At 37.1% G+C, this 72,089-nt stretch overlaps 1 protein-coding gene and 1 non-coding gene across 5 annotated transcripts; both read left to right on the top strand.

Moving 5' to 3' along the window:
* Positions 1-15,088: 15,088 nt before the first annotated feature.
* Positions 15,089-52,276, top strand: LOC100023754 (nuclear transport factor 2-like). Of its 4 annotated transcripts, none has more exons than XM_007487833.3 (6): positions 15,089-15,516; positions 18,262-18,394; positions 20,835-20,947; positions 28,197-28,268; positions 45,215-45,313; positions 47,268-52,276. In XM_007487833.3, the coding sequence occupies exons 3-6, from the start codon at positions 20,849-20,851 to the stop codon at positions 47,379-47,381; spliced, it is 384 nt and encodes a 127-aa protein (XP_007487895.1). In that variant the 5' UTR covers positions 15,089-15,516; positions 18,262-18,394; positions 20,835-20,848; the 3' UTR covers positions 47,382-52,276. The 4 variants fall into 4 exon arrangements, with proteins under 4 accessions (XP_007487895.1, XP_007487899.1, XP_056679510.1 ...); XM_056823532.1 differs by lacking the exon at positions 15,089-15,516 and adding an exon at positions 17,045-17,157; XM_007487832.3 differs by lacking the exon at positions 15,089-15,516 and adding an exon at positions 17,063-17,163.
* LOC130458583 (U6 spliceosomal RNA) lies at positions 34,441-34,543 on the top strand. Its single transcript, XR_008917999.1, has one exon. It is a non-coding gene; the product is annotated as a U6 spliceosomal RNA (small nuclear RNA).
* Positions 52,277-72,089: the final 19,813 nt, after the last annotated feature.

Genomic DNA, 72,089 nt, shown 5'->3' with positions numbered 1-72,089 from the left:
TCCAGATTCAGGCAGTATACCACTTAGCTGCTCCCCACCTTTTCTAGTGGGGAATATGGTGGCTGCTTGTGTTCTCCACCCCTGTATTGTGCCAAAGTGCTGATATTCCTCCTCCTGACTCAGCCATATCAATATAATTCCATGGGACAATTCTGAGGGACTTATGAGAAAGAATGCTATCCACATCTAGAGAAAGAACTGTGGGAGTAGAAATTCAGAAGAAAATATGTGATTTATCACTTGTTTAAATGGGCATGTGATTTAGGGTTTTGATTTTAAAGGGTTGCTCTTTTACAAAAATGAATAATATGGAAATGGGTTCGAGTGATAATATATATGTGTATAACCCAATGGAGTTGCTTTTCAACTCCAGGAGGAGGGGCAGATGAGGGGACGAAGAAAATATAAATTATGTAAACAAGGAAAAATTAAAAAAATAAAAAAGTACCCAGTGGATGAAATATGAAGAACCTAAAAATAAATATATATAATATCATGGGTTTGGACACGTCGAGCAACTATTCCCAGAGTAGCCTGAATTCTTAGGTGTGGCTCTTGAGAACCTGCAGCTGCAGAATTGGAACACTTGGAAAATCTTGACATCCCACAAAAACTTTCTTGCTCAGCCTGAGAAATCAACATTCTCTCCATGATTTCCCTGTGCTTGCAATTAGATCTTCAGAATGGAGGGCTTCAGCAAAAGACTTGATAACCAGCTCTGCTGAAATGAGAGTCAGGAAAAGGCTACTTAAGTTGGAAACAAATCAGAGACAGAAAGAGACACAATTTACAGCTGGTATTTATTCTCTGGGGGAGATCTGAAATGGCATAAGAAGAGCAGACAATTTATTTTCACATAACACTGACTTGCATGCAGAAATATGCTTAACAGCGGCTCCAGCACAGCACAATCCGGGTATCTGAGCTTTTGAATTTGCAATTCGGGTTTCAGAGGAGACTCAGTTAGGGCTCAGACCCAGGGCACAGAAATAGCATACCTCTGCTGCTCATTAGCCTTATGCATCAGTACCATCACTTCCTTTTCTGAACATCCAAATGTCCATTTTTCAAAGGAGGGAGTGGGGTGGGGATATCACATGTTAACCTGATACATTTGCCTTCTAAGCAACTTTTCAAGAGCACATTAATCTCTGCAGATATGGCCACGACAGTTCTCCCCCCTGCTGGATTTTAGTTACTGGATCAGCAGAAGCAGAGAATAACCATTGAGAAATGACAAAAGATTTGCTGCAGATTCTTGCTTGAATTCTATTTATAACTCAGAGCCTGGAAGTGCTAAAATAAAAAGACATGCATTTGCATGTGGATGTGTGTGTGTGAGTGTGCATGCATGTGCAAGCCATTAAGGCTGCAACATTTTACAGTGCAGTATTTTAATTAACAAGATGTCCCCAGAAGCCTGCACACATCCTCTTGCTTCAGAGGCTAGAAATCGACCTTGACATTTGTTCCGTGGGCTTGACTGTAGTCAGGGAAACATAATCCTCATCATGGTCAGTGAGTAGGTGGAGTCTGGGAGATGGGATCTTGTGGTTGCTAAACTGTGTTTGGTTTTTGTTGGGGGTTTTTGTTTTGTTTTGTTTGACAGAAAGATAACTGGAGGTATTCACTCTCTTCTGTAATGAACTACAAAGCTATGTGGAAATATTCTGCTGATGCAAAAGAGCCCATAATACTCACCTGTACCTACCTATACCACTAGAATCTGTGGTGGCAAAGTAGTCTCAGAAACTCAAGCAAAGACTGATCCAGCTACCTCTGTGTGTGTGTGTGTGTGTGTGTGCGTATGTTGTCTGTTTCTGTCTCTCATTGTCTTTCTCTCTTTGCCTCCTCTCTCTCTTTATCTGCCTCTGTTTCTGCCTTTCACTGTCTTTCTCTGTCTGCCTTCTATCTCTCTGTTTCTGTCTCTCTGTCTCTCACTGTCTTTCTCTGTCTGCCTCCTATCTCTTTGTCTTTGTCTCTCCATCTGCCTCTGTTTCTGTCTCTCTTCTTCCAAACTGGCAGATTTAGTGATGGCCCCTACCTAAGAAACTCTCATAGAAATGTTTATAAACATCACCCATTTAAACAGTTTGCTTACTCTGCATTTTGCTGAAAAGAGAACTTTGTGTTAATTCCCCACGTACCCTGCTGGGAATCTCAGAAGGAAGTGCAAAGATGATATTTTAAGACTTGGCTCCATAAATAACAAATCTAACAGGGAAACAATAAGAGGCTATTATAATGCCATTAGAGTAACACCTGGATTATAGATTTTCTCTGTTATGGTTCAAAATGCTCAATACATCACGATTACACAGTAGGCAGGATAATTGAGTGCATGGGATAGTGACATGTTTTATAATGTTCAGTTTAATAATCAAGTCATAGATATATACAAGCTATCACACAAAGACACCTAGATACATCACTTTACTCATAAAAAAATCTTCATTTAAAAAGCAGTTGCAGGTATTCTTGCAAGAAATTATTGCAAATGGGGAGTAAATGTTGTTTTTTTTTCTATTAAATTTTTTATTTTAAAAATTTTCCATGATTTCATGATTTGTGTTTTCTCCCTCTCCTCGGCCCTCCTGGCTCCCAGAGTTGACAAGCAATTCCACTGGGTTATACATATATGTATTATCACTCAAACCCATTTCCATATTATTCATTTTGGTAAAAGTAACCCTTTAAAACTAAAACCCCAAATCATATAACCATATAAATAAGTGATAAATCATCTGTTTTCTTCTCCATTTTTGGGAGTAAATATTTCTGAGTAAACTTAACAAATTCCTAAGCAGACACAGAAGTTAGGTGATTTGCTCCAGATCCTTTCCAATCAGCAGCAGAGTACAGACAGGAAGGAACACAAGTCTCTGCCCTGTTCCTCACAATTCAAATGATTACAGACATGAGTCACAAGACCCCAGGGTATGCACGACTCAACCTTTTGAAGGCAGAGCCCTAATAATGACATAGTTTAGTAATAAAACATGGAATAGAGGTTCTGTTTCATTTTTTGCTACAGTAACCATATCGCCTACGCTACTAATACTGGCAAAGCGTAGAATAGTGGACAGAACATTGACTGACTCTGGAGTTGGAAAGTATGGATTTGATTTCTAGCTCTGCTATTTACCCCGTTTGCCTTAAAGTAATTTACTTCCTTTCTCTGTCCTCCTTTCTAAAATAAAGGGATTAGACCAAATGATTCTTAAGGTTCCTTCCGTAGGGCAGCTGACTTCATTTCAGCCATGTCTTTGCTTGTCCACCCTGAAGATACTCTTTTCCTGAAGACCATTCCTAGCATGACTTAATCTACTTGGCTTTGGAACCAATTGCCCTGGAGGAATCTTGATTGGAGGAACCATATGTAGTGATTCTTAAGCTTGGAGTGAGCAACTACAAATCAGGAGAAAACCATAGAGAGATCAGTTTCATCCACTTCCCCAGCCCCCTTCCATGGGCAAAGACCTATAGTGATCCAGAGACACAAGAAAGCAGGGCCCATATTAAAGAAATCCCTCCCCAACCACTACCCCTGACCCTCAAAGAAGAGGACAGTGTTATTATGGGACTGATTAAGGGAAAGAGACAAGAGGGAAACATCTAAATATTTTAAGTTTATTGATGGGGAAAGGGAGAGGAAGGAGGGTAACAGAGGGGTAGGAAAAGTTCTTAACCTTATCCCCAAACCTAAATTCCCTTAATACAATTCTAATGGCTAATTTATCTAGGCTAAATAAGTTAAGTTCCCCCCAAACAGAACCACACAAAACAGAGTCCAGTAAATGAGTGAAGATCCCAGAAGTAAAGTCCAAAGTAGGTCCAGCAGAGAAGGGATGGTTCTTCTTTGGTCTTCTGTCCAGCTGCCAGCAGCCAGTAAAAGCAGTTTTCCTCCTCTAAAGCTGGTATCTCACAAAGGTATCTCAGAAACCTTGTAGAAAGATGGATCACAGCTAACTCCCCAAAGCTTCTCCCAGAAGTCTCATTTTTTCAGTTGGGACATTAGACCCAGGCTCCCATGTGATTCTCTGTCACATGGCCCTGTCAATCAAATGCAGTTCATTTTGCAGAATCATTTTGCATTCTTCCTTTGCTAACTACAATAGAAAAGATAATACTCCTATTTTAACTAATTCCTCTCTTACACTAACTTGTCTAAACTCAATTGTTTATATCTTCTAAAAGAGTAAAAGTGCTCTGAGTACTCCCTAATTTGGGATCTTTAGGAGGAATACATTTTTTTACTTTTAAGTACAAGCTGGACACCAACTCTAGGTAAATTCTATCTTGCAAATACTCCTGGAAAAGATAATATTTTATTCATTTTCAACAAATGACACCTGTGCACAAGTTTATTATTATTTTTATTCCACTACCATTGTATATATTTTTATATATGTAATTTCATTTATTGGAAAGGGGGATTATAGAATCCAGGTCCCACCCTTTATAAAGAAAGTCCTTTGAGAGGAATTGAGTTCTCTACCCTCCAGGCTTCCAATCAGAGAAGAGAGAGCCTGAAAGAGCTTGGTATGAAAAGCTGAGTTCAATAGCAAGATGATGAGATTTCAGATGATCAGTTTATCCTTGGAGGGGCATCTTGTTCCTTGGAGTTCAAATCAAGCAGCAGAGCAGCCCAAAAGTTCCAAGTCTAGCCCTTTATGAAGGAAACCTTTGAGAGCAGTTTAGTACTTCAGCTATCCAACCAGAAGAGAGAGGAGGCTGAGGGAGGGGGAAAGGTGTTGAATATCCAATAATTAGGTACATCTGGAAAAGCTTTCAATAAAAGTTAGTACCTGAGCTAAACCTTTAAGAAAAATAGCTAAGGATTCTAAGGTGCAGAGGTATGAAGAGTTTGTAAAAAGGCAGAGAAACAGGAAATAGAATACTGTGTCTGAGGAAGTTCAATTAAGTTAGTTTGATTGAAACAAAGAGTACATAGAGAAGTAATTTTAAAAGTCTGGAAAAGGAGGCTAGGGCCAAGTTGCTAGATGGTGTGGTTGATAAAATATGGGACTTAGAATCAGAAAATCTTGATTTTAATTCTTACCTCAGCTACTTGAGACTTTTTTTAGCCTCAGTTCATCTATAAAATGGAAATGATAATAATAATAGCAAGTGCTATATTAATGTTACCTACTATTAAATTTCAAGTTTGGGAGTTTGTATCCTAACCTAAAAGCAATAGGAAACCACTAAGATGCTTGAGCAGAAGTATGATATGTTCACAACTATGCTTTAGGCAGCTGGGTAGCACAGTGGATGGAGTTCTAGGCTTGGACTCAGGAATATCTGAGTTCAAATTAAGCCCTAGATGCTTAGTACCCATATAATCCTGGGTCAGTCATTTAACCTCTGTCTACCTCAGTTTCAACTAGAAAATAGAGATAATAGTACCTATCTCCCTGAGTTGTTAGAATCTAATAAGATGTCTGTATTGTGCTTAGCGTAGTACTTGGCACACAATAATACAGGTACTTAATAAACACTTGTTCTCTTCCCCCCTTGCCTTCATTTTGTCAGCTGTGTGGAGAACAGATTATAGAGTAGGATGGAAATAGGAAAGAACATGAAAAAGAGAGATGGAAAGGCATTTCACCTACTTTACAATTTTTCTTAGGATAAGTTCTGTCTGAATCACTCTGCAGAATACTAAGGAGGGCATGTTGCCTGTACTCATAATCATTTAGTAATTTGTTTCAACAATTGGCTTAAAATTCATTACACTGTCCTTCAAAGGAACCCATGTGAGTATTCTAGGCAATGAGCCATACTGACTCGAAGGCCAAGGGATAACGGCAGCTTTAGTAGGAGGACAAGGGAAGAAGGAAGTCCACTTTAAAACAGAGGATTGCCCTACTGTAAAACTCAATGATTTCAAATGATGAAGAAGAAAGTCAATCCGAACTTTAGAGTTTATTTAAAGAAGTGTAATTTTCCATGCTTTCAAGAATACTTTGTATAATAGTTCTCAACAAGCTAGAAACTATTGCCTGGTACAAACCAGTTTTAATGATTTATAATGAGTTTATAGATATTCAAGCCCCTAGAGAGCCCTAACGAGACAGACCAAATCACAGAAATGCTTTTTGGAAACTGGGCTAGGCAAATAGCAGATGCTTAACAAAGAAATATTGGTCAAAATGAAGGAATATGTTCAAAAAGGCAAGATAAAAAAGAAATGGATTGTCTCCAAAGGAATGCGAGTAGAAAGGAGTTGGGAAGAGTAAGAAACTGGAATGGTGATCACATAACCATATTTTATCTTATCCTGAAATAAAATAGAAGAGACATAGATGTGTTATCAGCGATTTTTAAAGTCTACAGTAGTGAAATTTTGTTATGAACCCCAAACTGCTGCTATCATCGTCTTGTAATGCATTTAATTCATTGTTGCTGGAAACATGCAAAGTAGGAATAGATGGTGATAAACCATTCAATACAATTAAACAAGAAAGTGCACCAATTCCTCTCTATCGTTTTGTTAAAAATGAACATGTGGGAACAATGCATGATTCTCTTACTGTAATTATACATATACACATGTATGTGTATGTATACATATATACATTCATATTTCATTTAAAATTAATATTTCCAGAATAGTTGTTCTTAAGGTGGAGTGAATCTCCTACCCTCCTTCCTTCCTCCTTCTTTCCATTTTATTGCTCTGCACATTTGTATGCACTAGCAGCAACAGTAAGACAACAACAAAAACTAGGAACAAAAGCAGTACTCACTATGGTTTTTTCCCAGGACCATGTTTAGGTGCTGGATACTGTCTGGTCCATTATTATTTTTGTAGGAGATTTGCACATACATAAGATATGATTTGCACATGACTCTATAGACAGTGCCTTCTTTTCTACTTAAAAGTTGCTAGGAAATTATTTTTTCCATATTTGATCTTTCTCATTCATCCAATGACTTAATTGAAGATGAGATAAACTGGAGGAAATGGAGAGACAAGAAGAAAAAGGAAAGGAGCAAGATGAGAGACAGGCCATCAAGAGCTTCCAGAAATCCTTGCCAACTATCAATTGTGGCTACTTAGAGAAAGCTTCTCTAGGGTGCTCATCTATTCTTTCTAAGGATTCACAAATATTAATGTCCTTTATTCTCTCTTTGAGAACAACTCAAAGAATTCAATTGCCATTGAAATGTAGAGTGACTCAAAATTCTAAATCCAATTGGTTTAATTGCTATCATAGATATTTATTTGCTGCTTTGTTATTATTAAAATTGTTATGATGGAAAAGAGAGCTTAATCATTTTCCTATACATCTCTGTTAAAAAGCAGAAACCAAAGTTTAAGAGATGGTTTCACTTGGTTGATTTTTTAATACTATGGACAAGTTAAGCTTTTTGTTGGAAAAGAAAAAACTTTCCAATACCAATATTCTCCTATTATAATAGGATTGAACTCATGAAATACAATGTCCAAGGTTTAAAAGTTATACATCACCTCAACGCAGAGGAGAAATTCATGATGGATATAATAAATCAGTGGCCACATAGTAATAATAATTAGGAATGGAGAGTGGTATGGAAGATATGTGTGTCAGTCATAAATCAAGAATGAGGGATAACAAATGGACAGTTCTGTGTTATCCTGCTAGTTATGTAAATTCAAAGGACCTACAAGAATTTTCAAGGAGAATTTTCAAGCAGTCATGGAAAAGAGCCAATACCATGGACACCCTCCGCCCCCAAATGCTAGTTTTGTAATGAAAGGATGCAGGTTTAAGTCGCAGATCTGCTAATTACTCTGTGATCTTCAGTAAATAACTAAACTTTTCTGGTCTTCAACTACTTTGTCTCTAAAATGAATGGTTTGGACTAAATGATTCCTTCTAGCCCTGTCATCTCCTGTGAAAGAGGTTGAGAAGGCCTAGTTATGGGGTGCACCTTTGGAGTGAGTACTCAGTGAGCTCACGGGTCCAGAGAAATTGAATTATCTGCTGTGGAAGGAGGAAATAACGTTTATCCTAAAATACGCTCTTTGGTTGGTAACTATTGACATAGTAAGTACAGAAAATTACATATATCAAGAGAGAGACACCCCTAGCAATCATCCATCCTCCAAGTTTTGCAGCTGCCATAAGACAAAATCAGAGGATCTTTCTGTGTTTCTTTGACAGAAGATTAAATATAGCAGTTTAAATTGACAAGAGATATTGTTCACATTTTGCTAACAAATCCTATAAGACAGCTATTCCTGAGTGCCATAGCAAACACTGCTGGCCCCAGTAAGAGGAACAATCTCTGTAGTGTGACAAAATCTTGATTTAATGAAACAATCCTGCTAATGTCACTGTTGTAGTCACATGCTAAGCATTAAGCAAAAATGTTTCCGACATGCTTTTTATCACTTATTAATGCTCAATGATTGATTCCCCACAGTTTTAGCTAGGCAAAAGTAACTCTAGAGAGGAACTGACATATGGAATTTATTTTCTAAGCAAAGGTAGTTCTTTTTTTACCTTACCTTTTACCTTACCTTCCATCTATTGACTCCAAGGCAGAAGAGTGGTAAGGGCTAGGCAATGGGGTTCAAGTGACTTGCCCAGGGTCACACAGCTAGGAAGTGGCTGAGGCCAGATTTGAACCTAGGACCTCCCATCACTTGGCCTGGTTCTCAATCCACTGAGCTACCCAGCTGCCCCCAAAGGTAGTTCTTTTGAAACAAACTGTAGACAAAATAAGATATACTGACATTCACAAAAGAGTCATCCATTCATTTACATTTTTCAGATCATAGACTTTTAAAAGTTTTATTAATTTTTTTTTTGTTTTAGATTAAAATTTTTTTCTGGGTATATTACCCGTCTCACATACATACCCACAAACCTCTTTTGTTCACCTCACAAAAAACCTACCTCTGTAAGAAAGAAAAACAGTAAAGCAAAACATCAGATACAATAACCATATCTGATAATATTTACAACAGTTTGCCCCAGTAAATCCCTGCCTTTCTAGGGAGAGGAAAGAGGTATGTTTTTTCTTGTTAATGTTATTACTTATTTTCATTATGTGAAACTAGAAATCTCTATGTGTGCAGCTTACTTTTATATATGTACTTAAACTTACAAATATATACACACCTATTTACATGTATACACGTATACATATATATTAATTCATCTTGTCACTTTCAAAACTATCCTGCTTTTCTGTGATTCCTTTTGGCTTTCCTTTTGTTCTCTTTTGTGCACTTTTAGAAAAAATGCTTCAATGCCTCTCCTTTCTCGTCTTTGTCTTTTTTTCTTCTTCTTCTTCATATCCCTAGCCCTTTGACTTCTTCCCCACTGGAGGGGAAAGAAATGAAAAATCCTTATGATAAATATGAATAGTCAAGCAAAACAAATTCCCAAATTGGTCCTGGTATGTTTCATTCTAGGTCTTGAGTCCATCATTTCTTCATGCATTCATTTGAAAAGCATTTATTGATCATCTATTTGCAGAACACTATTCTAGGGGCAGGAAGTCCTTGACCTCAAGGAGCTTACTGTTAATTAAAGGGATGAAATATGATGACTACATCATAAAGTTGCAAAACAGAGTACTATATGTACGAGAGTCCCAGGCAGAAGTTGGCATTTTAATTTCAATCAGTCAACATTTATTGAATGCCTAACTAACCCTATGCTAAGGAAATAGGATTATACCCTAAATAAAATAATCCCTACCCTTGGGGATCTTATATTCAATTGGAGGAAGCAATATCTATACATATAAATAAAAACTAGATATTTAGAAAGTGAATACAAGGTAATTTGATGGTAAAGGGGAAGTAGGTCTATGGAATCAAGAAAGGATTCTTGTAGAAGACCAGCTCAGCTTTGAATGAATCCACAGATCCTAGGAGGCAGAGAGAATGGGGGAATATTATATTCCAGCTACAGGGGATAACCTATTCAAAGATACCAAGATAATAAATGGAATTTCATGAATGGAAAACAGCAAATAGATCCATTTGGCTAGAATTTAGAGTGTATATAAAGGGATAAACTGGAGTCAGATTGTAAAGGGCTTTTATATGAAAACCAAGAATTTTTATTTTTATCTGAAAAAAAAGAGGGACCCTCTGGAACTTTTTGAAGAAGAAAATGACAAATCTATTTAAGAATATCATTTTTTGGCAGCTAATTGGAGGATTGGTTGGAGAAAAGAGAGGTGATGAGGGCTGTACTTGGGTTAATGAAATGTGATTTGAGTAAAGAGATCAATGCAAGGATACTTTGGACATAAAATGAATGAATCTTGGCAACTGATTGGATATAAGTAAGGAATGAAGGAAAATGAGGTTTAGAACCTCCCTGTCTAGAAGAATGTAGGTGCCCTTGATAGAAATAAGGACATTAAGTGGATCAGATGGGTTTGGGGCAAGAGATGATGAATTTCATTTAAAATATGCTGTTTGAGATGCCTTTGAAACATCCAGAAAGCCCAACAGGTTAATTAATAATATGAGAATAGAGCTTAAGAGAAAGATGAGGACTAGATACGTATATTGTAAATTGAATAAATGAAGGCTAATGCGATCTTTGAGAGATTGTGTAGTAAGAGAAGAGAAGAGAGTCCAGGACAGTATTGGACCTTGTAATATACCCTTAGTTAGGACACAGCCTACAGATGAGGATCTAGCAAAGGGCCTTGAGAAGGAGTGATCAGACAGGTAAGAGAAGAATCATGACGGATCAGTATCATAAAGATCTAGGGAGAAAAATGTCCCTAAGAGGAGAAAGTGTTGAACATTATCCAGAAGTGTTAGGACTGAGAAAAGACCACTGAATTTGGCAATTAAGAGATCATTGGTAACTTTAAAGAGAGTCATTTAGGTTGAGTGAAGACATTGTCAGGAGCTGTGTGGTCGCCAAACTGTGATATTTAAATCACTTTTAAAGATTGATATAATATTAATTTATGGTCACCAAGGAATTTACTTATGAAATTCCTAAATGAACACTCAAGTCAGAATGGAGTTTTTGGTGGTTTTAATCACAACGGGAGTAAGAAAGAAGGAGAGGGAGAGAAGGAAAGAGGGGGAAAAGGAAAAAAGTTAACAACCTCTGGCAGAGTCAGAGGGAGTTTAGGCCTGGAAGGCCAAGGTAGAAAAGAGAATCAGTCCTTTGACTCACATGGCCGATCTGAAGGAAAGCTGTCTGTGGGTCAATCTCCTCCCTGCTCAAGTTCCTAGAACCAACTGGTGCCTAGCTCTGTCCCCAGGAAGTGAGCGAACTCCAGAGGCTGCTCTCTACATCACTTCCTCTGCCTCACAAGTGCCAATGGTGGCTCAAGCTTTGTTTAGGACAGCCCAGGTGGGCAGTTATTTATTTCTGATTTGTCATTGACTAGCACATGCCTGTGTAGTGTGGGTGTGCACAATTTTGGATGCTAGACCAAGCAAGATGGAGATTTAAAAATCACAGCTGAGAAAAGAGGAAGTAGATAAAAATGAAATAGATGTTTCTAAGAACTTGGCTATGAAGGGAGGAGAGATATAAGATGATAGTTAAAGGGATGAAAGAGTTTTTGAAGTATTATAGAAGACATTCTTTCTCCCCTCCCTGCTCCCATGGAACTTGCTCAGAGTTGCCATTCCTAGGTCTGGTGATGACATGGGTGCTTTGGGGCTTGTTTCCAAGCATGTAGCAGCCTACCACTGAAAGGACTTTGTGGTTTAGTATGATTCAGTAAACTCTTAGTGGTTCCCACCCTATAGCAGTTACAATTGAGCCAGAGGCTATTTGATTTAAAAGAATAATTAGGCTGACACTTGACTACCACTCTCTCATGTTGTAAGTAGCTTTGACTCTGGTAAGAGGATGGTGGAGGGATGTATAATGTTCTTTTGGCTACTCTGACACCTCTCTTATGTGGAATGAGGACTCCACTGGGTTAGCTTGTGTCTAGACCTTTAGTTTCCTTTTCTGATTTAAACTCACTTCTTTGGGAATATAATTAGGCATCAACCTCAAGGTGGACATGTCTAGGCTTGGAGGGCAACATTTGAGTTCAAGAAGTCTGGAGGCACCTGGCTGGACTAGTTAATTTTGGCTGGTGCAGGTGGGATTGACTGTAGAAATGTTTGAATAAGAAGTTCAAAGGAAGTTGGGTTTGGAATGGAGAGATGGTACAAAGACAATGTAAAATATAGAATGCCTAACTAGCAATCCTACACATTGCATTGTCCTTTAATTCGACCTTAGTATCAGTTTCCTAGATTTTTAGTAGTTGTAACTTAAGTTTCTGAATCTTGTTTTAAGTATTGATTTTTAATGTGTATCTTTTCAGTGTTGGGATAAATTACCTCTTCCAAACCTGATTCATGTTGTATATTGAGTGATTTTTTAAAACTACCCCCTTTGGGAGAGGTATTAGACATGAGTCATAAATAAAAACTTCCCTGGGTAGGAGGAGGAAGTATTTGAGCCAGGGTCAGATACTTAACCATTCAAAGAGTATGGGGGAAAGTGCTCCTTTTATTAGAATCCAGATTCTCCAGGACTGAACCTAGTTCAAACTGAAAGCCTGGGTACAAGTGTATATAATAGGGAGTGAAAACAGCCCTCTCAGTCCCTGTGGTGACTCAGCCATGGTTCCTTAAGGCTAAATAATGTTGAGATACCTGGACTTTTTTGTAAACCTCAAGAGAAAAGTCAGTAAATAAGGAGAAATTGAAGATTAGAGAGTGAAAAGGATGATTATAGGGAAAATATGCCAGAAGAATTAGGAAAGGTTGAAATCTGACCTTAAAAAGCCTGGTAGGATTTTAGGAGCTAGATGGCACCACTGTGTGATAGCACACCAAGCCTAGAGTCAGGAACACTGGAGTTCAAGTATGACTTCAGACACATAATAACCAGACAAATCCTCTAACCCTGATTGTTTCCATTTCCCCATCTATAAAATGAGTTAGAGAAGAATATGGAGAACCATTCCAGTGTCTGTCAAGAAAACCCCATTTAGAGTGGATGCCCTCCAATTGGAGAATGGCTGAACAAATTGTGGTATCTGTTGGTGATGGAATACTATTGTGCCCAAAGGAATAATAAACTAGAGAAATTCCATGTGAACTGGAACGACTTCCAGGATTTGATGCAGAGTGAAAGGAGCAGAACCAGGAGAACATCATACACAGAGACAGATACACTGTGGTACAATTGAATGTCATGGACTTCTTTACTAGCAGCAATGCAATGATCCAGGACAATTTTGAGAGACTTATGAGAAAGAACACTGTCCACATTCAGATAGCTGAAACAATTAAATAAGAAAGGAATTTAACTGACAAAATAGGATACAAAGAGTATTCTAAGGTTGTCCAATGAGACTCCAGGTTTTAGGAGAAAGTACTCTGCCTAATGCATGTAGAGTCTAGAAGAATCTGCATCTAGAAGTTCATAATGTGAAATGGAGGGTCCTGGCTCTCTACTTCAAAGCACATGGAAATATTCAGTGTATATTTCCAGTTTCCTTGCTTGTTGAGGGTTAAGAAAAGGGCCTTGTAGAAGGAAACCTCCCCTGCCCTACATATTTTCTCTCTGGAACTTAAAAAAATCTTCTTTCAACTCCATAGCCAACAGGAAGGAGAGAGAGTGAATTTCTCCTTTGGAGTCATTTGTATGCACTTCCAATTCTAGCTCAGCATCCAAGCAAAAGGCTCTTTTAACACTGCACAGTAAGAGGGTAGCACATTTTCCTTGAATACCTACATATGCCTCTAGGTGAAAAACTGGGCCCCTTCTTTCTAAGTAATCATGAACTTCCATAAATGATATCACCTAGGCGCTGTGTGTGTGTGTGTGTGTGTGTGTGTGTGTGTGTGTGTGTGTTGAAGTTGAATCAGGCAGGGCACACTATGCATTCTCTTAAGGACTTTGGTTCTTATTGGCCAGCCTTTCATTGATAACTGTAAGTAAAGACATAAAGACAGTAAGAAAGGGGCAAAGTCATCTAGTTTGACTGGAGCACATGGAGGAGAGCCATATGAAATAAGCTGGAAAGGTAGGATGGGTGACAATTGTAGAATATTAGGGCTTGAATGTTAAAGAGACATTTTTAGCTGAGGTAAGCTAAACTAGATCTTAAAGGATCAGAAAAACAGAAATAGAGGAGTGCTGACTAGTCACAGAGGATCAGTCTTTGTGCTATGAATTTTGAGGAACATCTAGGTTCAATTTTGACTAGGCTTTACGTTTAGAAATATGTATGCATCATATATAAATATGTAACATTTATAGTCAGTATTTGTATAGCTCCTCATGGTTCGCAAGGTACTTTACAAATATTATTCATTTTATCCTTACAACAACCCTGGGAGGGAGGCATTATTATAATCCTTATTTTAGGGATGAATATACACAGCTGTCCTCTTATAGATGCTGAGATCTTTGGCTTCCAAGTGGTTAAAGCATTTTAGTTAGGATCATTGGAATAAGTTTTTCTAACTCTTTCACCTTGCAGATGAGGAAACTGAGGCACAGTGGGGCCAAGTGACTTGTCCAACGGTCACTCGGGTTGTAACTATCAGGAGAGCCATTGATCCTTCTGTTAATCGTAATATTGATGAATCAAATTATAGATCTTATGGGACTTTATACATCTGAGGAGCCTGAAAAAACCATAACCTAATTAAAAAATTTCTTGGATAATCTTGCCAATCTCAAAGCAAGTTTCGTTCCACAGATACCCCGGTCTCCATATTTCCTAGCGATGAATGTGCACCACTTAGCATGGAAGGATTTTTAGAGTGGGATGAGACCAAGTCTAAAGCTCACAGTTAATAGCAAGTAAACGGAAACTAAACAAGGTGAAATGAGTTTCCCCCAAGGTCACTCTTTATTCCTCCCCTCTTCTCCCTCCTCCCCCCCTTCGGTCTCTGTCTCTCTCCCCACCTCTCCCCCCTGAGAGATTTCTATTTCTTCTGGTATCTATGTCTAAGAAGAAACGCTTTTCCCATTGGATCAAAGTAACTGGCAGATACCGGCAAACAAATTAATTGGGGACGCTCATCCTCCGCCACCCCCTCTCTATACCCTAAGTGGGTATCTCCACCTCGCCGATGTCCCCTCCCCTCTCTCTCCTGCGCACGCCCCTGCAAATCTACTTCAAACTCTGCCCCGAACCTATTAATCATGCTCCTTAAACTCCACTTCGCGCGTGGGGGAGCATGGCCTAGTGAAGGAGTTTTTATGAGGACTGATACGGGGGAAGGGAGAAAGAGCCAAGAACTGCTCCCCCCCCAATCCCCTAGGCTCTCTTGTACAACTCAATAGCATTTTGTGTAGGCTGGAAATTTTTCGCGCCCCCGTGCAGACAAGGCAGAGGGTTCAAGCAGCAAAGTCAACGGCTCTTCGTCCAGGAGTCCCACGACCACCAAGGCAGCGCCACCTACCGGCCTCCCGGCACCCAGGAGGGTACTATCCAATAAGGTCTTGCCGCTACTCCTGCACGATTTTTCCTTTTAGCTTCCCGGGCTCATCTGCTCCGGTGCGGCGGGTAAGACGATGGGGTGCTGAGGGAAGGATGTTGGGGTGGGGTATAGGGGAGAGGATGTGGGTCTCGAAGTTTGCTCCAGAACAGCACAAGAAACAGCATCCACAAAAATCGCGGCGATGCAAGGGTTTGGGTTTGGGTTTTGGGTTTTGTTTTGTTTTTCCTTTCCAATCGTCCCAAAGTTGGACGAGAAGCTGCAAAGGAATCAACTTTGCGTTGGGAGCCGAATAGGTCGTTGAGGGAGGAGAATGGACATTTATTTATCCTTCATAAAGCAGTGGGATGCTATAGGGGCTTGGAGGGTATGGTCAGGGTACTCTATGTACTCTATGGAGTAAGCTTCCAGCCGCTGGTACTCGCTTTGCTCGCGGGAAAGTGAAGCCTTTTGCGGCTGGGGAAGGCAGGCCGATTGGTAGCACTCGCTTTCCTTCGAGCCGGAGGCGGCCACGGCGGCTGTGGAGCAGCTTCTCTGCTGCGGCTGGAAAGGAGTTGCATCTCGTGCTGCAGAGAGCAGGGTACGGAGGGCGTGGTTCAGGGGTTCTGCAGCCCCAACACACGTGTGTGCTTCGGGGGAAAGGGCTGGCAAGAAGGGGTCAGGGTGGTCAGGGTGCGGAGAAGGAAAGATGGATCTATGCTTGCGGGGCTCTTCATCTAGAGGGCTGGGTGGCAAGAGAAGAAAGATTGAGGTACTTAAGGAAGTCTGAGCATCTGGGGAGGGGGCCATTTCCAGATGCCAGAGAAAGGAGAGTGTGTGTATGTGTGCGCGCGCGTGTGTCCCCGCGCGCACGCGCGTGAGTGAGTGGGTGTGTTTGGGTGTGTGTTGTGTGTACAGAGGAAAAAGATTTGGGGGTGGGGGTTTGTCAACAAAGCTAGGGATAAATGGAGTGCGACTGAAGCTCTCTTAGGTCCTAGAAGCTCCAGAAGTATTGCGTGTGGCGGTGGGAGGAACGTTAGAGCAGAACAGTTCATCACCTGCCGGGTACCCCACCGTACTCCAATCTCTACTACCTGGGAATGGGGCCATGGGGACCAGGAAAATGCAGATCGTATGTGTACCCCTTTTGGTAGGAAGGAGACTTGTACTGGGGAGAGCCACTGCCCAGATCTCCCAAGCTTCTGGAGGAAGGAGGGAAGAGAGGAGAAAAGGCAAGGGGGGAGGGGGGAGATTGTGGCACCACTACTGCCGCTGTAGGTGACATGCACGTGTGCGCGCGGCCAGAGGAGGGCTAGTTCCCGAACACAGCTTCTGGGTTGTATCCGAATCCAGGGAGTTGGAAAGTGTATTCCGATTGGGAGGTGGGCGGGAGGTGCTGATATTGGATTGCCTTTTGGAGTAGGGGATAAGGAAAAAAAAAAACCTTGGTGTAATCTTAGGTACTTCGGAGGAGAAAGGAGAGTGGAGGAGATGGCGAAGTAGGACTTAATCTTTTTTAAATGCCCTGAAGTGATGGCTGCGGGGGTGGTTGTGCAAGCTTTTCCTGCGGCTATTTCTGACTGGGGCGTGGGGGCGGGTGCCGGGGGGGAGGGGGGGGGGACGACGTGTAGGGAGGAAAGCCCTCTGAGAATCCTTGCTGCAAAAAAAAGTTTTAAGCTAGAAAGCCGAAATCGGTCTCATCTTCATCTCCCATTGCAGACGAAGACAAGGTACAGGTACTCTCTTGCGCCACTTTTTTTTTTTTAAATTTGGCTATTGGCGGCTGCAACTGTTTCTCTTTAGGGAGAAGAGGGAGAAGTGGTTTAGTTTTCCCTTTTGGGTTGGGAGGTGGCCTGAAGAACCGTTGGGTTAAGCTGGATCATCGAACTGCAGTTAAGTGGCATGCCTTGCCCCAGGTCTCTCTAGATGATGGGAGCCTCTGTGGCTTCTTGGAGTTGTATCACCACTGAAGGCACGATTCAGCCCTCTGAGTTGGGTTAAGGGTAATAGGGTGCTGGGTACTCAATTTTGGTCCAGCTAACGGTGTTCGGAAACTGAAGGTAGCTTTCTAAGGTGCAATTTGTAGACTATAGGAGAAGCAAAAAACATTTGGAATTGGAGGATTCCTTGTCCTCACCCACCTGGCACCTCCAGCCTCAGAGGCTTGCCTTTTCTGGGGTTCAGAAGGCCCCCAAGATTGGGGAAGGGCACTCATAAGAGTAAATAATACAACATCGAGTGGCCCAAATTTATTCCTTCTTTTAAAATAAGCTTTCTTTACTTTGTTGAGATCAAGTCCTGTGGGAAAATCCAGTAGAATTTGTGCTCTGACCCAAAATTAAGTTGGGCTAAACTAATTCTTTGCTGTAAATGGATAAAAGTTGTTTGTTATCCCACAGAGATTTGTTTTGCATGTGTCTGTTTTAAGAGGATCTTAAAACTGTCATTTTTATAATTTCCTACTTCCGGCATTTATCAAGGAAACTTCACAAAGCTTACAGTTTGTTGGTCAATGCCTCTTGGTTTTGTTCCCTCCCAGAGTGTATGATCCTCCCTTTTCCCAGCTTTGGAGAGGAAAGTATTCATAAGGAGAGATTGTTTAAAAGCTCTACCTCAAGAACTCTGTAATTTAGAATTTAGAGGCTCTGTATTGATGTTCAATGATGCAAAATGAGGAGAATGATCCATAGAACTATGAAAATGTAAATATGATCATACTCTTATTTGTGATGCCTGGTATCTTGAGAAGTTTCCTGTAGCTCTGTGTTTTTGTATTTAAGTGATCAGTGGATAATGAAGATCACAGACCATTTCCAACTTATTTTTGCTTTCAGGATCGGCTGTGGTTAAAAAAAAATCTATCACCCAGCTGCCAGCCTGATGATGAGCCCTTCCAAATAGTTCTACTGGTCTTTGAACAATAGATATTGCTTCAAGATACAAAGTGTTTTCTTCACAACTAGTGAGGTTGGTAGTTTAAATTGTAATATCCTTATTTTAAAGATAAAAAATTAAGGTTATGTAAGTTTATAGTTTCTCCCCCTACCTCCAATGCTGCCTCAATCATGTGGCTCTAGTTTGAAGGGAAAATGTTCTAAAGTCAATAGGGGAAAAAAAGCTAGAATCAGGCCAAGAAAGGCAGTGTCTGTACCAGATGCTTCCCCTTCCTTTCTCTGTGTAGGCAAATATGTGCCAAAGAGCCCCCACATTGCAAGGTGGGAGGAGGGCCCTGAGAACTGTTGAAAAAATAGAGACCAAAGGGCCCCTTTATTAAACTTTTGCTCTCTGAATTTAAGTTTGTCACTGGACATTTACTGAAAAATTTTTCCAACTTGCTGGATTAACATAATTTGTGTTACATCTATCTCCTAGTTTTCCTTCCTGCTGTCATCCCAGTACAGTTAATCATACCATTCACCCAGGAGACTGAAATTGCCTCTTCTATCCTGGCCTCCTAACCCAATCTGTCCTTCATACTATTGCCAGAGAAAAAAAGGAGAATCGGGCCCTGGAAAAAATGCATACTATGATATCAGAATCGGACTTCAATTGAGGAATGTTCAGAATAGCATTCAATAAATATTAGCTGATGATGTGGGCTTCAGTTCACTAAGTTTTTACGCTATGAGCTTTCAAAGAACTAAGACCTTTTAACTATGGAATTGACTCTGAATGAATAATTAAAAGGCATTTATGAAGTATTTAATACAGGTCAAGCACTGTACTAAGTGCTGGGAATACAAATAGAAAAAGAAGTATATGTGTGTACATGTGAAGCATATGTGAAATGTGATGACGGTACTCAGCCTCAAGGGGTTCCTACTCTTTGGGGAAGACATGTGGTGAAGGAAGGTGCTGTTATAGAGTGAATGGCTAGGCATGGAAATCCGTTGGATGTCTTGTGGGAGTGGTCCATTCCCAATGGCAAGGGAGAGTGAGGAGATGGACTTAAAGGGTCCTTTGGAAGGGGTGGAGATGGGGGGAAGGTGGTTAGTTTGGCCAGAAGAGAAAAAGGAGAAGAGGTAAACTGACAGAAAAGTTGGTGAGTGGCCTATGGATAGGGAAGAGGAAAGACATTCCTACTTGGTGACAGCTCTGTCTGAGGCCCTCCAGTCACCCTTGATGGGGTCTAGGGTAGCCTAGTGGCTCAGTGGATTGAAAGCCAGAACTAGAGATGGGAGGGCTTGGGTTAAAATTTGGTCTCAGACACTTCCCAGCTGGGTGACCCTGGGCAAGTCACTTGACCCCCATTGCCTAGCCCTTACCATTCTTTTTCCTTAGAATCAATACACATAGTATTGTGTATTGATTCTAAGACTGAAGGTAAGGATTTAAAAATAAATAAATAAACAAACAAATAAATTAACAAATAAATAAATAAATAAATGAAAGGTGATGAGAGCCTGAACTGCCAGTGATCTCTCTCCCAAACTACTTTGTATTTAACTATTTTGTATGTATTTGCATTTATTTTATATTTATGTCATATATTTGTATGTGAGTATGTAGGTGTAGGGGTTTATCCTAGGTCTCCCCTATTAGAAGGTAAACTTGAGAGTAGAGATTTTTTTATTCTCACAGTACTTCCTGAATGCTTAATAAATGACTGTTGATTGAGATAATCCAATCACATATCATTTGAATGAATAGTCCTGGAAGATAAATGCTGATAGTCTGTAGTCTCATTATACTGGTGAGGAAAAAGACTCAGAGAGTTTAAAAGTTCCTTCCTCCAGATGATGTAGCTACCTAGTCAGAGCTAGGCTTTAAACTCATGAGTCTTCCCATTCGTAGTCCAGTATTCTTTCTTATTTGTACCTAATATCTGGTTACTTTTAACAAGTTAAAATGGGCAGATATTATAGTTACACTTTGACTTTCTGGTTTCCAGATTTCCTTTTTTCAAAAGGTCGTCCCAGAAGACTAGTTTCTGTCCCTGTGATTACCTCTAATTCTTTAAAAAGATTGTGGGTGTTAACTGTGTTTCAGAACTTTTATTTTTATTCTCATGTTCAACTTGGTGTCTGCTCTGAGTCTGGTGGTGGAAAAATTTCATTGAAATTTCTGTACTCTGCTCTTTCCCTTTTCTCCTTTACCCTTAAAAAAAAAGCTCTTTTGTGAGTTTATATATAGGCTCAGCATGTGGCTTGTCACTTTATTTTTAATGAATTCCTGTGGTGGGTCCTGAATAGCATGGTAAGTAGGAAATGAATTGATATATAACTGTTTTCATGGGAAATCATTTACTCAGCATGTCGTATCCCCACTGTGTACTGTGGAAAAAGGAACATTTCCCCTCTCCCTTTGTCTTAAAAACTTGTCTGCATTTTCCAGTAATCTTACCAATATGGTAGCATTTTGTGTGCTTGGCATAAGGTCTTTTAAGCAGTTTTTGCTTCTTTGACAGACATTGAATGAAAAATGGCTGAAAGTCCTATGTGGGAGCAAGTTGGAGCAAGTTTTGTACATCTCTATTACCGCCACTTTGATGCCGACAGGGTACAACTAAGTGCTCTCTATGTAGGTACCAATTTGAATGTGATTAAACATTTTTTCTTCTTCATTGTTGATCTGCTTGAGTGACAAAATTTATTTTGAGGACTCGTGGGCTTGGCATACTTTATATACCATCAAGAAATTCTTTATGAAAGGTAACTTTTTTTTAAAAAGGTAAATAATAGAGAACCCTTCTTCCCAAGTTAAATGACCCATAATCTTTTGGGTCCAGTGTTCATGCTTGATAGATTACAGCAAAGCTATTAACATGTGTTTTACTTTTTCCATTTTCTAATTGGGATTGAGACTAGGGAGAGAAGTTTATAAGGAGTGGGAAGAAGGGAATCAATTATTGTGGATGTTCTAAGTGCATGAATAATAAAGTCTATGTTATGCATTTGATCTGGGTAATTACAATGCAAAGATATGATTAATATCCTTTCTACCCCCCCCTTTTTTTTTCTCTTGAGTGGTCTTAGTTGTGAATACAGTTAAGAGTGAATTTAGATTTTTATTTTTTTCAAGTTTTTAGGGCTTCATGTGAACTGACAACTATTGGAAGCTGCCTATTTCTGGCAAATATCTTTTCACAGGTGCTGACGAAGATGTAAGGAAAGGGGTTTATTGCCACCCCCCCCCCCCCCCATCTAGGATTTCTTGGTGCATCTAGGGTTCTGATACTCTTGACTAGGGTTTTATATGACCAGCCAACATTTCCTTAAGGAAATACTAATAATGACTTGCCAATCCTTCTCACTTGATTTTACTTCCCCTAGTCAAATACTGGTATTAAGGGAGCTATACCCTAGGTAAATGAAAAGCGGGAAATAAAGCTCTTAAAATTTAAATTAATAAACATCTTCCTGAGTAATTCAGCCTCTCTCCTTTTTTTCTATTTAAATTGAGTCCCCTCCCCATTTTTCCCCAGCCCCTCCAAATTTTTCCCCCCTTTTTGGATCAATTTTGCCAGTCTAATGAGTGAGCTCCTTTTCCTTTTGAATGTTTGATTAAAGCCTACTGATGAGAGGTGGTTTGGTTTTCTCCATTCTGTTACCTTGATGGTTACAAACAAATGATAAAAAAAAAAACCTGTTATGGTTTTGAAATCTAGTTTCTTTTTTTGGACTTTCATATTTTCTATTATTCCTGCCACCTTTATTCCTGTTATTTAACAATTAACTTGAGGTTTACCATAAGTGTTTTCAATAGACATCTTCTATATATTTCTGTAATTGAGTAATAACTCTTTTGTAGTCTTTTGCCAATTTTAAAATTTTCACATATTATCTCACTTTGATGCAACAATCCTGTGAAATACGCAAATGCTATTAATCTTAAGTCTATGTTAGGGAAACAAAGACTCAAAAAAATGAAATGATTCATCCAAATTCATATAGGTGGGATCTGAATGATCTCTTTTGACCCAGCCCAGGATTCATTTCAATATTTCTAAATATAGAATCACAATATTCGACTTTTTTACACCTTAGGGAGGAATAAATTTAGGACTTGTTCATTAGCCTTACAAGAAGGGAGTTGCATCTTCTCTGTCAATTAGGATTTATTAAGCATTTACTACTATGGTGTTAGGCATTGTGCTGAATGTTGGTAATAAAAAGAAAATTAAAAAAAATTATTTCAATGTGTAAGGGCCAGGATTTTATATTTGATTGTGGAGATAATAGGAAATCACCGGAGTTTATTAAATTAGGAGACAATATAGACAGACCTACATTTTAAGAAGATAATTTTGACTGCTGAGTGGAAGATTGATTGGAGTGAAGTGGGGAGACCAACCAGCAAACTCTTATACTAGTCTAGAATGATGAGGACTTGGACTAAGAAGGTTTCCTTGACAGAGAAGAGAATGAAGACTATTTGAGAGATACTCTGAAGGTAGAAACAAACAGGCCTTGACAAATGATTGGATATTATGGGAGATGCAAAAGAGCAAGAAGTCAGTTACAAATGACACCAAGGTTGCCAGCTTAGGGGACTGGGAGGATAGTGGTGCTCTGTATAGTTACAGAGAAGTCATGAAGAAAGGAGGGCTTAGAGGGAAGGAAACGAGTTCAATTTTAGACATGTTGAGGTTGATGTTTACATTAATACTAATTTGAGATGTTCAATAGGTGTGAAGATTTGAGTCAGCAGAGAGGTTAGAGCTGAACAAATAGATGTGAGTCATTTGCATAGAGATATAATTGAAATCATGGAATCTAATAAGATCACCAAGTGAAGTAGTATAGAAGTAGAAGAAAAGAGTGCTCTGGATGGAGCCTTGAGAAATCTCTATGATTTGCAAGCAAGACTTGAATGAATATCTAGCAGAGGAGACTGAGAAGGAACAGTAAGGCATGTAGGAGAAGAAATAGAGGAGAGCAATGTCATAAAAACCTAGAGAAGAAAGCATTGAGAAGAGGGTGAAGAACAGAGTCAAAGGCTACAGAGAGATTAAGATGGATGGAAAAGGAGAAAAGATCATTGGATTTGGCAATTGAGAGACCATTGGTAAATTTGGAGATAGAAGTTTTGGTTGATGAGGTCAGAAGCTGGACTGCAAAGAATTAAAAACAAGAAGGCAATAATAGCCTTTTCAAGGAATTTAGCCAGGGAGGGAGAAGAGATAGATATAGGACAATATAGCTAGTGAAGGTGGACAGATCAAGTACAGATTTTTTGAGGAAGAAGGAGACAGGGGCATGTTTGAAGGCAGAAGGGAAGCAGCCAGAAAGTATGCAGGGAATAACTGAAGATTCTGAGAGATGATTTATAGAGATGGTACAGCAGGCAATATGTTAGAGATGAGGTAGATGGGATCATTTGTGCATATGGAAGGGTTTGCTTTGGCAAGAACATCCACCTCTTCATGTGAAATGGATGAAGTTAGAGATAATGGCAGAAGGCATTTCAGTAATTTGAGATGAGCAACAGGAAAGAAGAAGGTGCTCTCAGTGAATACTTCTCATCTGAGAGGGTGAGGATACAGGGAGCTGTGTTAAGGTTTGAGGGATGATAATAGCTAACATTTATTGTACCTCTTGTTTCAGGCACTATACTAATCATTTTACAAATATTACCTTATTTAATCTTGATAGCAACTATGATACTATCTCCATTTTATATTTGAGGAAACTGAGGCAAAAAAAGTGATTTGCCAAAGCCATATATCTAGGAAGTATCTGATTTATACTCAAGGAAAAAAAGAGCGTAGAAAAGTTGCTGTGCAGAGTCGGTTAGTGAATTGATTAGGGAGATATAAAAGTATTGCTTTGGAAATGTGAGAGCCTACTTGAGATTAAGTAACAAACTCATAGTGGATCCAGTCACCCTGAATCATGATTTTCTCTATGTTCATGCAGTGACTTGTGTAAAGTACAAAGCAGTGGGGGCCTGGGGGTGTTAGTTTGTAAGGACAAGATCTTTTTGGGGAGGGGGGGGAAGCAGCAAGGATCTCAAGAGAAATAAGTGGTGTAAAGTTGAACCAGTTCACCAAGGGGCCATGAAGAGGATGGGAAGAGAATGTAACCAGTGCAAGGATAAAGGCCTGGCAAAGACCTGAAGGGTATAGGGATTGGAGATCATGATGAGAAAGGAGAAGAAGGTTCAGACTTGTAAGGTAGAGTAAGAAATAGAATGACAGTAGGTTTATGAGCAGATAATGAGACTATAAAAAAATTTCAGTGTTCATTAACATGGATATATAGAGCAATTATGGGTGATTGCAAAATTGAAAAAAAATTTGTGTGTAACTGATGAAGTTGAGAAGTAGGTCATGAGAAATAAATTGAGGAAATGGGAAGCTAAAGCATTTGAAGGGAATACCAGTAAATATGTCATAAGTTCCCTGTTGTGAAGGCAGATGTGAGAAGACCAGATTGTAGGCCAGGGATTAAACTCATGGAGGAAGAAAGAAGAATTTCCTGAAGTACTGTAGGTAACAATTCCAAGAATTTTGATTGGATGATGAACATGAATTTGAATGAACCTCAAAGAAGGAGAGGATACTGAGTGATGATGGTAGAGGAAGACCACAGCAGTGGCAGTGGGGAGTAAAGAAGTAATCCAATATTTCCAACATGACCAGTAAGTCAGGGTGTTATAAATGAAAGTGCAACCACTGCTGGAAAAGGTAGCCAGGGAATCTTTGTCATCAGGAGGAGGGAGCCAGGCCTCAGTAAGTGTAAGAAGATGGAGAAAGCAAGAAAGGAATAGAGTTAAGATGAAATCTAGTTATACCAATAAGTAGTATTCCAAAATGTAACCAGGGATTGTGGACTTTTAGAGTGGGATATTTGGAGCTTTATAATGAAGGGATTGAGAATAAGAAAATGGTCAGTGGGAGGTGGGGTAAACAATGGGATCTGAACAATGGCAACTGGGTTCCTAATTACTGGGGTGGAATAAATATAGCAAAATGGAAATATAATAATTATTGAGGAACAACCCAGTTTCTTTCTTTGCTAGAGTTGCCCCTAGATATCAGGCAACTATATGAGCTGTATGAAAGCAGGGGGTTGTGGGGCTGCAAAGAAGGGGGAAGGAGTGGAAGGTCCCTAGGCAGGGGCAAGGCAAGCCTTTTGGAGGTGCAAGTGGCTAGCTTGGCAAGCTTGAAGGTCATCTTGTTGTCTGACTTCTGTAGGTATAGATGAAATGAGGTGAAAATGATGTTGGCAGGAAGAACCAAGTGGTAAAGGGTTTATGATATTTCAAAGCTATGAGTCTGTGACATCAAAAGACTGCAGCTGTTGTCATATTTTCATGACTTCTGGATTCCATTTGGCTGTGAGAGTACAATTCCAGCCTCTATATTCTAAATTTGAATGAAAGGAATTGCCCTTTTCTTTAGAAAAGAAACCATGTTTTGTAATCTATGAAGCTATATGGCATTCTATGGCAAAGGGAAATATCAATGGTAACATAGAATGCAATTGATGCAGAATGTGCCAGCTCACCTGCTGACTAGAGTATGCAGTGGTGATTATATTGATCTGATCATCTGTTCCCAATACTCCCTTGGAGTATATGTTGTAATCCCTCTCAGTGCAGTAGTTTGCTTTTTTAAGGATCTATGAGGAATACTTGGGGCTATACCTTAAAATACATCTGGGGTGGAGGGAAATTGGCAAACAGGTATGTTAATAAACCTCCTACAGATGAAGTCATTAAGCAAATGAGCATTTGAAATTTGTACCATCTGGGTCTTCCAAATGTTTCCATTCTTCCAACCCTGCCCCTCTCCCCCAACTTCCCATAGATCTAAATAGGTTGTACTGCAGCAATTCAGTTCAAGAATACAAGAATCATGGTATCTATACTGGTTTGAGATGGGAAGGGGTCTACTGTTGCCACTTTAGGTTCAGAAATATTCATGAGTTATACAAATCTTACCAGTTAAAGAATAGTTAAGCCTGCAATCCTATTATACATTGCCTTATAATAGATAACATTGTAATTATAAGCCTTCTGCTACTGCATCAGTTTAAAAAAAAAATGTAATTGTGTCTTAAGCAGCATCAAAATGCCCAGAAATTCTCCCAGCCCTTGCTGTTTCTTCTTTTAATTTCCTGAATCTTTCTCTTATATGAGGGAGTAATATTCCTTTTCTATGATTAGTCTTGCTAGGATAGATTGGGTTAGCATACACTGAAAATCCTACTGACTGATGTAACTGCAGAATTATTCCCTCTTGTTTTATTTGCCGTGGCCAAACAAACCATGTTTGTTTCTTGTGGACTTCATTTGAGGTTAGTATCATTATCTATTTGTTAGTACTTGTACAGGGCATATAAGAATATGGTTCAGCTCTGAAGTTTGTGTTCTACATTGAATGTTTCCATTTGTAAATTTTCAGGAAAATTTAATTGAGAGAGAAACTAGAAATTCAGAAGAAACCTAATTGTATTTTCAGTTCATTTCATCTAATGTAGGTCTGGTAAAAAACTAAAGACTAAATAACCCCCTCCTCTCCCCAATCCAAATAGAATCTTCCTACTCTTCCTGTTATAAGAAATAAAAACAAGAAAACTGTTACAAGAAATAAATACAATGAAATTCCTTTAGAGTCAATACTTTATGTGCATGTTTGTTTATTTACTTATTTAGATTTTATTTAATTGATTAATTAAGAATATTTTTCTATGGTTCCATGATTCATGTTCTTTCCTTCCCTCCTCCCACCACCCTCCCATAGCCAATGTGCAATTCCACTGGGTTTTACATTTGTCATTGATCAAGACCTATTTCCATATTATTGATATTTGCTGTGCATGTTTATTAATTGTTTTTTTAAATTATATTTAGCCTCAATTTATCATTACAAGTAGACAGTCTCAAGGTAATCTTATTTTACAGTTGGGGAAACTTGAAGGTGATGGGGAGGGCTTTGGGGTAGGAAGGGAAAGTGACTTTCACAAAGACCTGATCATAGAGTCAGAATTAAGTCTTCTGTGTCTTCACCCTCCAAAGGCATTCTAAGGAAATTTACACAGAAATTTACTGTGGTTAATGAGACTCAATTTGTTGTTCCATTTGGGTTCCATTTGGTTCCATGTGACAGGGAAGGGGAGTTCTTTGGTAAGACTATCAGATAGTTATCTGGGGCCTTTCTCATTTGTTTCCTCTGTGTACCAGGATAATGTTAGTCCAGAAACTTGATGTCAACTTGAGGGCAATGAGGCACAAAATTTGATTCATCATGATCAAATTCATAAGAGATTCATAGCCAATTTACTAATTTTCATGAAGAACCAAAACATTTCCATTCAACTGGTCAGCACAGAATGTACTTGGAGAAGAGAATTAGGACCACAAAGTTGGTTGGTGAATATGAAAGCAGAAAAAGGAGTTGGATCCTCTTAGAGGACATATTTATGGTTTCTTGTCAATCTTCCACATTAGAGAACTGGTTATCAGGACTGCTTTTCCCTTGATCAGTGATGGATACACAATTGACTTGATCTCCAGACTGCACTATGGGATTACATTTATTTCCCTGAAAGAGTCAGTCTCTACTCTTGGTCTTTGCCCAGTCCATCTTAGAGAATAGAAACAAAACCTGTTTTTTAACATCCATCCTACTAAATGCCAGATCCTGGATTACTCAAACCTGGCTAATACAAGAATCCACATACTTCCTTTTCTTCCTTGATCCCTGTATTTTTGTTCTCTTCTTACTTTATTTGTGACTGTGGCAGGAGGAGCATGTAAGAAACTAATTTTTTCTCTTTCTTTCTTCCTTATTGCATCTACCTCCTCCCTTTTACACATGCAGACAGAAGCTTCTTGTTTGTCATGGGAAGGAGAACAGTTCCAAGGAAAATCAGCAATCATGGAGAAGATGCTGGTATGTGTTTTGGGTACAGAATTTTAATATTATAGAACAATGGACTTCAAATCAGGAGGTATTTGAGTTTGAATCATGACTTTGAATTTGAATCATCAAGGTTTGAATCATAGCTCTATTAACTTAATACTAGTGTGATTATGAGCAAATATTAAATATTATTATAGGAATTTAGTTTATGAAGATTTAGAAAGGGAAGCAGTGATAACTAATTTCAGCTTAGATTCCCAAGAACAAATGGCTAATGTAATCAGTTTTTGATAGTGTTACTAGACTGGTAGATCAATGAAATGCTCCAGCAATAGTACACCTAGAATTTAATGAAGCATTGAGAGTTTATACTCTCTATGTGGATTCAAAACTGGTCCAATGAATGGATCAGTGAATAGCTATTAATGGGGTAATGGCTGCTTGAAAGGAGGTATCCTAGAAATTTGTTCTTGGTTCTATCAACATTTTTATTGATGAGATGAAGAAAGGCATAGCTGAGATGCTTGTCAAATTTGTACATGACATAAAGCTGGAATGGTAGTCAGCACATTGGATGATAAAATCAAGACTTTTAAAAGTCCCAACATGTTAAAACAATAGTCTATTTCTAATAAGATGAAATTTATGTATGGATCGATGGTCTTATAAGTATCCTACTTGAATCCTACTTCAATCAACTTCATATATATAGCATCATACCTAAACAATAGTATAGGGAAAAGGTTTGTGAATTTTAACTGAATTTCAAGCTCAGTATGATTGAACAGTATGATATATTAGCCAAAAAAAAAATTATTGTGATCTTACTCTGCTTTGAGAAACTTAGTGTCTAAGCCATGGAGTTGACCATGTTGTTCAACTGTATATTCCATGATTTTGGAAAAACATTGGTGAGCTAGAATCTAGACAGACAAATGAAGCCAGAGACTGTGTCATATAAGAATTGCCTGAAAGGGGGCAGCTGGGTGGCTCAGTGACTTGAGAGTCAGGCCTAGAGACAGGAGATCCTAGGTTCAAATTTGGCCTCAGACACTTCCCAGCTGTGTGACCCTGGGCAAGTCACTTGACCCCCATTGCCTAGCCCTTACCACTCTTCTGCCTTGGAGCCAATACATTGACTCCAAGATGGAAGGTAAGGGTTTAAAAAAAAAAAGAATTGCCTGAAAGAACTAGTAATGTTCATCTTGGGTTAAATGTAAATGGTTCCTTCCTACTCTGCTTTTGTGTTATTACTTGTAGTCACTAGACTTCAATGTTATCTATAAAATTAGGGTTTTCGTTAAGATAATCTCTCTTCCGGCTCTGAATCCAGTGACGTGTAAGTAGAACAGTGTAGCATCCCAAGCATATTCACATCTATGAAATATAAATGACTGTATGGTTACCGTGTCTCCAAGCATAAGGTTATACCAATGAGGCTTGTGAATGTAACCTTGAACTGGCCATGTGGCCCTTGGCTAAGACAAACTCATTAACATGCTCAATTCCCCAGGAAAGCGGGTTTGCAATCTACACACCCAAAGGTGTTCCCTCTACCTTGTCACCCAATCTTAATTGTCTATACTTTGTGATGTGGATACTACTTGGGTGCTTGGGAGTACCGCCCAAGCAGGACAGGATTAAATTCAGAGGCAAACCCATGAACTTCCTCTTGGCTTTTCTCTCCCCTTTCATGGAGCTCCACTGGGCTCCTCAATGACTGTCTCTCTCCTCTTAACCTTCTCCTTCTCCGAGGCTGTAACCATCTTGGTCTGCATTCCCTATCTTAATCTCCTCATCCACCTCCTGTTCCTTTGTACTCATACTTTCCTATCAAAGGGAGTATCATAGGGGTTGCCTGCCCTATCCAACCACTGACTTGTCCGTGTCTTTCATTCTCCACCCTGGTTCTCGGTTCCTATCTCTCCTCGGGTCCCATCACAAAGGTGAGCCCCTTCCCTTGTGGGACCCTGCTGGTCAGGGAAGTCCCTTAAGGAAAACCCCACAAACAGTATAAATTACATTCCCCTCAAGTGTTAAACTCTTACATTAGTTAAAGACAGCAGAAATAATTTTCATGCAACCAGAAAAGAACCAGTATCTTTAAAAGCACTCCAATGTGTAAAATGCTACATTTTATTCATGGCTGAGGTAGGGTTATCTAATAAATGATTTTCATTTTTCAGTTGTTTTCTAGTCGTATCTGACTCTTTATGACCCCATTTGGGGCATTCATGGCAAAGATACTGGAATGTGTTTGCCATTTCCTTCTCCAGCTCATTTTACAAATGAAGAAACTGGGGCAAACAGAGTAATTGACTTGCCCAGAATCACCGAGTTAGTAAGTGTTAGGCCAGATTTGAACTCAGTGACAAGTGATACTTTTAAAAATTATTTTTAAAAATCCTTAATGAAATGTTTTAAATTAGTTTTTAATTTGTAGAGAATATACTTGGAAGAGGCTATAATTAGATGAAACAAAAATATGGTTTTAATAATCTGATACATCATTTTATCAACACTTTCTTGACTAGACAAAGAATGTTAGACTTGAGGAGTGCCATACCCATTTCGATCAGAATAGAATATTTCCCCCACTTGGCACATATATATACTGTATTTAGGTAGTATCATTTACTCTATATTTACATTGTCGATATATTTGATGGAGTTGAAAGTGTAAATTTCTGAAAGGAAAGAATTGTTTTTACCCATGGTACATATTACAGGTTGAGGGTCCATATGGATTATGAGTAATGAGTAATTGTGAAACTGTTTGAGTTGTGTCAGACTCTTTTTGAGTCCTTTTGGGGTTTGATGCTGGAATGATTGGCCATTTCCTTCTCCAGCTCATTTTACAGTTGAGGAACTGAGGCAAACGGGGACACATAGCTTCATTAAATGTCTGAGGCTAGATTTGAATCCAGGAAGGTGAGTCTTACTGACATTAGACTTGGCACTCCATTCATTGCAATACCTAACTACCATTAGGTAATGGATTAACTGTGATTTATTTAATCTAGGAATAAATAAACTATCTCTTCTCTACAGTGGTTGCATTTTTGTCTCCTATTTTTGCATCTCAGTTAAGAGTGGGGTACAATAATTGCTTTCATAGGGGGATTGACCAATATGCAGAGCAGTATGGTAAGAATCATTATCTTACCAAGGCTTTCTGTCATTTCTAGTCCACATTCCCTACTCCAAACATTTAGACAACTTGTTGGTAACACTCATTTGCTCAATTTCCCTACTATTATTCTACCTTTAACACCTTTGTTATCCTTCATAAAATCTTACTTGGATGCTCTTGTCAAGAAGAGGAGGTGATCGGGGGCATCTGGGTAGCTCAGTGGATTGAGAGTCAGGCCTAGAGATGGGAGGTCCTGGGTTCAAATCTGGCCTCAGACACTTCCCAGCTGTGTGACTCTGGGCAAGTCACTTGACCCTCATTGCCTAGCCCTTACCACTCTTCTGCCTTGGAACCAATACACAGTATTGATTCCAAGACAGAAGGTAAGGGTTTAAAAAAAAGAAAAAGAAGAGGTGATCCTGAGTCCTTTGAAGGCTTTATAGTGGAGTGCAAGCTCTAGATCACTAGAAGGCTGGCCACACAGTACTGATTATCTTTGGCTTTAATAATCTATGGAACAAAGAAAACTACAAAATGGCCCCAAGTCTAGTGTAGCACTCTTCCCCTTCATTAGCAATGGGGATCTTACAATGCTAAGAATCCTATCTTTTATAGCAGGGGTCCCCAAACTTTTTACACAGGGGGCCAGTTCACTGTCTCTCACACCGTTGGAGGGCCGAACTATTAAAACAAACTATGAACAAATTTGTATGCTGCTGTCAAGGATAGCAGAGGCTGCAGTGCTGGTCGTGATGAGACTGTCACACCTTGCACAGGCCCATCACTGCCACCACTGTACTGGGCAGCAGTATACACAGTGCGGAATCCCCTCCCTCAGATTGCTGCTCACCATGCTGACGTCTTCCATTGTGCAGCCACATAATCCTTTGCGCGGCACCTCATTCTCATTCAGTTACTCTCAGAACAAGGAGCCATGCAAACAATTATGTCACCAGAAGTAGCACTGTACGTTAGCGACACCACACTTTGTGCTTTGTGCTAACCACCAATGAAAGAGATGCCCCTTCCGGAAGTGCGTCCGGAGCTGGATAAATGGCCTTGGGGAGGGGCGCATGTGGCCTGTGGGCCACAGTGTGGGACCCCTGTTTTATAAACTCTAAGCAGAAACTTGTCTGTTACTCTAAAAGTGAGATCTTTATATAGTGACTGAGGGGATATGCCATATAACTTCATCATACCGATCCTGGCATTCTTACTCTAAACAAGTTCAGAAGACAGAAAGAAATAGCAACTCAATTAAAGGATACAATTAAAGGATTACAAATTCTCCTTGGAAAGGCAAAGGTGGGAGCTGTTGTAATGATTCAAAGGCTATAAGAAAAAATGTTTCTTTGCCAGGACATTGGTCACCCTTAATTTCAGTGCTTATGATCATTATTTACAAAGTGACCAATGTGAAAATAAGTGTATCTTATGTACTTCCATTTGTTGCAAAGGTTAAACAGATGGAAACATACTATAAAAATGTAATAAAATCTTCCAAATTATATCAACATTATTTTATTATTCAGTATCTATAGTGTAAAGGTGGAAATGTGAGAACTTATGATGGACAATATGATCTGGGAGTAAAGAGTGAGAAAAGACAAAAATTTATAGAACATCCAGAAGCTTTACATCTCTGTATAATAGGAATATTTCTTTTCAAGGAAAAAAACTTTAGAGGAGACTTCTGGGTCATGCGACCAAAAAGATGGAGTACTAGATAGAAATTATTTATCATAAATAAAGCAACTTCAGGTCTAGGAAATCAGAAACCCAAAAGAAGGTTCAAACAACAACAACAACAAAAACTCCATGAACTGATGCTTTACTTGATTTTACTCTTTCCCACTGCTTTTAGAAGCAAGGCTGCACAAGCAATACAGTTCACAGGCATGCAACAAAATGCAATTCCACACCCCAGTCCCTCCTCTCTCTTTCCAGTGCTGTGGAAATCCAAGATCTGAGCTGTAGACATTTGTGAGGCTTTAATAACCAGCAGCACAGCAGCATGATTTCTTGAAAACAATTCTTTGTAGGCAGAGGGAGAGGGCCTGAACATATCAATGCATGTCTGGGTTTGAAATAGAGCTCAACCCCATACCCTGACATCACTATTGCTAGTGCTGGGAGATCTCAACTCTAAATGACAGAAATCAGTTCAGGCTGCAATAGTACCAGCATGACAGTGCTCTATACTGCTGGACCAGGGAACTGTGACAGAGGAAACAGGACACCGTGGGGATGGGGGTTAAGGGAAGAACTGTGTAGGTATTAAGTTACACTCTCCTAAGCCTAAGAAAGAGCACAGTGTCCAGCTGGTGCAAGTTCCATTCTCCTAAAGTCAGTCAGGAGAGAACGAAGTTGAATTTATACTAGAATGCAAGGATGGTTCAACATTAGGAAAATGGTGAACATAATTAATCATTAAAAACCAAAAGATTACCTGAATAGGTATAGGAAAAGCCTTTGGCAAAGCATACCCCACCCACTTATGCTAAAAATTCTACAAAATAAGGGCATGGAGAAATCTTTCTTCTTAGGTTCTGTCTTGGTATCCATTCTAAGACAGAAGAAGGGTAAGTGCTAGGCAACTGGAGATTAAGTAACTTGCCTCAGGGTCACACAGGTAAAAGTGTCTAAAGCCAAATTTGAGACCAGGTCTTCCCAACTCTATCTACTCTATCCATTGCATTATCTAGTTACCCCTAAGAGCTTTCTTAATATCATTTAAAAAATGGTAGCTATCTCATACTAAAAGCATTCCTTATATGCAATGGAGATACAATAGAACCTTTTTTCCCTTAATATAGGAGTAAAACTAGAATTCCTAAACTGCCCACTATTATTTAAAATAATTCTGGAAATGGAAGCAATAGCAGAAAGATAAGAGAAAGGAATTAAAGGCATTAAGATAGGTAAAGAAGAAATAAAACTATCTCTATTGATTTGATGACGCTATTCTTGGAAAATCCCAGGAAATCAGCAAAGATACCAGTTGAAACCAATAGCTTCAGCAAAGTAGCAGATACAAAATAAACTCTCAAAAATCAACTTCATTGTTGCTTATTTTGACAATTTATATACTAAAATTGGAACAATAAAGAAAAGATTAGCATTGTCCCTGCACAATGATGAAATGCAAATTCATGAAGCAGTCCATATTTTTATGTTTATAAGAAACACACTTGAAAGAAAAAGATATACAGTTAAAATAAGAAGATGATGCAGAATTCTCTATTATGTTTCAGCTAAAGTTTAGAAAAAGACAGGAGTGGAAATCATGATCTCATACAAAGCAAAAGCAAAACTATACCTAAGGTAAGGGTTTTAAAAAATAAGAAAAAAATAAAAATTAAGTAGCGAAATAGCTAAATTATAGTTTGCTAAGAGGTACCATAAATAATGAATTAAAACCAATACTAAGCATATATGTATATGGAATAGCATTCAAATTCTTAAAGGAAAATTTAAATGAGTTATAGAAGGAAATAGACACTAAAAGGGTAATAGATCTAGTTAAATCTAACCAAAAATTTCACAAGAAAGAAATTAAGGAGATAATAGTATTTTAGAAGTTAAATATGCTAGGCTTCTGTAGAATGTTGAATGGAAATAAAAGGGAATATACCTATCTCAGCTTTGTGTAGCATCTTCACAACTGGTTATGTTTTACAGCATAAAAACATTACAAACAAATGCAGAAAAGCAGAAATGGTAAATGCATCTATTTTTCTGACTATAATCCACTAAAAAGTGTCTTTAATAAAGGATCTTTGAAGCATAGAAGATATAAATAACTTAATTCTGAAATATCGGAAAGAGGGATAGTGTCAAAGAACAAATCATAGAAACATTTAATAATTTCATTAAAGACAATGACAATAGTCAGGCATTATGCAAAAATCTTGGGGATGCAGACAAAGCAGTACCTAGGGAGAAAGTGTCTCTAAATGCATCGTTAAAAGAGAGGAAGGGCAAATCAACAAATTGATTATGAAACTTTAAAAAAAACTAGAAAAACAACAAATTAAAAACCCCAATATAGCAACCAAATAGAAATCCTAACAATCAAAGGATAAATGAACAAAATTAGAAGAAAGAAAATAATTGAACTAATAAATAAAACCAGGAACTATTTTTTTTAAAAAGCAACAAAACATATTAAACATTAGCTAATTTAATTTATAAAAAAGAGTTAAATTACTAGTATCAAAAATGAAAAAGGTGAATTCACAACCAATGAAGACATAAAAGCAATAATTATGAAATAAATTATTATATCACATACATTGTTTGAAAATTTTGTAAAGGAATCCTAATTTGCATCTCTAGAATAAATATGATTTAGATAACCTATGCCATTGGAATTCAAAACGAAGAAAGAAAACTATAGTTCAATTTCCTCAATGAATATTGTTGGAAATTTTAGAAGTATGATATTAAAGTTTTTACACAAATAAAACCAATAGAGTTAAGATTAACTGAAAAGCCAGAAACTGGAAAAATAACTTAATACACATTTCTTAGATAAAAGTCTAATTTCCAAAATATGAGAGGACTCTAATCAAATTTATAAGAAGAGCCAATCTCCAATTGATAAATGTTCAAGGGAGGAGTGGATAGGCAGCACAATGGATAGAGCACCAGGCCTAGAGTTGGGAGGACCTGGGTTTGAATCTGGCACCAGATACTTCCTAACTGCATGACCCCGGACAAGTCACTTAACCCTAGATAGCTAACTCTCTCTGTTCTTCTGCCTTAGAATCTATATTTCATAAGGGTTTTTAAAAAATAAAGATAAATGATCATGGGATGCAAACAGATAGTTTTCAAAGTAAAATATTTAATCAAATCTAAGTCATATGAAAAAATGCTCTAAATGGTAATAATGAAAGAAATGCAAATTAAAATAACTCTAAGGTACCACCTTACGCCCATAAACTTGGATTAAATGACAAAAAAATGAGAGAATATGGGGAAACAGGTATAGTAATGCATTGTTGATGAATCTGTGAACTAATTTGACTATCCTGGAAAGTAATTTGGAATTGTACTCAAATGACTACCAACCAGTGTATATCCTCTAACAGCATTATCAATACTATACCTCAAAGGGATCAAAGAAAGAGGAAAAGGATCCCTTTGTATAAAAACATTTGTAGCAGCTCTTTTTGTGATGTTAAAAAATTAGAAACTGAGGAAATGCTTATCAATTGGGGAATGGCTAAACAAGTTAAAGTATGTGAATAGGATAGAATATTATCTTAGAGAATGGTCTTAGAAAAAACCTTAGAAGACTTGCATAAACTGATGCAAAGTAAAGACAGAACCAGGAAAACAGTTTGCATAGTAACAGCAATATAATAAAAAATAATCAGCTTTGAAAGACTTAGTAACTGATCAACAAAATGATCTATTACAATTTCAAAAGACTTATGAAGAAACAAGCTATTCACCTCAAAGAGAACTGATGGATTCAAAATGCAAATTGAAGCATCTTTTTCCTCTCTTACCTTTTTTTTCTTTCTCGAAATTCATAAAGTATCTGGGTATTGATCATCAAGGCACACAAAATATTTATATAGATTTCATTATAAAAGGTTTCTTAAAGAAACAAATAATGTAAATAGCTGGAAAAATATTCAGTGCTTATGACTATACAAAAAAATAAAGATTAAATATTGCCAAAGTTATTTTACATATTTGATGTTTATAAAACTTGACAAAATAATAAAATTCATTTGTAAAAACAAAAGACATAGAATAGTAAGAGAAATGGTGAAAAGAGCTAGGGATAAATGGGGAATAGACTTCTGAACCTCCAACTATATTAGAAAGTAGTGGTCATCAAAACTTTCTGGTATCAGTTTTAAAATAGAGCAGTGGAACAGATTAAAAAATAGAGAATCAGAAACAATGGAACTCAATAATCTAGTGTTTTGTTTTGTTTTTGAAACCCTTACCTTCCATCTTGGAATCAATCCTGAGCATTGGTTCCAAGGCAGAAGAGTGGTAAGGGCTAGGCAATGGGGGTCAAGTGACTTGCCCAGGGTCACATAGCTGGGAAGTGTCTGAGGCCAGATTTGAACCTAGGACCTCCTGTCTCTAGGCATGGCTCTCAATCCGCTGAACTACCCAGCTGCCCCCCCCCCCCCCCCCCCAGTGTTTGATAAAATGGAAAACAAATTGTCTAAGGGAAAAAAAAGCAGCCCGGCAGAAATTTGAGTTAGACTGACATTTTACACAATATTCCACAATACAATCTAAATGAATATATGCCTTAATATTAAACATGAAACGATTGTTAAAAAATTAAAAGAGAAGCAGACCCTATGCTTTCCAGAACTATGGATAGGCACTATATTCTTTCCCTTTATTTTTAACCCTTACCTTCTATCTTAGAATTGATACTAAGTACTGATTCCAAGGCAGAAAAGTAGTATAGGGCTTAAATGCCTAAAACATATCTGAGGTCATATTTGAACCCAGGTCCTCCCACTGTCAGGATTGGCTCTCTATCCACTAAGCCACTTAGCTGCCCTTTAGGCAGTAGATAAAATTGTAAAACAAAAAATAAAAAACTTAAATTATATGAAACTGAAAAGCTTATATACAGATGAAATTTATATACTTAAGCTAAAAAGAGAAGTAGTTGATTATAGCAAAGTAATAAGTATGATTCAATGATGAGATATGAGGCGACCCCCTCCCCAACTTACCCTTTCATGGAAGTAGAAGGTCCACAGATTTTGCATATTGTAAGGCTTTCAGACTTTATTCACTGTGTTGATAGGTCAAGCTGGTTTTTTTCCTCTTAATTTTATTTTCTTTTACATTTTTTCATTTCTTTTTTTATCTTTTAAAAAATACTATTTGGGGGCAGCTGGGTGGCTCAGTGGATTGAGAGCCAGGCCTAGAGATGGGAGGTCCTAGGTTCAAATCTGGCCTCAGACACTTCCCAGCTGTATGACCCTGGGCAAGTCACTTAACCCCCATTGCCTAGCCCTTACCACTCTTCTGCCTTGGAGCCAATACACAGTATTGACTCTAAGACAAAAGGTAAGGGTTTTTAAAAAAAAATACTATTTGTTTAGTTCTGTTTCCCAAGGTAATACTAATAATAATAACGAAGAAAGAAGAACCTATATGTTCTCAAATAGTGCGGCTCTCTTTGTGGTGGCAAAGAACTAGAAATTGAAGGGATGTCCATCAGTTGGGGAATGGCTGAACAGATGGTGATATACGATTATGACACAATACTACTGCACTGTAAGAAATGACAGGCAGGTTAATTTAAAAAAAAAACAATATGAAAAGACCTACATGAACATATGAACAGTGAAACAGCAAGAGAACTATTGTTTGAAGAATGTCTTGTTTATGTCCACCTCCAGAGAAAGAGCTGATAAATAGAAATATCAATGACAGCCATATATACATGTATAATGTGTGTGTATAGTCAGATGATGCCTTCTACAGTGAAGGGAGAGAGATACCTGGGAACTTATTATGACAAACAAACAAATAAAATTTGTAAAATCCTATTTGTTATATAGGATGGGTCTCTTAGAAGGGGAGAAGAAAAGACTTTGTTATTAATGTGGGAGTCATTCCACAATTAGCTATGAAGTTAGATCACTAGCTTGATAGAATAAAGACAAAAATTAATACAAAGATAGAATAAAAGTGAAAATCTGTCATCTTTCTTTATAGTCTTATGGCCCCTAATGCTGTTCATACATACCATGACCTGCAATCCCTATATCCCTCAGTTCTTTCCCTGGTCTTAGCTATCTTCAGTCTTTCAAGTAATTAATCCAACTTTCAACTATCCTCAACATTTGAATCTCTTTCCCTTTGTGTTCTACCACTGATCATGTCTTGGATTGCTCCCTTCAACAACCAAACCTCCTTCTTTCCTTTTCACATGCTGCTGAATGGAACTGGAAAAAATCATGAAATTGTGCTGATTGGATCCACTCCACTACAAATTTATGGCACATATTTCGATTGGACCTTCACTGTAACAAGGTAATTCTTTATATTTCTCTAAATGATTTGCTTTTCTACTTACCACAGTGGCTAAAACTTTCTATTCTTTTGCACTCCTCCCATAGCACTCTTCCCTTATCTTCTGAGATGAGGACTTCATACTTCACTGAAAAAAACGGAAGCTATTTGCCAATAAATGCTCTGTCTTTCCCATTTCATATCACTCTTCTTCCCTGATATCCTCCTTTCCTGTCCAAAAAAAGTAGCCATTCTCCTTTCCAAGGCAAACTCTTCTACATTTACCCTTGATCACATTCCCTCCTGATTTCTCAAATTGACCCCATTGTCATTCCACTTTCTCTCTTATTTTCAGTCTCTTCTGCATCCCTCTCTGCTGTTACAAAAAAAAAAAACAAAAAAAAAACCATTGCTATCTCACCCTTAAAAAAAAAACCAACCCAATTCTTACTTGATATAATCATCCAAGTACTTGTCATCCTATATCACTCTGTTTTCATCTAAGGTCCATACAAAAGCAGTTTATAATTGATGCCTCCCTTCCCATTCTTTTTCACTCCTAAACCTTCTGTATTTTGCCTTCCAATATCAACATCCAGATGAACTTTTTCTTAAAAGTTACCAAGGATTTTAAAAAATAAACTTATATATTTAATATTTTTTCTTTTAATAAGCATTTGTTTTCTCTCTCACCACCCCCCCCCCATTGGAAAAAGAAACCCACAACTTTTAGAATATTCATATTCAAGTAAAATAGATTCTCAAACTGTTCTTGGCCAAAATATGTCTCATTCTGCATCATGGGCCTTTTTCAGGAAGTCAGTAGTATGCATCCTTGAGATCATGGTTGGTCATTGCATCAATCAGAATTTTTATATCTTTCAGAATTGTTTGTCTGTATTAGATTGTTATTACATAAATTATTCTCCTGGTTCTGTTCACTTCCTCTTCATTAGTTCATACAAGTTTTCCCAAGTTTCTTTGAAACCATTCTTTTTGTCATTTTCCAGGCCATGACAGTATTCCATTACATTCATATACCATAATTTGTTTAGTAGTTTTCTAATTTATGGAAAGAAACAATCCTCTTAATTGCCAAAGGTCTTTTCTTGGTCTTCATCCTTTTCTTCTCTGCAGTTTTTCACACTGTTGAATATTTTCTCTTGGCTATTTTCACCTCTCAAGGTTTTCATGACATACTTTAATGGTTCTCCTACAGCCTATTATTGCATGGGAGTTCAGGAAGGACTAGCACCTTTGGTGTGAGGGCTTACCAAGCCCATTTCAGGGCTGCTCATCCACCTATGGTGTCTACCTGGAACTCCACTCTCACCTGTGACTTTTTAAAAATTCATTCAACAAACATTTATTAGGTGTTTTCTAAATGCCAGGCACTATGCTAAACCGCGGTTAATAAAAAAAAAATTACAACACAAAACCACCAATACCTGCCCTTGATGGGCTTCCAGTCTTATGGAGGAAATAATAAGATACATAAATACCAAAAAATACTTAGTAAATAAAAATGATTGGTGGAGGTAATAATGTAATGGGCAGGATAAGGGCAGGCCTCCTTTAAGTAGAGGTGGCATTTAAGATGAGCCTTGCAGGAAGTATGGGATCCTACCAGGTGGAGGTGAGGAGAGAGTCTATTCCATCTGTGGAGATGGCCTTTACAAAGGCATGGAGATGGTAAATATAACTTTGTGTGTAGGGTACAGCTAATAGACCAGTCTGGCTAGAACTTCGTATGTGTGAAGAGTAACCTGTAATGAACCTGCAGAGTTACCTTGATTCTTTAGGGCTATGCATGCTGCAGAAATTTGTATTCTGTCTTAGGGAGGATATGTGCAAGCATAGCAGCCATAATATGGTACACTGTATAAACCAGGTTGAGGGTAGCCAACAGACCTCAAAAGCCATCAATGAGTTAGGGGGATGTCTGCCCTGAGCATGTGAAGAATTCCCCCATTGGAAGGGTAAGATGAGAACAATTTATTCCAATGGCCAAGAAGGCATCTAAAATAGGTACTATGGAGTGTTTGGTCAGACATTAAGGCTGCCAAGGTGGTCCATGGAATCCTGGGCTATTGCCAGTCATCCTGACTTTTGACTCAGCATTAAACTTGAATAACTCCAGAAGAGAGAGTGAGGCTGATGAAGTGCAATTCTGCCTCACTTAAATCCAATTCCTGAAAGAGTCAAGATATCTTCTGTGGTGTTATCGGACCTCTTTAAAAATGAAGGATGGACAGCAATATCAACAACAACTTCCTATTGTATCATTCCTTCTTAATTTACTTTGGTAGTTCCTTATCCAGGTCACAGTTGCTAAGTTTGGGTATCTTGCAAGGCTCTGTCCTGGGCCCTTCTCTACACACTCTCCATGGGTGTTCTCATCAGCTCCTGTGGTTTCAATGATCATCTTTACTCATATAATTATCAAATTTATGTATCTAGTTCTAGTCTCTCTCCTGAGTTCTAGTACTACATAATCAATTGCCTTTTGGACATTTCAAACTGAATAGATCATAGACATATGAAACCCAGCAGATCCAAAACAGAGTTTATTATATTTCCCCTCTTCTCAATTTTCCTATAAAGCCCATCTAGTCTGAGAATACAGATTATATTAAATTTCATCTGTAACTTCCCACTTGGACTCACCTTTTATATCCAGTTATAAACATTCCCTTCCCACAATTTACAGAGCTACCTGCCTAGAATCTTCATCCCCTCTTGGCTGTACTATTGCAGCAGATTTCTAGTTGGTCTCCATGCTTTAGTCTATCTCTTGGCTGCCAATATGATTTTCCTAAAAGCACAAATTTGACCATTATGATCTCCCCCTCACTATGCAATAAACTTCAACGATTCCCTGTTTTCCCCCAGGATCAAAGACCTCTGTTTGGTGTTTGAAACCATTTTCATACTGAGTCTTTTCTAATTTTCCAGATTTCTAATTCTTTAGTGTAAAAGCTGCTAACTCTTATTTTATCCTGATTTTGACTCCATGCTATTTGAATGGTTTCTTTCTGGCTGCTTACAGTATTTTCTTTTTGGACTGGGAGCTCTGGGATTTTTTCATTCTTTTGATTTTGTTTTATTGTTTGTTGATATCTCATAGAGTCATTAACTTCTGCTCTCTCACTTCTAATTTTTCAGGAACTATGAGTTTTTATATCTCCTTTTCCATTTGAACAATTCTGCTTTTCAAGGAGTTCCCTTCAGTGGATTTTTCTGCCTCTTGTACCATTCTGACCTCTTCTGTTTTTTACAGTGTTATTTTCTTTATTTTTTTGTGCCACCTTTACCAAGCTATTGACATTTTTCCTTTTGCTTGCATCACTCTCATTTCTTTTCCCAATTTTCCCTCTACTTCTCCTACTTAATTTTAAAAATCTTTAAGGGGTTCTTCTAAGAATTCTTTTGTGACTTGAGATCAATTAACATTTTTCCTTGAGTCTTTGGATATAGTTATTTTGATTTTATTGTCTTCTTCTGAATATATGTTTTGACTGTCCCCATCATAGTAACTTTCTATAGCCAGGTTATTTTTTGTTGTTTGATCATTTTTTTCAGTCTATTTCTTGATATTTCATCTTATGTTAAAGTTGATCTCTGCTCCTAGGATGAAGGGGCAATCTCCCAAATTTCATGGATTTTGTGCTCCTGTTTTCAGAACTATTTCTGGGGATTCTGTAGTTTTTCAGTTCTTCCAAGTAGTATTCTCTAAAGAGAGCCTGTGCTTTGGTTTTGTGTAAGTAACCACAAGTACCCTTTTCCACCTTGAAACTGTGACCAGGGTCCTGCTCCCCTATGGCTTCAAGCTCTTGTGTACTAGTGTTCTTCCTCATCCAAGGCTAAAGCCTAGATCCACATATAGACAGTGCTCCAGATTTTTGAACCCACTGCCAGAAAAGTGACTCTTGTAATCTCCCTTTGACTAGTTGTCTGCACTCTGTTATCTTCTGTGGGCTGAGAATACTAGAACCATTGCTGCCAACTCAGTTGTTCCTAAAGCCTACTGCTGACTTGTAACTTTTCTAGGCTTCTTATTTTCTAGTGTCTTCACTCCAAGATTACTTTCCATTTACACTGTATACATCTTTTATATACATAGTTATTTGCATCATTTATGGTCCATTAGAATATGAATTTCTTGAGGACAGGGATAATTTTTGCCTTTTTTTGTACCTCCAACCCTAGCATAGATTCTGGCAGATAGTAAATGTTTAATAAATGTTTGCTAACTGACTGCTTGATTTTAGATAATTCCTGAGTGCTCTGGCCAAGAAAGTTCATTCCTTGGTGGCAAACCATTTGTTGATGAGCTTCACCAAAATGTTGAAGAAATAGTTCTCATAGGATCATATATTTAGGGTTAAAGGTGACCTCAGAGGCCATTTGGGTCAACCCTTCTTTTTGCAAATGATGAACTTGAGACCCGTAGAGAATGAGTGACTTGCCCAAAGTTTGTTCCCATAGTTATCAAATGGCAGAACTGGGATTTGAACTAAGGTCCTCTGACTTCAATTCTCAAGTCCCTTTTCCTGTACCATTCTGCTTCCTTAGACTCTAGTCCTTTATTTTTAAGTAGGCAGTGGTGATTACTTGGGCCTCCACTATCTGAAAATGAAGTCTTATTTTTTCACATGTTTCTCAGGGTTTTCTGTATATGCTATTAAGGGTTTGGGGAATGTTTCATCTATGCCATTCGCTTAAGCCCTTACTTGTTGTGTTCCCCTATGTTAGGGGTCCACACCCAGATCCATTTAACCATTTAATAGTCAGGTTAGCTTTTTTTTTTTTAAACCCTTACCTTCTGTCTTGGAGTCAATACTGTGTATTGGCTCCAAGGCAGAAGAGTGGTAAGGGCTAGGCAATGGGGGTCAAGTGACTTGCCCAGGGTCACACAGCTGGGAAGTGTCTGAGGCCAGATTTGAACCTAGGACCTCCCATCTCTAGGGCTAGCTCTCAATCCACTAAGCTACCCAGCTGCCCCCCAGGTTAGCTTTTTGAAGAAATATTTATTTTGAGGTTTTAACAAGAACCAATATATAAATATTTCTCCCAACATGATCCCCAACATGAGCCTTTAAAAAAATGTGTGCCATTCCCTACCCAATTTGTTGCATAATTCCAGTGTCCTCACTCTTTTAATTATTTGCTATTTATCTTGTATATAGCTTGCTTTATATATATTATTTGAATGTTGTCCTCCCTCTGCTATTTGATTGTAAGCTTCATGGGGGCAGCAGTTGTCTTGTGCCTTTTTGTATCCCCAGCACTTAGCACAGTGTCTATAATATAGTAGCTACTTAATAAATATTGATTGATTGATTTATGGTATCCCTGCTTTGGTTAATCAAGACCTTTACTGCCAGATGCTGCTGAAAGAAGAGAGACTGTGCTGCAGTTAGGTAGATTTTTTTTTTAACCTTTACCTTCTGTCTTAAAATCAATACTAAGTATTGGTTCCAAGACAAAAGAACAGTAAGGACTAGGCAATTTGAGTTAAGTGACTTGCTCAGGGTCACACAGGAAGTATCTGAGGTTATATTTGAACCCAGGACTTTCCATCTCTAGGCTTGGGTCTTTATCCACTGAGCCATTTAGCTGCCCCCCAGGTATATTTTTAAACACAAGAGACCGTTGGCTATATAGCCTATGGAAAGACCATATGTTAGACCACCTAAAAATAATCAAGGAATTTAATGTTAACTCCTAAGTAAATGTACCATTTGTTGTTTTTGCTCATGTAAAATTTAATGTTTGCTTATTTGAAATAGAAATATTTTGTTTGTATTTCTCCCCTTCTTATCAGAATCTTCCATTCCAAAAAATCCAGCACAGTATCACATCTCAAGATCACCAACCAGCTCCAGATAACTGTATCCTTAGTATGGTTGTAGGTCAGTTAAAGGTAAGGATTTTTAGAAGTCAGTGCTACTTTATGCATATAAGAATTTGGGTAAGTATGAAATTTTCTTTGTTATTGCTTCTCTTTTTCTCATTACTTTATTGGCAATCCCTCTATACATACATACATACATACATACATCATTTGTTGATCTCAGAACTTACCATCTTTTCATTGGCTCTTAAGGGCCCTCATTAAACCCCTTAAGATCTTTGTTTGCCTATTAACCTTATTTATTTTATTTCTACTTGCATTATCAGATAATACATGGTAGGTTACTGAAACTTTGCTATAAACACCTTAGCCTTTGCGTAAGGTAATTTATCACCATGACTATGAATAACTTGTCTTAGCTCCTTGAATACATGTTATCAAACCTTTTAGCTTTACCTATATATGCCTCAAATGAAGTTTAGGACAAAATAGAAGGGAAATTTACTAGATTTGGGATTAATTAGTGAATAGAAACTGGTCTAGGAGTTGACAGGTAAATTAATCATAGCAGAAAAGAGAAAACCAAGACATCTGGTGGTTATTTAATGTCATGAAGGGAAATAAAGGAAAAATACAAATGTTTGGGGAAAAGATAGAGATGTGGAGTTGAAGGAGTCCATAACCCACAAAAAGCCTGAAGACTATTTAAGCGTTATATTAAAATCTTGGGGGGAAATTGTGCAATGGATTTAGGGCCAACTAATAGTAATCTAGAGGCTGTTGAAATAAAAAGAAAAATATATTTCCTTTAAAAAATTAAAATGTCACATGAGAAAAGGGAAGCCCCAGGATTAGATATAAACTAGAAATTAGAAAAGTCCAAAAATACTTTGAAAAACAGTGTGCAATGACTTTGACAATCCATGGGACAAATGTATTTAAGGATAAAAAGATGATGTTTGATTTGAAAGAGGAAAATCTCCAGAACTTTGAAGGTGCTAAAGTAATGAGGACTAAAATACCAGATGTTATAAGTCTATGCATTTATGAGTAAAGAATCCAAATTATAAGTAAAAAGGAAAGATTCTGAGCCAACATAAATAATTCAGAGCAAGAACAATGTAGTTGCTCTAGATGATTTCCTGAGAACATTGACCCTCTATGCTGTCAATAATAGGCATCAAAACAAGTATGAAAAACATCATCCTTCCCTTATTAATAAACCACATCTGAAATACTGCAGTCTTTATTACCATGCTTCAGAAAAGTTAATGAAACCAAGGAATGTACAAAGTAGGGCAAATGAAATGATTGTGGAGACTTGATATTGGGGGTGAGGGAGTGATGAGAATTAGTGTTTTTCATTCAACAAAGATGTGAAACATAAAAATGTTTTTTAAGGTTGTGGAAAGGGGGATCATCACAATGAAATATACTTCTGATATACAGATCCCCTCTTTTTAAAAAAACCACAGCAAATTATAGAAGCTTTCTCTCTTGGGTCAGCAAGAAATATTTTATTAAGAAGGGAAATATGAGGAATATATTCTTCTCTTACAGTTTGAGAATGATGAGCATTTTATTCCTAGTGATGGTGGTTAGATGCCATTTAAAACACTATATAAGAACTAAAAATATCTACAGTGAGTACAATAATACAGTGAATAGGACAATCATGAAATAAATAGAAAATCAATATTTCAAAATTTAGAAAAAGTGCACATGGCTTGAAGGAAGTGATATGAGAAGACATCTCCATTTAATCCCTATCCAGAGGGAAAAGGTCCATAAATGTACATTGTACATATTTTCAGACTTTTTTCAATATATTGATTAGCTATGATTTTTACTTTTTTCTATCTTTGTCTTAAAATATATTTGTTATATGGGTTGGCTTTCTGGGAGGATGAGAGAGAGGAGAAGGATACTTGGGGAAATTATGGTGATATCAAAAAAAGTCAGCAAAGAACTTATTTAAAAAGCCAAATGACACAGAATAACTTTCCCCCATTTTTTTCCAAAGGTAGATGAAGAACCTGTGATGGGATTCCATCAACTATTTATTCTGAAGAATATGAATGACAAATGGATTTGCACTAATGATATTTTTAGACTGGCTTTGTACAACTTTGCTTGAATATTTTGTATATTTTCTACTCTCACACTTTTCCCACCCTGTTGTTCTTGGTTTGATTCAACTTAAGATAAAGCAGCGACTGGATATTTTCATTTGGTTTTGCTCTACTGTGTATTGACAAATAAAAGAACATAGATGGCTGTGTAAAACAACCAAAGGGCAACTTCAGGGAAAGGATGGAGAGTCCTGCATCAAAATTTCACATACTGGGAAATTGACTCAAATAGGAGAAGCACCAATGTGCTTCTTGGGAGAACAGGTGCAAGCAAAATGTACCTTTTTAAAAGGCTCCTGTTTAGGGGACCATGTTTTTATTTGTTGGAACTGAGGGGAAAATCTTCATAAGCATGGATTTAATAATAATAATAAAAATAGCTACTTTTCATTTTAAAGAAACTCTGGATTGAAAACCCAGTTCACCTCCTTGATGCCCCCGCTTTGTGTTCAGCCAAAAATTAGTTAGCAGTGCAGTTCATGCTAGGCAAGTTATTTTTGTAGCTGTACTCAGAACATCTGTGGGATGGTGGCTGACACAAAGTAGATTTTTATGTATCAGATATTAGAATATAGGAAACTGCTTTTTCACACAAGTTTATAATGTTTGTGTTACTGTTCCATCGAGCTGAATCCTGGTATCCTTATGTTCTTAAATGTGTGAAGCTACCAATTTCAGCATAACTTCAGTGAACCAAAAAACTCTGGATGTTAGGAATGAGGAAATGTTAATCTTTCTTTAAAAATCATAAAGCAAAAGTAAAAAATTTTAGCCTAAAGTCTCCTATACAAAATGAGCAAAATAATGGCTAAGACTTGGGTTTATTTTTAACTATAGAGAGATGGCAACCTCTCTGAGTCTGATTATGTCATATTGCTTAGAATAATTGCCAAGTATTTGATAAATTATGAGCACACCATACTCTTAAATATACCAACAGAAGGCACAAAGAGCCAGACTCTTTTGCTTTTTTATTCTGGTTTATGAATTTTCTGATTATGTTTAAAAGAAGATTCTACACATCAATTTTGATATGTAAAAATTAATACAAGATATTGATGCATACTAGGAAAGGAACAAAGTGGCACATTTAGTGTTTGGTTCCAATCAACAAATGAAGTGTCAAAATGGAAGTAAATTTAAAATCCAACTTACCCAATTCCTTCATTTTACAGAGAAATCACAGGCTCAGAAAAAGTTGTGACTTGCCTAGTCAGGCAGCTGATTATTGGTAGTAATTGATTTCTGGGCCTGTAGACTTTCCATTCTCACCTTCTCCATCCCCACCCCACTGCCACCTATCTTCCATTTTTCACAGAATCTTGAATTGCTAAAAAATCTGTTGCATCTTTCTAGTTGCACCTATACCTGAAGAAGAATCCCCTCTACAGATCTCTGACAAATGGTCTTCCAGGCACTCTACTCAAAGACCTCCAGTGAGAGATCATTCAACTGATACCCATTCCACTGTTGACACTGTTTGATTGTTGGGAAGTTTTTTCTTACATCAAATATAAATCTGTTCTGCAGCCACTCCCATCCCTAGCTCCTACTTTTGTCCTCTGGGGCCCAATAGAAGACTAATCATTCCTAGTTGTGATGACCATTCAAATACTTAAAGAGAAGTATTCTCAATTCTCTCAGCATCCTTTTTGCCCTCTATGAAAGCAGTCTAGATTGTCTATCTTTCCTAAAACATTAGATCCAGAACAGAACACTTCCAAATATAATTTGACTAAGGCACAATTTTAGGAGCTTGTCATCTCCCTTGGTCTGGGTTCTGTGCTGCTGCTTAAAGTACCCTATAGATAGCATTCTTGTTTTTTGGGCTTCCATATCACACTGTTGACTTAAATTGAGTTTGGAGGCCACTAAGAAACCCCTAATCTCTTTCACATGAGTTGTCTTCTAGGCACATCTCCCCTATTTCCTATTTGCAAAGCTGATTTTTTTAAACCCGGACAAAACTACATTTATCTTCATTTAATCTTATTACTTTTGCCACTCACCCCCCCTCCCCCCTTGCCATTCTACCCACTGAAATATTCCTGATTCTTTATTCTCATTCAACATGCCAGCTATGCTTCATAGATTTAGGTCATTTCCCTATTTCATAAGCACAACTGTGCCTGTATGGAATTACTTGAGGAAAATGTTGAGTGGAATTGGGCTAAGAACAAATCCTTGAAACACTCCATTATATACCTACCTCTAGTTGACACTAAAGTGTTAATGAGTCTTCTCTGAGTATGACCATTTATGGAGTTCCAGATCTCCCTAACTGTGCTTTTCTTGTCTGCTGTCTCTTCATATGGAAGAAAGTGACCTACTTGGGAACAGGAATTGTTTTTTGTTGTTATCCTTTGCATTACTAATACCTAGCACAGTGCTTTACCTATGGTAAACACTTACTAAATGATTATTGAATTAAATCTTGTTTTCAAGGATAATATCATTGTTAACAGACTATTTCTACAACATTCCTGGGAGCTATCAATAGAGTGACCCAGTTGCAAAAAAAAAAAGAAAGAAAGAAAGAAAGAAAGAAAGAAAGAAAGAAAGAAAGAAAGAAAGAAAGAAAGAAAGAAAGAAAGAAAGAAAGAAAGAAAGAAAGAAAGAAAGAAAGAAAGAAAGAAAGAAAGAAAGAAAGAAAGAAAGAGGTTAGTTTGGTATGATTTCTTCATAAAGTCACTCTGACTCTTAGTGATCACCATTTCCCTTTCTGGACGTTCACACCCTTTTAATGAATAGATTTGGAATCTAAAGGGATGTTAGATATCACCCATTAGTTTCTGAGACAGGTTTGGAACTCAAATTATCTGGATTCTAAGTTCAATGCACTATCCATTCCTTCACATTGATTGTTCTCTAGTCTAATGGCCCACCAATCACATCTGCCAGTTCTTTCAGTATCTTGGGATATATTAATTGGGACTTGGGGACTTCATCAAGGGCAGCTAGTGTACCCTTATTGTCTAGCTACCTTGAAATTCAATTCACTGTAGACAATATTATGCCCTGTCCAGGCCAAATATCATCTTCCCTGGTAGAGGAAGCAGAAGATTTAAAAAAAAGAGCTAAGCAATCCAGTCTTTTTGCTTTTTACTGTTATACTATATCATTGTTCAACTGCCTCAAATAGTGGTTTACCTCCCTCCCCCCACTTTCCATGCCAACATAGGCATTTAGATGGTAGAGTGGATAGAACTCTGGGCCTGGAGTCAGAAACATGAGTTCAATTTACAGTCCCAGACAATGTCTAAGCTGTAAGACCTTTGGCAAGTCACTTAACCTCATTCTGCCTCAGTTTCCTCAACTCTAAAATGGAGGTAATAATAGTACCTACCTTACAGGGTTGTGAGGATCAAATGAGGAAATCTTTGTAAAGCATTTGGCATAGTGTCTGGCACATTGTGGGTACTTAGTAAATGCTTATTTCCTTTGGCTTCAGATAATTTGACATTGGGCAGCCAGTTTTTTGTAGACCACTATTCTTTTACACTGAACTTTTAGTTATCTGCCCAGTCTTCCTTGTTTCTTTAAAAACAAACAGACAAAAAGCTAAAATCCATCAGTGAGTTCCTTGCATATCTACAATGATCCCTTTTGGAAAGTTCCCTCAGGGGTTGCCATATTTGACAAGATTTGGGAGGCTTTCCATCCTGCCCCAGATACATGCCCTAGAAAGATGGCAGACCTTTCTATGTTTTGTGTTACACTGTCAAATAGCCCGCTCACTATTCCTCAACAGATTGCTATTCTTCTGACTACTTTTAGATGACCCTACAGGACTTAGGGATCCATTTAATTTTTCCAAGCACAGGAAATTGCTTCCTCCTGAGATGGTCCAGCTCCCTCTTAGAAGGAAGAATAACATAAACTATTATGTAATTCAGAGCATTCAATGGTTTTCCCTTCCTCCTTTAATTGGCAGTTGGTGCATTTCTGGTATGTCCTAATGCTAACAGAACTTGTTCCATAAGCACAAATCCAATTTAGATCTTATTATACATATTATTTCTCTTTTCTTGCCACTTAGCTGAGAAGAAGTCTCAAGACAACCATATAAATTATCCTGTGGAGATACCTACTGCTCTTTGTGCACATGCATTTGATTGTAATTACTTTTTATGCAGTAAGCAAAAAGGAATCTTAGTACTTTACATTCATTATAATCATAATCACATACATTTATCTCATAAAAAATATTCAAAATCATAATTTTAGAGCAGGAATGCACTATGTGAAACTGCACATTTTAAATGCGTGCTGAATTTAACAACCTAAAGAAAGTCCTGTGAACTAATTCAATGGAAATATGTTCTCTATATGTGTCTTCTGATTATCTGACTGGATAAGAATTGGCCGAGTCTTCAGCTTCTATTCTTTTTTGCTTGATTGTCATAACCTGCATGTGTTAAGTAAAAATAAAATTTGATACCTGCATTATAGCACAGCCTCTCACAAATCTGCTAATACAACCCTCTTTGGTGAATGGAATTGAGACACTGAGTTGAGCTGTTGTATAGCACAAGAGAAAGCCACATGGTTTCCTGTCTTCTTTTATCCTCCTATTTCCAAGAGTGAAAGTTAAAGGTAACTTGGATACTTATTTGTAAGGTTGGCCTGGTAACTGTTGTCACCTTTGTAAGTTCCTGGGGGCAGGGACCATATCTTCCTTAAACTTTATATCTTTCCTAGCACTTTGCACAGAACTGTGCACTAAAATAAGGGCTTAATGTTTGTTGAATGAATCACTGAAAAAAAATGTGAATATTTGGGGGAACATGTTCTCAATAGTTCTTGGGGAATTTGAAGATATTCCTAAGAGTTATCAAGAATTGTGCATCAAAGACTTGGAAATGACAATTTGTTTATTAAAAGAACTCATTCTGATAAACATACACAATCATCTGTATTTTTTTATACTTTTAATACTAAGAAAAGTACCCTTTATAATAACAAAAATATTGAGGACATTGACTTGTCTAGGCATACAGAAGACCTGTTTAAGGACAATGTCAAACTAATTTTGACAGAAGACAAAAAAGGATTGAACAAATAAGAGAATATTCCTGGCTTTGTGTCAGGTTGAGCAAAGTTAAAATGTTAATACTCCCCAAACTTGCTTATAGGTTTACAGTAATACCGAAGTATTGATGGGTAGTTATAGTTATCATAAAATTAATAATTTAAAAAATCATATGGAATTAGGCAAGAATATTTAAAAATACATTGAAAAGAAAAATGATAAAGATGGCGTGTTCATTGGTTAGATCATGAAATGTACTCAAAAGCAATAATTATGAAAATTGATAGTAGAAAAAGAACAGAGAAATGAGTCACTGGACTAGGATTTAAACCCAATCTTTATGAAAGGTTAATATTTGATAAGCTTGAAGAAGCATTAAGGAATGGAATAACTAGTGAAAACTACTGGGAAAACTCGGTAGCTGTATGGCAAAAAATGGATTTGAAGCCAAACCACATAGTACATTTGGCAATAAACTCTTTAAAAAGTGAGTGATCTTGATGTAATCTGGATAAATTGGGTTCTTTTCCCCTCCTGTGAGGAAAGGAGGCATAGAAATACCAGAATAATAATTAAAATTAACATTTACATAGCACTTGCTATGTGTCAGGTACTGTGTGAAGTGCTTAATTATTCTCATGTTCACAGCAATTTTCTAAAAGAAAATTTAACAAATCATGTGTTGTTCTCATCTAGCCTATTTGGTTGGTATATTCAAGATAGCTGGGGTCTGCCTATCTTAGAATGGCACATTTTTAAGAAGGTTCATCTTTTTGTACTCTAAAGTACCAAAGGGGGCAGCTGGGAGGCTCAGAGGATTGAGAGTCAGGCCTAGAGACAGGGGTCCTGGGTTCAAATTTGACCTCAGACACTTCCCAGCTGTGTCACCCTGGGCAAGTCACTTACCCCCCATTGCCTAGCCCTTACCACTCTTCTGCCTTGGGACCAATATACTTTATTGAGGTTAGATTTAAATTAGTAACTCCAGGTTCTTATTTTCCATAGTTTATTCATAATCGCTTGAAATAAAGAAAGCAGATAGGTATAGGTTTAAAGTCCATTTTTCTACTCTCAGTCTGACCAGATGTTGATACTCCTGCATGACTCTCAGGCCTCTCTCGTGCCTGTCCAGGGAAGTAGAGAGCCTGGCTTGAAATATTTCCTTTATTGTCTGGCACACATCACCTGTGTGGTAACATCCAATAGGCATGCAAAATGGGATGTGGGAAGTAGGTCGACAATCTAGGAGGGAGAAGGGATGGAAATTCCCTTTACATTGCTTCTAAGACAGAAGGGTTTACAAAAACAAATGAAGTACTAAAACATTTATTCAATCTATTCTGGTTACCTATCCAGAATCAGTCTTCAGTGCTTCAATAGAATGGTTTCCTAGAACTCAAATATGCTGCTGCTTTTAACTCTCAGAACCAGTATTTTTTGAGTCCTGGTTATCAGTAAAGTACTCTGGAACCACATGGCCTTATCTTTTTTTTTTATTCTTATGACAGATAAGTTCGTCTATCATCAATAAAAAAAACCCCTTCATTAAGTCAATTGAGTGCAGGATTCTATCTCTATTCTTTAAAATCCTGTACTGGACTGACACATCAAAATGTTTTTAATCGTAAAAACTAAGAAAACTGGTAGTACAACTATCTCAACTGCACAGAGGACACTTATCAATCAGAAGAGATTATTAGAAATAGAATTCAGGAATTCGATTGTACAGACAGGATTTTGCACAGGAAAAAGGAGAATTTCTTTATTAGACTAACAGGCGCAGGACATGAATAAACATTTTTCTTTTTCTACTGATGACATTTTTACATTACATTCATCTCCAAATATGTCCCTTCCCCTCCACTCAGTGGGCCTTTTTTTGCAGTGAGGATTTAAAAAGCAAATGAAAAAAATAGTTCATCAAAACCAGCACATTACCCATAACAGACAGTGCATTTAATATTTCAGACTCACAGTCCACCTCTGCAGTGAAGGGATAAATGTGCATTTTCTCACATATGTGGGGTCCATCTTGGTCACAATTGCTCAGTTCTGAAGAACAGGCAACTTAAAAAGAGAAAATGTGTTAATAACCATATGACAGGATGTATTGGGGCTAGACCTGTAGTTTTTTTTAGCTGAGATTGTAGGTGATGAAATTCCTGCTACCAATGCAGATCAACTGTTCTATAACTTAAAGTCTTGATTTCTTGAGAAGTTAAGTGGTTTGCCCAGGATCACATATTTGCTATTGAATTAGAAATTAGATTTGAACTTTGGTCTTCCTGACTCTTAAGACTGGATTTTTAGCATCTATATCACACTGGATCTCAAGAAACCAATACTCCTTAATATATCAAGATATTCCTGGGTAACATTAGAATAGCAAAAATACTCTCCAAATGGTGGAATTCAATATTGACAGAGCTTCAGGAAATCAGGAACTATTTTACATTAATATTGAAACTATAGAATGGTATAGGCAGTTTAGAGAGCAAGATGGCAATATATAATAAGAGTCATAAAGAGAATACATTTATATCCAGTGATTACAAGGTTAAGAGATTATCATATACATATCCAAAGAAATCAAAGGTCTTTTTGCACATAAAAAAAAATCATAGCTACTTAATTTGTAGTAGCAAAAAAAAAAATTGAATAACCTAAGTTGGGGAATGACTGTATAAATTTTAAGATATTAATGGAATGGAATAGAATGGTACTGTAGAAACCATAAACACAAAACCTATGAAGAATATGGAAAGACCTATGTGAAACAAAATGCAAAGTGAAATCATTATCAGAATTGTGTGTGTGTGTGTGTGTATATTACTTTTTTTTGGAAAGAAGAAAAGCAAAGGATAGTGGAGGTTCAGACAAAATGAATGGGGACATGGAACAGAAACATCTCTTTTGCTATGTTTTTTTTTGTTGTTAATTCATTTGATTCTACCTTGTTATGGGTTAATGATTTAAAATAGTATTTTATCCATTGCTTTATATGTTTATTTGATTGCTCTATTTGAAGTTATTAAGTTTATGATTTTAATTTTTTCCATATAATAAGACTGAACAAGTTACACACAAATCATACATTAAGTAAGTTTGACTTTGTAAAGCTATATGTATGTCTTGGTCAACATCTTTCCCTTTAATAGTAGACCCAGAGATATTAACCTTCTAATAATTACCTGTGCTGTCAGAATATTGTTTCTTGCCCTTGTTTATGTGAATTACTGCACTCCCTTTTAATTAATTCCTCAACTCAGAAAATAAGATGAAGCACTTCACATCTAATGATTCTAGACTGCTGTGGGCAGGGTCCAGCCTCCCGACAGGTGGTGAAAGATCAGTCAAAAAAATAACAAATGGAAGACAGATGTATCTTTACAACCATGGGAATGCTTTGCATCTGATAGCTGCGCCACCATCCCCAGGCTTGATGTTTATTTTTATACTCATTTTCTTGGCACACAGATACATTAATTAACATACATGTCTAAATAAAAATAATTGGAAAAGTGATACATTAACTTTTAGCAAATCACTTGATTAACATTCTATATTCTTGTATTGTGATTACAGACAGCATAAAGGTTTCACACAAGATATATTATTTTGTCACAGGTAGCTTAATTTTCTCATTACCTTGTGAGGAGTTTTGAGCTTACAAACAATCAAGGAAAATTACTTGTTGCTTTTAATAAAAAGAAATAATCAATCAAAAGTTCTTAAAAGACAATTCAACAATCATATCATTGAGGTTGAGGGGTACTGGAAACACAATTCAGATTTAATATTAGACTGATCATTTCTCAGGGTTTACTAGGGAGTTTCCCACTAGCAAGTTACTGGTTTGTGAAATCGAGTCACTGAGGCATATTGAAGCTTAGTGTACCTGTACATCTTGTATGGGCCTTTATGATTAATTTGTGTGCTGGCTTCATAAGAATAGGTTTCTGTGCTGGCTTGGCCAGTAGGCTACAATTTTACTGGGAATTGTGTACCTAAGTAAAAGTTAACCCATGATAGTCTTTTTGGGTTGGATTTGAGGGTCTGATCTTTTGGTGATGTTTTGGGGAATTAGGGTGCAAGTATTTTGCTCTTGCATGATTCTCTCTGAGACTAGGGGGAATAATAATCATGTCAATTCCATAGATAACGGGCATTGATGAGAGAGGTTATGCAAGGGGGACTGAGTGGGCAATCACATCTTGCCAAAGGCCACTCTGTGGCCTCCTTAGCTACCACGCATGACTCTGTCAAAGTGTTATGGCTTGATGACTCCCAACACTAGACAAAGTGAAAGTGTAATGCATATTCAAACAGCTGGAATAGGACTTCAGTTTTTAAATTTGTTTTCCTTCTGACATGTTTTCATATATATATCTCTTAGCTCCCTCTATCAAAGTTCATGTACCACTTTCCACATGAAACCTTTGTTGGTCGCTTCAGCCACTGGTGCCCTCCCTCTCAAACTACCTTGCTTTTATTCTCTCTTTAGTCTGTGTGTGTTTATACATGGCATTGTTGTCTTCTTTATTAGAATATAAGCTCCTTGTGAGTAAGAGTTAGGTCTTTCATAGTACTTATACCTCCAGTTCCTAGCACAGTTCCTGTGTTAATATGCCCAATAAATATTTGTTGACGTACAACATAATGCACATTTACATCCTTCATGAATATAATTAAATCTTCATAAGAGAGATAGACACCAAGTAGAACTTTGCTATGCCCTTCATTTTTAAAAAGCCCTTACCTTCCATCTTGAAATCAATACTGTATATTGGTTCCAAGGCAGGAGAGCGGTAAGGGCTAGGCAATGGGGGTTAAGTGACTTGCCCAGGGTCACACAGCTAGGAAGTGTCTGAGGTCAAATTTGAACCCAGGATGTCCAATCTCTGGTCCTAGCTCTCAATCCCACTGAGCCACTCAGCTTCCCTCTTCACTATGTGCTTCATTTTTAACTTGAATTCATCCTCTGTGAAGTAAACATCAGTTCTAAACCTTGTATAGTGGCAATACCATGAAGGTACTATGCTTATGCATTCGTACTGATCATTCAGAAGAATAAAATCCCTTGACCAACCCAACTTGGCACTTTCTTTCAAACTGAAATATTATAGAATTGCATTGGGCACTGAGGGGCTCAGTGACTTACCGAGGGTGATAGTATTTGTTAGAGGCAGGATATACACCTATATCTCCCTGACCTTAAGGCCAGCTTATAAGAATAGGAATTTTTTAAAAAGGACTCCAGAGATGGTTCACAAATCCTGAGTATATCTGACCATCTGTGTTTTATTGTCTTCAGAACTGATTTAGACATAGCACAATATTTTTGGAATATCATCATAGTCTTTCAAAAAATAGTAAAACATTACACTTCTTGTTTCATGTATTATGCAAAGGTTTTTGCATCTTTATATTTGGTATTGAGTGAACTTATGCCTCCTCCATTTAAATCTTCCTTAGTTTTTGGTTCTTGAGAATGAATTTTAGCCCTACAAGCCTGATGACTTTTCAAACATGCTTTTAAACTAAATGGTATGGCCTACATTATTAGCTAAGAATTGTATTTCTAGCCGGTTTTTATCATTCAAATCTTCCCTGTCGTCCATCCTATTTATAATTTTGATATCTTCTCTCTTTCATTTTTGCTAAAAATAAGAAGATTGGTGAAGAAGTAGCCTTTAGTCACCCTTTTGCAGACTTACACATCTAACGTGTCATGTATAGTGGGGTCATTTCTTTACATAATGAGGGAAAAGCTTTCTAATGACAGATTAGGAAGAAATTGAGTGCAGAACAAGTGCTTTCTTTTTAGGGTTCAGGAAAGATTTTCAGGGTAGGCCAGAAAAATTTATGCCTTGTTGGAAATAAGACAAGTCTCAAAGTAGAGAGAGGTGAAGGTTAAGAGATATAGAATGAGGGGATAGCTAGGTGGCTCAGTGGAATGAGAACCAAGAGGTCCTGGGTTCAAATGCAGCCTCAGACACTTCCCACCTGTGTGACCCTGGGCAAATCACTTGATCCCCATTGCCTAGCCCTTACCACTCTTCTGCCTTGGAACCAATACACAGTATTAATTCTAAGATGGAAGGTAAGGGTTTAAAAAGAGAGAGATAATATGCATGCAAGTGAATGAGGGTGGATATGTAGACAAAAAGAATAAAAAGAGGGGGGAAATATGTAAAGAAAGGGAATTTTTTACTCACCAAAGTGTCTCAATGAATTTGAAGAATAGAGTGAAACAGAACTGGATCCAGAAACAAAATCCAGCCTCTTTGATCCATCACTCTATTTAATTGGCTATATAAAATAGAATAAGCTGCACTTCAAAGTAAAAGAGTTAAAATCTGGTTTTTAAAAAGTTAATGTGCATTCATTTTATATCATGTTATAACAATAACAAAAAATAAAATGAAAACCCTCATAACAAACATGTGTAGCCAAGTGAAGCAAATTTCCCCTTTGGCCATGTACAGAAATGTTTATCTCATTCTGATTTTTAAGTCCATCCCCATTGTCTCATGAAGTGTACATTTTGATTTGTTTTTGGTCTGATGGAATCATGGTTTGTCATGTATTGATAAAAGTTCTGGTCTTTCAAGGGTAGTTGCTGTTGTAATGCTGTCATTGTATATATTATTCTCCTGTTTCTCCTCACTTTATTTTGCATCACTTCAGAGGTCTTTCTGGTTCTTTCTGAAAGAGTCCATATCTTTGCTTATCATCATAACATTTGCATTTTATTTTATTCACATGCCATAATTTGTCTAACCATTCCCAAATAAATCAGCACCTCTTTAATTTTCAGCTTCTGATTTTACTACAAAATAGCTACTATAAATATTTATATATATATGTTGGTTTTTTCCCTCTTTCTTTGAATTTTTTGGGATGTATAAGCCCAATATGTCTCACAATTAATACCAAAGTTCTTCAAAGAGACTTAGAATGTTCCTGTATCACTTCTCCTGAACTCCATGTGAGCACTTGCCTTGTGTGAGTTCTTCATAAAATAATCTCATAGGAAAATGTATGTTTGCCATTCAAACAATGTGACCAGCCCATTGGAATTGTGCTCTCAGCAGTAGAGTTTGAGTAGTTGGCAGTTCTGCTTGAAAGAGGACCTCAGTGTCCACTATCTTATCTTCCCGAGTGATCTTCAGAATCTTTCCAATACAATTCAAATGGAAGCAATTCAGTTTCCTAGCATGGCACTGGTAGACTGTCCCGGTTTCAGAGGCATACAACATTGAGGACAATACACAATGGCTTTGTAGACCTTCAGTTTGGTAGGCAGCCTAATACTTTCCTCTCCCCCACTTTTCTGTGGACCCTCCCAAACACTGATCTAGCTCTGGCAATGCATGTGTCAACCTCATTATCTATGTGTACATCCTTGGAAAATATACTGCCAAGGTAAGCAAACTTATCTGCAGCATTCAAAATTTCTCCCTTTGCTATGAACAAGGGTTCCATGTATGGATGGTGTAATACTGGGTAGTGTAGAACCTCTTTTCTAGGTGTTAATTATCAGGTAAAAGAGAGCACAAGTAGTATAGAATTCCTCTCTAACCAGTTAAACTCCCAATTGAAGATGAAGTTTTGAATGCCATTAGGCTCCTGTCATGTGGCAAAGTGCCTGCTGCTGACTCCATTCCAATTTCCAAGGCATGAGACCCATTGCTCATATAAAAGCTTACTGAAATCTTCTGGATTATCAAGGGTGCCTCCATTGTCTTTCTCTATAAAGGAAAAGAAAATAGGTTGTCTTCTGATACGCTAGAGAGATCTCTTAGCCAATGCTGGTAAGATTCTTGTTGAGTCCTTCTTATGATTATCTCCCTGAGAGCTAGTGTGGCTTCAGAAAGGGACAAGGAAGGCTGATACGGTATTTGCTGCCTGTCAACTCCAGTAGAAATTCCAGGAACAGAATAGAGTTCTGAATACAGCATTCATCAATCTGACCAAGGCCTTGGTTGGGTTGCTTAGAGAAGTTCATCTGCGTTGTATGTCAACTACCACACTGACAGTAAATTATTTAACTTGAAAAGGCTAAAAATCAAGACTAAAGTAGAGGGAAAGTTGGTGCATGATTTTCTGTTCATATATAACTGTGCAATCAGTGCAGCTTCTGAGACTGAGATCTGTAGAGTCAAAGAATATTAATTACTTTGGGGGCATGGTTATAAAGTGTATTACAGAAGATCTAGACCCAATTCACAGGTCTATTAACAGTGCATTCATGTGACTGTTTTGCTCAGCCTCTTTAACATTTGCCATTTTCTTCTCTTTTCATCTTTGCCAATCAGGGGGTATTAAGGGAAGTCTCAGAATTGCTTGAATTTGCATTTCTCTAATTACTAGTGATTTGAAACATTTTTTTCCATCTCATTGTTAATGGCTGAGGTTTCTTTTTTATTTAAATTTTTTGTTACATCATACTCCCCTCTTCTTCCCTCCCCTATTAAAGAAAGCATTATTTGACAAAAAGATATATGTATATGTAAAACAATATTTTACTTATCTGTTCTTTCTCTGGAGGTGGGCATATGCAAACCATTCTTTAAATAATATTTCTGTTAATGTATATAATGTTTTCTTGGTTCTACTTATTTCACTCTTCATAATTTCATGTGTGTCTTTCCATATTTTTTCAAATTAACCTGGTTATCATTTCTTATGGTGAAGTAGTATTCTATCATAATCATATACTCCAACTTGTATAGCCATTTCCCAGTTGTTGGGTATCCCTTCAATTTTCAGTTCTTTGACATGAAAAAGAGGTTCTAGAAATATTTTAGAACATAACTCCTTTTAATATGAGGAAAACTATCAATATAATTTATTATATTAATAACAAATAATAAATATCATTGGATTATATCAATAGATGAAGAAAGGGCCTTTGGTAAAATACAGCACTCATTCCTATTAAAACTGGAAAGCTTAAGTATAAATGGAGTTTTTCTTAAAATGATTTGAAGTATCTATCAAAACCATCAGCAAGTATTATTTGTAATGTAGATAAACTAGAATTCTTCTCAATAAGATCAGGAGGAACAAGGAAGCTCATTATCACCAATATTATTTGATAAGGCATTAAAAATGCTAGCAATAGCAAAAAAGAGAAGAAAAAATGGAAGAAATTAGAATGGGCAATAAAACTCTCTTTTTTGCAGGCAACATTATGGTATATGTGGAAAATCGTAGAGATTTAACTAAAAAGTTAGTTGGAACCATCAATAATTTTAGCAAAGTAGCAGGATATAAAATAAGCCCACATAAATCATCTGCATTTTTATATATTTTGAACAAAGACCTGCAATTAGAGATAGAAAGAGATACTCTGTTTAAAATACCCACAGATAGAACAAAATCCCTGGGAGTCTATCTCCCAAAACAAACCCAGGAACTACATGAACATACTTATAAAACAGTTTTTACACAAAGTCAAATATAATTATTGGAGAAACATAAATTGTTTATAGATGGGCAGAGCCAATATAATTAAAAATGACAATCCTACCCAAACTAATCTATTCAATGCCATCCCAATAAACCAAAAAAATTATTTTATTGACCTAGAAAATAACAAAATTCACTTGGAAGAACAAAAGATCAAGAATATTAAGAGTTAATTTTTAAAATGTAAAGGAAGAATGTCTAGAATTACCAGATTTTAAATTGTATTAAAAAACTAATTATCAAAACTATTTGGTACTGGTTAAGAAATAGAAAGATGGAACAGAAGAACAGGAAAGATATGCATCAAAGAGTAATAAAGGATTATAACAACTTCATATTTTACAAAAGCATAAATCCAGGTTTGGGGAATAAGAAATTACTATTTGGTAAAAAAAATTGTTGGTATAACTGGAAAATAGTTTGTTACAAACTAAGTATAGACCAATATCTACACCATTCACTAAGATAAGATCCAAATGGATACCTGACCTAGACATAACAGGAGATATCATAAGCAAATTAGAACAGAAAACATTACCTATCCAATTTATGGAGAGGAGATGAATTTATAAGACAACAAGACATGGAGAACTTGTGAGATATAAATTGAATAATTTTGAGTACATTAAATTGCAAAGTTTTGTGCAAATAAAACAAATGTTGCCAAGATTAGAAGGAAAGCAGAAAATTGATGGTGGGGTGGTTATAGAGTCTCTCAGAGGACTCATATCTAAAATATATAGAGATTTGTCAAATTTATTGAAATACAAACCATCCCCCAAATAAATGGATAAAAGATATGAACAGATTGTTTTCAGATAAAGAAATTAAAGCCATATTTGGTATATGAAAAAAAAATACTCTAAATCATTACTGATTAGGGAAATATAAGCCAAACCAATTTTGAGATGTCATCTCACACCCATCAGATTGTCTAAAATGACAAAAGGGCAAAATGACAAATGTTGAAGGGGATATGGAAAGATGGCAACACTTATACACTATTGGTGGAGTTGTGAACTGATTTAGCTATTTTGGAGAGCAATTTGGCATTATACCCAGAGAGTTAGAAAACTTTGTATACCCTTACACCCAGCAATCTGTTGCTGGGTCTGTTTCCCAAGAAGACCAGGGGAAAAGGGAAAGAAACTATATGTCCCAAAGTATTCATAGCAGCTCTCTTTGTGGTGGCAAAGAACTGGAAATTGAGAGAATGTCTATCAATTGGGTAATGGCTGAACACATTGTGGTATATAATTGTGATGGAATACTACTCTCCATAAGAAACAATGAGCAGATTAATTTTTTTTAACTTGGAAAGAACTACATGATATAATGAATAGTGATATGAATAAAAACAAGAGCATTATACATAGCTACAGATTTAATACTTGAAGAATAACTTTTGAATGTTCAGCTCCAGAGATTTAACTGAAAAATGGAAAAAGGAAAGACACTCTCTCTATATATTTATTTTCTGGGTAATGCTTTCTATGGTGTGGGAAGGAGAAGGAGGGGATAAGATACCTAGGAAATTAATTCTATTGCTAAAAAAAGTATAAATTGCTTCCTTTGAAAACTGCCTATTCATATCCTTTGATCATTTATCTATTGGGGATGGCTCATTATTATAAATTTGAATCAGTTCCTTCTATATCTTGGAAATGAGAACTCTATCAGAGAAATTTGCTACAAAAAATTTCCCCCCTAGTAACCCATTTTCCTTATAATTTTAACTATATTGGTTTTGCATGTGCATGTACTTTTAAATTTTATATGATCAAAATTATACATTTTACCTTCTCCAAAAATCTCTATCATGAAATTTCCCCTTGTCAATAGGAGAATTTCTTCCTTGTTCCTTAAATTTGTTTATATTTATGTTCAAATCATACATCACTTTGAAATTTATCTTGGCAAATGGTATAACATTTTGATATAAATCTAATTTCTGCCAGACTTTTCCAGTTTTTCTTTTTTTTAATTTTCTATTTTATTTTCAGTCCCAAATTTCTCTCCTCCTATTCTCCTCTTCCCCAATCATTGAGAACATAAGAAACATAATATTCATTACATATATGAAATCATGTAATTTCTGCATTAGCCATGTTTTGAAGAAAGAGAAAGAAAGAAAAAAAATTCTTTAATCTGTAGTCCAATGCCATTAGTTTTCTCTCTGTTGATGAATAGCATTTTCCATCATGAATTCTTTAGAACTATGGTGGACCATGGTACTGATCATAGTTACTAAGTCTTTCACATTTGGCTACCTTTATAGTATTATTGTTTCTAGGAAAATTGTTTTTATGGTTCTTACTTAATTTTGCATCAATTCATGTCTTCTGAAGTTTTTTGATACTATCTCCTTCATCATCTCTTATAGCAAAATATTATTCCATCATATTCATATAGCATAACTTGTTCAGCCATTCCCCAATTCTTGGGCATTCCCTAAGATTCCAATTCTTTGGACCATAAAAAGAGCTACTATATTTTTATACTGATGCATCTTTTTCCTTTTCATTTGATTTCTTTGGATTATAGACCTAGTTGTGGTATTTCTGGGTCAAAGGGTATGCTTTGGAGGCATAATTGCAAATTGATCTCTAGAATGTTAGACTAGTTCACAGCTCCACCATAAGACTTAGTTTATTAATGTGTCAATTTATATTAGCATTCCCATTTTCCATATCCCCTCTGGAATTTCTCATTTTCCTTTTGTGTCATGTTAGCCAATCTATTTGGTGTGAAGTGGTACCTCAGAGTTGTTTAATTCATATTTCTCTAATTATTGTGATTTAGAGCATTTTTTTTTCATATTTTCATATTTTTCATGTCATTGATAACTTTAATTTCTTCCTCTGGAAAATGTTTGTTTACATCTCTTGATCATCCATCAGTTAGGGAACAGCTCTTATTCTTATTAATTTGGCTTACTTCGTGTCCTATATATTTGAGAAATGTTACCTTTATTCAAGAAACTTGCTGCAAAGATTCAACGTCCACCTCTACCCAGTTTCCTGCTTTTCTTCTAATTTTGGCTGTATTGGTTTTGTTTGTAAAAATTTTTTTCAATTTTTATGCCATCAAAACTATTCATTTTACTTCTCACAAAACTCTGTCTTTTCTTTGATCATGAATGCTTCCCATAGATCCATAGATCTTAAAGGTAATTTCTTCCATGTTCCACTAATTTGCTTTTGATATCACCCTTTATATCTAAATTAACTACTCAAGAAACATAGACGAAAATATTTCCTCGATCACATGGTTCAATGGGGATCTAATTGGAGATGTAGACTCTAAATGATCACTCTATTGTAAATATTAATAACATGGAAATAGATCTTGATCAACGATACATGTAAAACACAGTTGATATATTTAAAAAAAAAACACAGTTGAATTACTCATTGGCTATGGGAGGAGGAAGCAAAGAAGGGAGAGAAAGAAAATGAATCATGTAAACATGGAAAAATATTCTAAATTAATTAATTAAATAAATACATTTTTGGCAAAATTGGGACATTAATGCATTGCTGGTGGAGTTGTGAATTGATCCAGCCATACCACTGCTGGGTTTATAGCCCAAGAGATAATAAGGAAAAGATTTGTTCAAAAATATTTATAGCTGTGCTCTTTGTGGTGGCAAAAAGTTGGAAAATGAGGGGATGCCCTTCAATTGGGGGATGGCTGTACAAATTGTGATATATGTTGGTGATGGAATAATATTGTGCTCAAAGGAATAATGAACTGGAGGAATTCCATGTGAACTGGAATGACCTCCAGGAATTGGTGCAGAGCAAAAGGAGCAGAACCAGGAGAACATTGTACACAGATACTGATACACTGTGGTACAATTGAATGTAATGGACTTCTCTACTAGCAGCAATGCAATAATCCAGAACAATTCTGAGGGACTTATGAGAAAGAATGCTATTCTCACATCCAAAGAGAGAGCTGTGGGAGTAGAAACACAAAAGAAAAACAACTGCTTGATCACATGGTTCAATGGGGATATGATTGGGGATGTAGAATCTAAGGGATCACCCTAATACAAATATTAATAACATGGAAATAAGTCTTGACAAATGACACATGTAAAACCCAGTGGATTTGCTTCTTGGCTATGGGAGGGGGAGGGGGAGGTAAGAGCACAAATCATGTAACCATGGAAAAATATTCTAAATTAATTAAATATAAATCTTCAAATAAAAAAAAATTTTAATAAATAAATAAATTTTAAAAATAAAAAAAATTATTAATTAACTACCTATTTGGGGCTCTTCTTAGTGTATAGTTTGAGATGTTAGTTGGTGCCTAGTTTCTGATGACTTCCAGTTTTTTCAGAAATTTTCATCAAATACTTTTCCCTCATTAATCTGGTATCTTTAAGTTATCAAATAAATCTGATTTTTTAGAAAGACAATAAGCCAGGATAGGTCTTTGCTCTTTCCTAAAACATACATGATGCATTTAGGTGGCACAGTGAATAGAGTACTGGACCTGGAATCAGGAAGACTCATCTTTTTGAGTTCAAATCTGGCCTCAGACACTTACTAGCTATGTGACCCTAGTCAAGGTTTCTTTTGTGTGATCTGTTATGATCAAAGAGCTCTCCAATCTGACAAAATCATAGATACTTTTGTATTCTATAGAGTAAGATAGGATTTAATGATTAATTCTCAATGACAAAAGGGTATCCCATAGTCCTGCCTTAATAATTGAAGGGAGCCCAGAATCCTTGATTAAATCAGTCAGGTACAAACTAGAAATTAACAAGGTCTATATACATTTGTTAAACAATCAATCAAAGGCTTTAAAATAAGGAAGAAGAGGCATTGACCCTTTAAAAAAAGGGTCTTAAAAAGACCCTTATTGGGGCAGCTGCAAAGCCAAGTGTATTGAAAGCCAGGCCTAGAGACAGGAAGTCCAGGCTCAAATCTGGTTTCAGACACTTCCTAGCTGTGTGATCTTGAGCAAGTCACTTAATTCCCACTGCCTAGCCCTTATCTCTCTTTTGCCTTAGAACCAATACATGGTACTGATTCTAAGATGGAAGCTAAGGGTTTTTTTATTTTTGTTTTTTTTTTAAAGAGGAGATGTAAAGGATCAGTAGCAAAATGCCAATGAACAGGGAAAAGGAGCAAGAAAAAGTAGGATGGCTATCACATTTAACAGATGAGGAAGTTAAGATACAGAGAGGGAAGCAATTTGACCAAGGTCAAACAGCAAATTAATGACACATCCTTGAGTAAAAAGCAGGCCATTTGCCTCCCAGTGCAGCCTTACCCAATGCTGTCCTCATTCATTTGCATTAATAATTTCAGAGAGTCTTTATTCTGATTTCAGATTTATCTTCAGTGACAATTTTCTATTTATATTCATCTTTTTAAAGTAATTAATGATATGTTAAATGAACATAAATTTACTTGGAGAGCTGCTATTTAACTTAAAACACTTTTGAAATCAAATAATTCTTTGAAATTTTTTTTGGTCTTTATTTCTTTTAAAAGGGTTGGTTGGGGGCAGCTGGGTAGCTCAGTGGATTGAGAACCAGGCCTAGAGACGGGAGGTCCTAGGTTAAAATCTGGCCTTGGCCATTTCCTAGCTGTGTGACCCTGGGCAAGTCACTTGACCCCCATTGCCTAGCCCTTACCACTCTTCTGCCTTGGAGCCAATACACAGTATTGACTCCAAGACGGAGGAAGGTAAGGGTTTAAAAAAAAAATAAAAGGTTGGGTTTTTTTTTTTTCAGTTATATGGAGAAAAAAATTTTGACAATTGTTTTCTGACATTTAAAGATTCAGATTTTCTCAGTCTTCCTCCCCCCCCCCTTGAGGCAATAAGTAGTCTGATATAGGTTATACCAGTACTTTCATGCCATATATATATTTCTATATTGTTCATCGTGATAGAAGACATAACACACATACAATAAAAAACTCATAAAGGAAATAAAGTGGAAGATGGCATGCTTTGATGTTTGATCAAACTCTAACAGTTCTTTCTTTAGCTGTGGATAGCATTTTTTCTCCTGTGTCTCTTGTGGCTATCTTGGGAACTTATTTTGCTGATAATACTTTAGTCCCTCACAGTTGATCATTATAAACTATTTTTGTTACTGTATATATTAGTCTCCTGGTTCTGCTTATTTCACTTTGTATCAGTTCATATAAGTCTTTCTGAATTTTTCAGAACTCATCCTATTCCTCATTTCTTATGGAACTCTTTTTTTTTAATTATTATTATTCTTTACTCTCTCTCTTAATATCAATTCTAAGACAGAGTGGTAAGGATATTCAATTGGAGTTAAGTGACTTACCCAGGATCACACAGCTAAGAAGTGTCTGAGATTAAATTCAAACCCAGGTCTTCCATACTCCAGGTTTGGTTCTCTATCCACTGTGCTACTTAACGGCCCTAAAATCAAATGATGGGGGGGGGGGGGGGGGAATTTATCTTTTTTTTTTCCTATTCCATCTATCAATTTTTTTTGAAACCAGGTGTAAAATAAGGAGGAGGAATGCCAGCCTGATGGATAGATCAGCTGGAAAATCAACAGGGGAATGGAGCAGGATGATTTGAGTTCTGAGGGGGCCCAGCCCTTCCCCCATTACTTTTCTGGCTGATCTATTGATCAGCCTGGCATTCCTCCTCATTATTTTACACAGGTGATCTAAAATTCCTTTAGCATCTCTGGGCTCAGAACCAGATATTCCCCTAGAAGCCTTAGAAAAGCCCAAGTTGCATATAAGCTGATTAAGAGTTTGGTACAAAGTTAAGGGAAATTCTAAGTTCTCTATCTATTTTACTGAATCAGTACTTTTTGAAAGAAGGGAAGGACAGTGAAAAAGAGAAAGAGGAGCCATGAAGATTTCTGGAAGTTTAAAGCTATTTTAATCTCAGAAGGTAATTTGGGAAAATGGCATAATGCCAAAACAAAGGCAAAAGGAGGAAGAAAACATGTGGAAAGAGATGAGCTAAAGAGAAGGAATGTTGCTGAATGGCATGTCAATGTCAATATATTAGCAAAGCCTGAAAAATGATTATTAATTAGAGAAGGGAGAAATAGGCCAGGAAAGAGAGTTAGAAGAACTGGATGTCTTATTGAAATCTGAGTTTCAATTGTTTAATTCTTGCCTCAAAACAACTTCCCAAGTTAAAATTCTTAGTGTCAATTGTCAAAATTAGTTCAGAGCTGTGCTCAGTTCCTTTCTGACACCTTCCATTTTGGTGCTAAAACTTAGTAAATGTTCTTTGTATGCCTAGTTCTCAGAACACTTCCTTGGATTTAGTAGGAGCTTAATAGATGTAAATAAACTGCTCCATGTAAATAAACCAACAAACACTGCATTACATGTTATTCATTATAATTAATCAGCATTACATGTTTGATTTTGTACCCACCCCCAGAACTGCTTGCTGATTTTGACGGAGAATTCAAATGGCTATATTTTATGCATTTATATGCATTAAAATTAATTACATTAAAAATGAATGAGTGATCCAATCTCAGGAGGAGGATGTTTCTGAATGCTTAACACCCTGCCCTATTTATAAGATATAGTTAACCTGACTCAAACACCTCTGGAAACTTGAATATGTGGAATATTTTTCAAAAACTTGGAAAAAATTGTTTGTAGAGATAATGTGAAATAGAAATGGAAAAAAGAGAGAAATGAATATAGCAAGAATGCAGATATCTTATTGCTTGCTGCCCCTAATTAAAGTAATTAAGAAACCAAAATTTCCAGTAAGATGGCAAAGAGCAGAATTTAAATTAAATAATCTAGGACTTAGCAAGGTCTTAAAGAGGTTCTTGATTTTACTGTTGTCTCACAAAAGAGATCTTAAACCCTGAAAGTTAGCAGAAACAGAGAAAAGGTTTGGGAATAACTATGTTCAATTTTAATATTTAAGGCATGATTTTATTCCATCAGCTTTTGGTTCTCCTTTTTCATTTCTTCTTACATTGCTTTCATTTCTCTTCCCCACTTTTCCTCTGTCTCTCTTAATTGGTATTTGAAGTCTTTTTTGAGCTCTTCCAGAATCTGTGTCCAATCCATATTTTTCTTTTGGACTTTGCCTTTGTTTCTTTTACTGTCACTGTCCCCTTCTGTGTCTGTACCTTGGTCTTTGTCTCCATAAAAATTCTTTAGAGTTAGGTACTTTTTTGTTGTTTGCTCATTTTTCCTACCTATTTATAGTTAGGCTCTGTTTTCTGGGAGGTTGGGGTACCCTTTTAAACTTCATTCCTTCCTTGATGCTATTCTCAGCTCATTCTCTGGGTTTTTACCAGTTTCAGTTCTTCGAAGATAGTGTGATGGCTTGAGGGCTGTAAGCTCTGAAAGCTCCCTCCCCCTACTGATTCAATTAACCCTTGACATCCTGATAGCTCAAAGACTTGCCTTAGACTTAGCTGTAAGCTTTTGTTCTTACTTTGATTTTGATCAGGTCAAGAACTGCTTAAATTATAGTCCTGGGGCTTAGGTGCAAGTTTTTGGTCTTGCTGTGTACTTGTCCTAATTGTGCACAACCTTGATTGCCCTATGTTGGAGTTCTGTCCTAGCTTTAGGCAAAAAGATCTGACCCCCTTTAGTATTATCAGCCACCCTAAACTGTGAACTATGTCCTCACCCCAAGCTCAGACTAGGACTCTTGACTTTGCTCTGGTCCCACACAGATCAACCCACTTTAGCACAGACTGCCCTGGACTAGAACTCTGGACTTCTTCATAGGTTTGAAATTTTGTAGTGATAATTTTAGGGTTGTGACTTAAAATCTAAATTAATTGGTCTAGACAATCCAGACCTGGTCTTATTTACTGATGGTTCTTCTTTTATGAGATTATGGCATATGCTACACTGGAGCTGCTATAGTCACAGAATTTGCCACAGAGTGGTCAGCTTCACTGCCCTCTAACATTAGCGCTCAAGGGGAAGAACTCACAGCTCTGAAACATGCCTGTATAATTGCCAAGGGTAAAAAGGCAAAAATTTATATGGATTCTAGATATGCTTTTGGCATTTTTCACTCAGTCAGGATGCTATGGCTCCAGAGAGGATTTTTAACCTCAGCTGGAAAATCTATAGCTAATGCAGAAATTATTAATGAAGTTCTTTCTGCTCTCCAGCTGCCTGAAGCCCTGGCTGTAGTTCATTGTTCTGCCCATACAGGTGGCACTGACCTTGTCTCTAGGGGAAATGATCGAGCTGATGCCGCTACAAAGCTAGCAGCCATAGAAGGGCCTGAATTAATTTTAACATTAACAATCACTGATGACTTAAATTTATCACTTTCCTATAATAAAAAAGAAGTGGAAAAATGGAAGCAAAAATTCAAAGCAAAACAGATCAATGGAGTATGGGTGTCATCTGAAGGAAAACCCCTGCTCCCTAGAAGTTTCTATCACCAAATTTGCCAATCTATTCATAAAAATGGTCACTTTGGTACCCAGGGCATCATGGACTCTGTTAAGAGAGTATGGGTATCCCCTGGTATAACTACTATAGCCTCTAAAGTGTATACAGCCTGCTCTACCTGCCAAGCATATAACCAACACTCATTTAGTGGCAAAGCCTTTGGTGGGCGTCCTCTGGCTTATACACCTTTTGAGCACCTACAGATAGATTTCATAACAATGCCAAAGGCTGGACATTATAAATTTTGTCTATTCATAGTAGATCAACTGGCCAGATGGCCAGAAGCATTTCCTGTGACCCGAGTCACAGAGGCTTTTGTTGCTAAGATACTTTAAAAAGAAATTATTCCTCGCTTTGGCCTGCCAGCATGTATTGATTCAGATAGAGGAAGTCATTTTACTGATTCTGTCCTAAATCAGATATATTCTTGCTTGGGGATAATGCCCAAATTTCACATACCATATCATCCCCAGAGCTCAGCCAAGTTGAAAGAATGAACAAAGGACTTAAAACTATGATTGGAAAATTATGCACTGAGACACACTTAAAATGGCCTGAAATTCTCCCTCTGGCTCTATTTTATCTTAGAAGCAGGATGATAGTCAAACTTTGGTACTTGTCTGCGTACTTCACAAAGAGTGTAGATTCAAGGAAGTCCTATGACTTAACATATGTCAAGTGTCATAACCTCGAGAGTCACACTAGTTTTTCAAGTCTTTTTTTTTGTATTGGCTTAGAAGTGCATCAATCTGTACTCCATTTCCTAGAATCAGACATAA

The sequence above is a fragment of the Monodelphis domestica genome, chromosome 3 (assembly GCF_027887165.1).
Source record: "Monodelphis domestica isolate mMonDom1 chromosome 3, mMonDom1.pri, whole genome shotgun sequence".
Lineage (NCBI taxonomy): Eukaryota > Metazoa > Chordata > Mammalia > Didelphimorphia > Didelphidae > Monodelphis > Monodelphis domestica.
Note: the sequence above shows the minus strand (reverse complement) of the source record. Positions and strands in the feature narration are given on the sequence as shown.

Coding starts and splice junctions, on each gene's coding strand:
- LOC100023754 (XM_007487837.3), top strand. CDS start 20,849: ATGGCTGAAAGTCCTATGTGGGAGCAAGTTGGAGCAAGTTTTGTACAT. Junction 20,948..28,196: donor TACAACTAAGTGCTCTCTAT/GTAGGTACCAAT, acceptor TTACACATGCAG/ACAGAAGCTTCTTGTTTGTC. Junction 45,314..47,267: donor TGGTTGTAGGTCAGTTAAAG/GTAAGGATTTTT, acceptor TTTTTTCCAAAG/GTAGATGAAGAACCTGTGAT.